This window comes from Aulostomus chinensis, chromosome 20 (assembly GCF_037954235.1).
Source record: "Aulostomus chinensis isolate RoL2024-O1b breed Wild chromosome 20, RoL_Achi_v1.0, whole genome shotgun sequence".
In the NCBI taxonomy this organism is placed as follows: Eukaryota; Metazoa; Chordata; class Actinopteri; order Syngnathiformes; family Aulostomidae; genus Aulostomus; species Aulostomus chinensis.
In genome coordinates, this window is record NC_141339.1 from 19,406,710 (window position 1) to 19,477,741 (window position 71,032).

A 71,032-nucleotide genomic window follows, 5' to 3' on the forward strand; every position below is an offset into this window, starting at 1 on the left:
TTTATCAACTCAAAAGCAAGCAAAAGCAAAAGCAGGGTCAGAGTGAAAAACATGTAAAAGTATTTAAAGTTGGTCACAAGAGGAAGCAGCTGGGCAGCTGCAGGGAACATCTTTTTTTTTTTTAGAAGATAAGATAAGCCAACAAAGCAATTATCAGAGTGGCTTTATATCACAAACAACATTATTCAGCATTACAAGCCAAGTTTAATGGAACATTTGTACCGCATTATTTCTGCTAAGGAAAAGTTGGACATTTCGGGAGAGTTTTTTTACTTCCTTGAATGAATGCGACACAGAGTACACCTTCATTTGCGAATGCTAAATACAAAGACACCAGCTGGTTAGCTTAGCATATAGCCTCACAAATCACACGTTCCATGCGTGACACTCCTTATCAGAAACACATGTAGAACTTTTTTTTCAAGAGTATCTTTCCTACCTTTTCTTGTGAACTTCAACAATTTCTTGTTCCAGGTCATTTCTTGCTAATAAAACCAAACACTTCCTTAACAACTATAATAAGTGTCTTATGAGATTTTACTTTTTTTTTTTTTTTACCATAAATTACACAGTTATACTTGCCAAGGCTTTATTTTCTTATAGTGCATGGATGTTTCTTCATTTTTAAAAGAAATCTAATTTGCTGGGTGAATCATGATGCTTAGTCATTTTTAAAATTGCAAAATTATTAAAAGTAAAATTTATGATTTCACTAGAAAATTAAATAAATGCATAAGGTACAACATCATTATTTATTTATATATATTTATATATATTCATATATATATATATATATATGAATTTTCCTGTGTCAGATTTGAACAAGGATTGCATTTAGATTGTTGCAAAAATGTTGAAGCAAAAATAACTTCATTATAGGTGCAGCTAGCTGAGGTTGGAGGCCCAGAACATTTAAAATAAGAAAAAAAAGTTTGAAAACCACACTCAAGATGTTGACAATTATTCAACATTCTCAATGAATCCTCAGACTTACAGAATACATATTAAAATGTACTACAGGATAAATGAGATCCAAAACGGAATCAGAACATTCCTCCAATACATCTGATTAACATTCTGACATTGCTGTTCACACGCACAAGCTAGAAAAACACATATAGCTATTTAAATCGGTCGCCTGTGGCAGAAGCACATCAGGTCATGTTTTAGAGGAAGTGAAAACTAATCTCTTTCTCCTTCCATATTGGCTTTTGTGTGTATTCGGGGTTGTCTGCCTAATAAACACTCTCACTCCGTGCAGGGTTCCTACTATCTATGCAATTTAAAAGCTTTCTTCCTCGGGACAAAGAGGAGCAGGGAAGAGATGAAAGGTAATAAAATGGATGACTCAAAAGGACCTGCTCACAGTAGTGCTGTGGGCATCGTGTGACAGATGCCCGGCCTGAGGAACTGCCTAAAGTCCCTGTTTCTCTTCTACCCTGTTGATAAATCGAACAGAATTCAGACTCTTCGTCTTGTCCACAAAAAAAAAAAAAAATGAATGTGCGGTACATCACCGTGGGCACCAGACACACCGGAGCGTCACAAATTGGATTCAAGTGCAGTTTCATCAACTGATACATTAAAAAGGAATCAACATGCTAGATGAGGGTTTTTTTTTTTCCACCAGCGATGGTATGTAGTAGCAGCTTCTATTCTGAAAAAAAGAGCTGTGTTTGCTTTGATGTAGATCTGATACACTCCGATAGAAACATGGGCCCCTGCTGCTTTTTATGACTATACGGTGCCAATTTGCACATTAATTGAGAGCGTTTGAATATCTGCGAGGCAAAACTGACTCTCAGGTGTCTGGTGAAGAAAAAAGTTAATTATTTTGTTCCTTTTCCCTTCCAAATATGCAGCATAGTCTTATAATGTCACTGTGAAGAGCGAACTCTTAGATAAGAGATTATACTTGAGATGCTCATCTCTAAATGATGAGATTTATGACGGGCAGAATTCTCAAACGATAAAGTCGTCCACGTCCTCTTGCTCCAGCCAGACAGCTGTCCCAGTAATTATTACTGCAAAATGCATTCACTGAACCTTGAACCTCCTCCTCTCCATGCTTGATTGCGTTAGCAAGAGTTTTATCAGTTTCTCTCCTGGTGAGGCACACGCAGTCTATAGGATAAATGAAATGGAAGGAGTAACACTTTGAGTAATGCACCGCCCACCCACACACTGTCATTATCTTTAACAATACACCTGGCTCAGTAGGAGCATCCCCTGCAGCCGCCACTTGCGGCATCTCCTGCGCTTCTACACTTGAGTCATAGTTTCTTCTCTAAGACCCAAGTCTCTATCGGCAACGATGGCGTTCGCTCCTGCACAGCGAGTGGCAGGATTAGCTTCAGGTGGGGGATTTCTCTGTTTTATTTATAGCGAGGTTGCTTTTTGCTGCCTAGGGAAAGAGGCGATTGTTTCCAGAGCCAGGACATATCAAAGGATGCTTTCACACCTACCTTTTTAGATCGGCAGAGTCGAACTCTGGTCCATGAAGCTTTTTCTTAAAAACAGGTGTGAAAACAGCAATCAAACATGAGTGAGGACCAAATCGACCCTGTTGAGGAGGTGGTCTCGGGGGGGCTCTGATGCAGTCCGTTTGTAGTAAGAACATGATCTAACCTCAGTTCCACCACAGTACAAATATTCGCAAGTTGTAGTCATTCATGCCTTTTTGGACACATCAAAAGATCCAAGCAAACAAACCACAGGTGTGAAAGAGCCCTAATACATTTTTTTAGGATGAATGATAATGACGCCATGTCACGTGTAAGTCCTGAGTCCAACTCTGTTTCAATTAAAAGCATCTCGCCAATGTCACGTGTTGATTCAAGTGCGTGTTCCGAACAGCCGGTGATCTAAAGACCACGTCAATGAGAAACTACCAGCAGCAAAACACAAAAGTGGTGTATTCAGTGACCACTGTAATCAGTCACTCCCACCGAGGTCCATTGCTGTTGCACCACACCAATCTTCAAGCACGTCTAGCGACAGAACATCCTAGAACCTACGCTTTGAGCTAAACTCTGTGGAAACTGTTCTGAAGAGGTTCTGACGCTTTCAAAAAAGTACTCAGCAGGTGACTGAATGAACCATCTGTCAACCAGTGGGATCAACTAACTCACGAAGCCGAGAGGGAGAACATCTTTTCCATGTAGAAAAGGTTCTCAGAGGTGTTCTTTGAAGAAAAAAGTTCTCTTCATTCCTGAAAGAACTGATGCTGTAGCAGCATCTCCGCTGACGTCTTCAGAAGTCACCACTGTTGGAGTTTAAAATTAAACAGTGTCTCCAGTTCATCCAAGAAGGGGGGGAATCTGATGGCTGACCAGTACAAGACAGCCATGTTTAACTATAAAGGTTAATGTTGGATCCAACTAATATCTTACATTGCATTCACCGTTTGTGAAAAGGGATCCAATCATGACAGTGACGGACTTCAAGAAGGCGTTTTGCATTACTTTCCAACCATTACTCTAACCACAAAGTAAACTTCTCCTGTTGTAAGATTGAGACCTGCCGTACGGTAGATCGGTGAGCGATTCGTTTCAGCTAAAGCATGTAAAGAGGGGTTTACCTAAATGGCTCTCAAACTTATCGACTGCTTGGCGGCAGCGGTTTTGTTCTCTCAATCCCAGACAAGGCAAAAGCCAGCAGTCATTAGCGCTCACCAATATCTGCTGCTTCAGTGCCACAAAGCACTCACGTCTCACAATGACAAGATCAGGAGGGGGTTAGCCACATACATGAGTAAAATGTGTGTAACCCGGACATTGTTAGGGAGAATGTTTGGCCTTTACACAAAGCAAGACCAGAGTGGCAACATTCAGCTTGTGGCAGGGGGAGACCTTTAAATGGGGGCCAGTCACTCAGCTGTCTTAACCTGCTGAATGGAGCCTCAGAAAGGAGGTACAGAACAGTTCGGTATGCTCTGAATACCAACAGGGAGAGAGTGGCAATATGAGGAAAAAGTGAAAGAGAAGGAGCTGGGAGCCAAAAGACACCTATAGGCAGGAAGCGAAGTGAATGAAGACGAGACAGTGGAAGACAAGGTCACCTGAAAGCCAGATGGTGATTTACTGCCTTCTAACTGACTCACGACGTTGTCTCTAATTGAGAGTCAATTATCTTTCGATGGCAGATCCAACCGATGGCCGGCTAGTCTTGAAGAAGGCTTTGTTGACGTCCCCAGGGCACGGGCAAGTCTGTGAGGCTCCACTCCGGTGACAAATCAATCCTGCTTTCTTTTCCCTGGAGAAGCGGAGGGGAAGGGCTGATTGTAAGAGGACACGTGACTGATGTCCAGGGACATTACGTACCTTTACACTTCAGCTGTAGAGGAAAGAAATGATGCTTTTAAAGGCTGATCACAAGGTGGGTGGTTGCAATTGATCATGATGTTTTACAGGAATAATGACGACGACGAGAAAGAAGAGGATTGACGAGCTCTTTAACAAGCTGTCAAGTTTTGTTTGAACATAACTGAACTCAGTTGTAGTGTTTCTTGATGCACTCTCTCACACACTGAAATGGACAAAAGTAGAATAGCTGGAAAATTGCTCATTATTTGTAAGCAAGATGTATGAGGTGACTACTCATCTGCTAATCAATCCTTCATTATCCTGTGGGCAGATGCTTGAAGCGGTTAGGGCTGTTGTAGAAAAACTCTTACACTGGGTCAAAGGTTGCCTGTGAGGAACGGCAGCGGCAGAATCGATGTATTGACAGTGTTGCAGCTGCAGGATCATAGCAGTATAAAGCCCTTTAGCACAACTATATCACAGGGAGTGCATAAGTGTGTGGTGTCATTAAAGAAACACAAGGTCTTTTTGGTGGAATACACTTGTTTATCATCTTCCTTCCCCAGATCCAAACAACTCTTTTGAGTATTGGCTAGCTGAGACTCTCACACACCAGCTGACCCCAAGTTAGCGTAACGGAACAAACGGTAGCAGATAGGCGGGTTGGCACACCTCAGGCAAAAATGCTTTTCTTCTCAGTATTCTTGAACCGCTTCAGCGTAAACTGTTACGTTCACTGCTTTTATTCATTTTTTTAATTCACCTTCATTTAACAAGGTAAGAAACCCACTGGGATCAGGATCTCTTTGAACAGGGCTGACCTGGCCAAGAGGTCAGCGGCACATGTCAAAAGAACAGTTTAGGAAGTGACAGTACAAATTAACAACATAGCATTTTCAGTAAAAAAAAAAAAAAAAAAAAAAAAAAAGCACAGGAGCTGTAACACAACAATAAAACAGCAATTTAAGATTTTAAAAACACAGGCCCTGTTCAATGGTCTCCCACTGTCTGTCCCTCAGGATAAAACAGAAGGCTCCAAGTGGGATAACTTCAGGAGTTTCACCTCAGTCTGTAGCGTATTCCATTCCGAGGGCAGAGTTCTTACCCAAGGAACAGAGAAAACAAGTGTAGTACAAGAATGCAAGGCATAGCGACTGCTTGATCCCTGCAATAAAGCACAAAAATAAGCCAAATTAGCGTATTTGCATGCACTCAAAGAAGGCAAGTTCAATCTCATATACATTTCACAGTGGTGGATGAGACGACTAAAGCCAGTGACAAATCTCAGTGCAGAATGATCAATAGTGTCCAAGGACTTGACACATTACATCTCCATCGTCAAGAATGGGCAAGATGGTCGCTGTCACTCATTTCTTTCTGACCCTGAAAGAGAAGCAGGTTCTAATCCTGAAAAAGAGCCCAAGCTTCACACAAAGTTCAGAGAACAGAATGTTAATATGGGCTTTAAATAAAAGCTCCTGTTCTCAGATAAAACCCAAGTATTTGTAATTCAAAACCTGCTGTATAGGTTTTCGTTTAGAGTTTACAATATTTGTAATGTTCTGTGGTAGCACCTCTGTATGGGGGAAAACCACGAGCTTGGTTTTACTTGTGTTAAAACCCAAATTAAGATCGTATAAACGAGACTGGATGACATTAAAAGCAGCTTGTAAAAGCTCAAAAGCCTGAGTGAGTTAGTTTGAACAGCAATAAATAACGGTGTCACCTGCATAAAAATGATACAATGCATTTGGCAAATTATTAGAGATTGTTTATATAGTTTGAAAACAAAATGGGTCCCAGCACTGAACCTTGGGGTACCCCTTTGGTAATGCCCAGAAAAGAAGAGGTAGTTCCACCTTCCTGAACATGTTGTGTTCTGTTGGATGATGGTTGGCAAACCAGGCAGCCGCATGCTTAGAGAAGCCAATGTGATGTAAGGCTTGTAGCAGGCTGGGGCAGGCAGACTAAGATATGTGAGAGAGGCTCAGCTACAAAATTAGCGGCCAACTTTTACATGTTTTTCTTTTTTTTTTATATCGGGTCTCACTGCTTTACTTGTGTCCGGCTTCTTCAGAGCATCGTTTACCTCAGTGACAGATAACAGACGATACAACTCAAACGGGAAAGTGATGGGTCCACTCATGGCCTGCGGAGCCAAGGCTGTGTTCACACTCGCCAGACCAGCATTTGTCAGTTCAGGGTTTTGCAACTCAAACAGGGATCCAGCAGAAACAAAATGATTATTAAAATGATTTAGTATGTCTGTCTTATCAGACGGTGTACCAGAATGAGTAATTAAAGAACTTGGCAAGTCATTAGCTGTCACAAGATTTGAAGATGATTTTATGACTTGCCAAAGTTTTTAAGGTCATTTATATTTTTTATGGATCCATTCAAGTAGAAGTCAGACTTGGCACTCTTAATAAGGGAAGTACATTGATTTCAAAAAACTGAGCCAGTCTACCTCTCTTTGTTTTCCGAGCCCTGGCCCAGCAATGTCTCTCTCTTTGAGACTGTTTCCAGTTTCAGAGGAAAACCAGGGATTATTGTGGCTCTTTACCCAAAAATTTGAAAGATACAAAACATTTAAACAAATATATAAAGATACAAAGATATAAAAAAAAAGAAATAAATTTATGAGACATTTTGTCCTGGTTGCCACACTAGCGCCTCCTCTGGTCAATTTGGGCAACTGCTCAGTGAGCTACATTTCTAACAAGGTGCAGTGATTTGACTCAGCACCTCAAAAGCCCCAACAGAACAAAATGGTTGACGACTGGACCTGAACAATGACTGCTACGACTAATAATGGCCGAATTTTTGTGGGAGGCTGATCACCTCAGGACAGATCAAGATCCTGAACTGTCTCTGAGTAGCTTTGACTGAAGTATGCTAACACTTCCCACCCACAACCATTCACTGTGCTAAGCTAATTAGCAGTCAGTCTGAGTGGGTCAAGCACAGAGGAGAGGACCTATATATTTTCTGGCTTCAGGTAGGATGGTAAATAAATGTTATTTACCAAAAAGTCTGCAATTTTCTGTAAGTAAAGTTAAGGTCCCATGGTTTCCCTTCACAGCTGTTGTAAATTTGTTGTTGTTGTTGTTGTTTTATGCGAGGTCTCATCTCCCATCATGGATGAAAACAGCTTGATGAGGGTGTGTACTTGGCGTTTTAATGAAAAGCCGAGCTGTGTGCTGCCAAGCATAGAGAGTGGTTGCAAACACCCCACAACACCTGTCCAATCAGCCCACAAGACCCAACCTTAAATGTTTTCCATCAGTGCTGCTGGTGTGCAGGAGCTCCGAGTTCACAGGGAAACGTTAGTAATTGGCTTCTGTTTGTTCCTGGCCTTATCAGTGTATTACTTTCATAGATAACTTGGAACTAATTAATCTGGGTATGGAGGGAGGGATGAGATTTTCTTTTCTCTCTCTTGCTCTCTTTCATTTCCTTTACATTCCTCTTTTCACAGCGCTCAACAAGCTCTTTTGGAGCCGTCGGAATAAAGATACCAACTCGAAGCGGAGATAAAAGCTCTGAGTATTTTTATATTGTTATTGAAGAGGCTTTGTTTTTACATGCATAATCCCATGTTGTCTCACCGCTGTTTAGTTTTAATGATTACAAGTTGTGTCTCCTAGCTGCCCCGCAGGATCTCAGACTCATTTGAATGCAAAATACCTATAATTCTTTAAGAGAAAGAAGGAAAAAAACAACATACTGTGTCCAAATAATTGCATAGATACAATCTTGGATTTCCATCTCTTAATGCCCCAGGATCTCCTTTAATGGAAATTGAAAAGTTGTTATCGAACAACGATAGAGGAATATACTTCCTCTTTCTCACAAATCATTATGGCGATCTAATAAAGGGCAACATGGAAAATGCACAATACATGTATTCATGGGGGGCCGGCGTGGCTCGGAGGTAGAGTGGCAGTCTAGCAACCCAAGGGTTGCTGGTTTCGATCCTCACATCCCTCCGACCATGTCTAAGTATCCTTGAGCAAGACACTGAGCCCGTAATTGCTCCTGATGGCCCATCGACGGACTGGCGCCCTGTCCAGGGTGAACTCCACCTCTTGCCCAATGTAAGTGAGATAAGTTCCAGCCGCCCCCCCCCCACACCCTTAACAGATAAATGGATTCTTGAGATGAGAGCAGCTCTGGTGCTTAATTAAATATTCTATCAAGACATGACTCTTTGCATCTCAAGGTTTCTTCTTGATTAATTGTTGTTGACAATTATCATGTTCTTTTTGTTCTGTATAATCCATCCATTTTCGACCTCTTATCCTGTTAAGGGTCGCGGGGGGGGTGGAGCCTATCCCATCAGCCTTCAGGCGAGAGGCGGGTGTTCACCCTGGACAGGTCGCCAGTCCATCACAGGACCAACACATACAGACAGACAACCATTCACACTCACAGTCACGCCTATGGTCAATTAGAGTATCTAATTGTCTCTTGATGTCTTTGGACTGTGGGAGGAAGCCAGAGTACCAAAGAGAACCCACACAGGAACAGGGAGAACATGGAGACTCCACACAGAAAAAGATCCCGTGCTCGAGCCGGGGCTGGAACCCGGACCCTTCTTGCTGTGAGGCAACAGTGCTGACCACTGCACCACCGTGCCGCCTTCTTTATTATCAGTTCTGTTTAAAAGGTGATAGTTTTGTCACCCTTATTCTCAGAAACTCTTTTCAAAGGCATCACATCAAAAGCCAAATATTGTGAAATAGAGGCCATGGAGGTTTGCTACTGCAGCCACTGAAGTATTCATATATATATTAAAAAAAAAACGCATTTACAAAAACGGAGTTTGCTTTGAATTTATGGCCAATCAACACAGCCACAAGCTACATGTACTGTATGTGAGTGTGTGTATAAGTAAATATTCCCAAACACACCAAATCTTCGTTCCACGATCACGGACTGGAAGCTTGATGAAGAACCAGAGCCTGATGTAACTGACATTAATTTTCTCAAAATGCCCTCATGGGATGTAAACCAACAAAATATATAACAAATGTAATCTCTACTGCCACCTAGTGGATGTAGTTATATCTCCAGCAAAGTGCATACATTATCCTGGTTGTTAGTGTAAATTCCAAACATTATTAGGTTTTAATAACCAGGGGTTGTGATGGCTCGCTTGGCCCCGCTGGCAGCTTTAATTAGAGCCCAAGCATGAAAGTGCCACAGTCCAGAGGTTAACCTTGGCAGAGGACTGCACTCCCCAAGTGTTGTCCAGTTTGAAATGTCATGTCAAGGATCCTACAAGCTGTGTTAAAATAGATACATTCAAGGTATCTAGTTGGTGTGAATCAAATGTCAGCTAGTCAAATAATTGCATTTGAGTATTCAGTCGTCACCCGTTACGAAGGAGGGATTCAGGCCTTACGGAGGTCTTGTGTTATTGAAGAAACAGCAGGGATCATATTTGCAGGATAAAGCACTTGGGCATATTTCTCTTGTGAATAAGTGTATCCTTCCGCCTTGGCTTAAGTGCCATGGGAGATCCGCCTTGTCACCCCCCCCCCCCCCCCCACACACACACACACACACACACACACACACTCCCCACTCAGCCTTACAGTGTGGGAGGAGTTCAGAAGGGCCTTGCATTAATGCCTCACACTTTCAAATGCAGGCTCAACTGGGATGTGTGTTCATTTCATTTGCTTGATATGTTAGTCGGAGGGGAGAGTATTAGCACCCAGACAGACACACGGACACACAGCATGGAGGTCTGTCTGCCTCCGTGACTACCAACAGACTGGGAGCACATTTAAGGGGACCAGTGCACAAGCAGAGGTGGTTGAGCTTTCCTAACATACACATAAATATGTTGTTGACACGTTTGGCATATATACACATGTGTTTTCCCACCCCTTTGACATGCATAAATATTAGTATCTATTTGCATATATGAATGCCTGAATGAGAAACACTGTACTTAATTTGGCTGGACTGCTGTTATAATAGGCGTAATTTTAGAAGTAACAGAATGTAACATTTTTCATGCCCTCTGCGATGTTAAATGGACTGCAATAGAAGCTTCAGAAAAAGAGATTGACTCCCACCTACGAAAAACTCCCACCTAGAGGTGCTGAGTCCAAAGCTTGGAATTATACGCACATCATCACTGCATTTTCATTTGTATCAAACACACACACACACACACACACACACACACACACACACAAAAAAAGACCAGAGAGAATACAGTTCAGTTGATGCCTACTGGCTCCCATCATCAGGTCTTCAACTGGACACAAGATCTCTGTACACTCAAACAGATGTGGGTTGGGCAGGTCTCCTGACAAAGGTACTGGCAATACAATACTTGCTTTAAAAAAAAAAAAAAAATTAAAAAAAAATCATCATGTCAGGAACGCCTTTTGTTATAGACTAATCCATTCATTACAACAGATGGTTTACAGTTAAGCTTGGCACTGATGGCTCAACTCGAGGATGCTCCATGGGCTAGCCAAGCAGCATGCTAAGCTAATTATATTAAAGAGGGGCCAAAGCAGAACACTAGTTGTTAAAAAAAAAAAAAAAATTTTAAAAATTGAACCAGTTCATATTTGAATTGAATCCAAAATTGTGGAGTTAGAACTGAAACTACTTCATCTTAATCTGTGTGAGCCGAACTCTGAACGAAATCCTGTGATGCTCCAGTTAACTTGAACAACACGGCAAACGTTCACTGGGACTGTCATCTCAGGATCACTCAAAAACTGACTGTCATCTCAGGATCACCCACAAACTGACTGTCATCTCAGGATCACCCACAAACTGACTGTCATCTCAGGATCACCCACAAACTGACTGTCATCTCAGGATCACTCACAAACTGACTGTCATCTCAGGATCACCCACAAACTGACTGTCATCTCAGGATCACCCACAAACTGACTGTCATCTCAGGATCACCATCTCAGGATCACTCACAAACTGACTGTCATCTCAGGATCACCCACAAACTGACTGTCATCTCAGGATCACCCACAAACTGACTGTCATCTCAGGATCACCCACAAACTGACTGTCATCTCAGGATCACCCACAAACTGACTGTCATCTCAGGATCACTCACAAACTGACTGTCATCTCAGGATCACCATCTCAGGATCACCCACAAACTGACTGTCATCTCAGGATCACCCACAAACTGACTGTCATCTCAGGATCACCCACAAACTGACTGTCATCACAGGATCACCCACAAACTGACTGTCATCTCAGGATCACTCACAAACTGACTGTCATCTCAGGATCACCCACAAACTGACTGTCATCTCAGGATCACTCACAAACTGACTGTCATCTCAGGATCACTCACAAACTGACTGTCATCTCAGGATCACTCACAAACTGACTGTCATCTCAGGATCACCCACAAACTGACTGTCATCTCAGGATCACCCACAAACTGACTGTCATCACAGGATCACCCACAAACTGACTGTCATCTCAGGATCACTCACAAACTGACTGTCATCTCAGGATCACTCACAAACTGACTGTCATCTCAGGATCACTCACAAACTGACTGTCATCTCAGGATCACTCACAAACTGACTGTCATCTCTTGGTTTGTGGTTCAGCCCTACTTTAAGTAAAAGCTTGCAGAATGACGAAGTGAGGCCGTGGAGACGAGTAATAATCAAACCGATTTGATTGAAAAACAACGTGGTGAGGCTTCATTCAACTGGCAATCGGAGAGCAGGTGAATGATGGAGCTCTGAGACGACAAAATTACATGTGATGTCATTCTTTACGTTAGCATTGGGGTGGGCGGTATGGCGTAAATATCATATCACGATTTTTCAATAATCAAAAAAAAAAAATCACGATTTCGATTTTATCCCGATTCTTTTCACATTGATTTTTGAGACTAATTTGCAAGTTTCTGGTCAGTGCAACCAGACCATTTCTGTATGTAAAACAGTCCTAAAAGAAAGAAAAAAACAAACAATTTAGGCCAAAGAACCTTTCTGAAAAGATTTTCATTCAAACTGTTGCAGTTTTGCCAACATGTGCAAAGGACGTACACCTACTAAAAGTGATTAAACAAATTCGTGGTGTTGCTATGCGAACCGTCTCTGTGCAAACTTTGCAAATTACCTTCGTCTGCGCTTTGTCATTTGGGGAAAAGCCAAACCAATTCCATGTAATGGAAGTGGAGTTTTCCTTTGAGACCAACTCCTCGCTCAGGCTTTCAGCCATGGCTGTCCGTGTGGCTACCGCTACACACGCAAATAAGGAGGAAGGTAAGAAATTGCGTCACTACCTGTAGTTCGCTATGATTGGTCGGTCAGGTTGACGACGCATCTGGTGCGTCGGCGCATCAGCATAGAACTGCAATTTATAGAATGTGACATTGGGCGCCGCTCAGTTTTGAAACTCGCCGGTGGCGCCGCGCACCGTCCGCCGCCCCTCGCAAAACCTGCGCACGGTGGCAGATCCCGTTTCGACACCCCGCTCAAACAGCGGAGTCGCGAGGCGCGCGAACGATTCATACGATCTCCTCACTTTGGCACATCGTCTACACGTTCCAATATCGTCACATCGCACACCCCAACCTTAGCATAGGGTTGGAAAGTGTCAATTTATGTTGTCTGACTTAAACTAGACTTGGTAAACACACGCAAACACATTCGTCAAATTGAAATACTTTCACTGCTTAACAGCCGAAAGGGGCATGGCACCTCCCTTGGACTCAGTGACGCGCGGTGAGGTTCGTGGCTGCTGAGGCACTGACTTCATCACAATCAGATCTGTAAACACATGAAAAAAAAACCTGCCCTTAATAATAAAAACCAGACAAAAAAAAATGTTCTCCATGTTTTGGCCTCTGTCTGCCATAGCTTCTTCAGCGCTTTGGATACTTTAGCGTGAACCTCCTGCTTCGATTGAAAATCCAATTTAGAAAATTGTTTTAGCTTAGAAATGTAATCCTCCATTGTGACATTACGGCCACTCAGGAGGAAAAAAAAAATAACTGAATGACTGCACTTGACTTTCCTTACAGTAAATTGTAGCTCGCTGTCACTCAGTCTGCAGCGGAGCGGAGGAGGCGCAAGCAGAATCCCTGGGCTCACTAGCGCCTCCTCCGTGAAGCGGGAGAACTGCGTGCCTCACCCGGCACCTTTTATGATCGCTCAGCACAAGAAACATACATTAACATACATTACATAAACAAACATTACACATACAGTTTTCGACAAAAACACTATACATGATATTCACCAGCTAAACTATAGCAATGTAGTTAATATAGCAAAAGTATTTGAACATTTTAACAGCGACATAGAAAGAGACAGCAATACGGGCTCCCTGCGTAGCATGCAGCACAGTTAGCCGAGTCATTGCGCAACCCCTGGTGAGGCTCAGCTGCCTGGTGCCTCACCACCACGTCTCTTCTCAGTATTTGAAAAATCTGTGATTTTGAATAAAAAAATAACTTAAAACTGGTTTAGTTGAAAGCAAAACAACCTCATAGTACAAATCAAAGGATAAATACAACAATTACATTTATTTTTTTCAATTTACATTTTTTTCTTTCCATGATGACAGGTGAGGCAGGGCCTCACTTGCCTCCCCTGACCGCACGTCACTGCTTGGACTGAGATGAAAGTTTTGTGGTGTCTTCTGCGAGGGTGGGGCAAGGCTGATGAAGGGTGTCCCAAAACGGACGGAGCCAAATACACTGAGGGGCAGAGGGTGCTTGAGGCGCTGACAATCAAAGTGCAGGCTTAAAAGTGCGGAGGTGGAGCTTTCCTCTTCTGTTACGCTCACTTGAATTGCAGCAGTCACTAAATCCAGTGACTGGTTTATAATCCACGTCCCTGGAATGAATTTCAAATTGATATCTCTGGAATAGTTTCACAAAAGTAAAAACTAATACCATTATGTACACTATACGGTGTGCTCTATAATCAAATCATTGTTTAACAGGGGCATAAGGGGTCGTTACGCCTAGGATTTTATTTGTGTAGATTAACGAAACCTTAATTTTAGTTAAACTTACTCTTGGAAAACAAATAACCGACAAAAAAAAACAGAAAAATATGAATGACCTTCTGCACTCAGGTCTTTTATCACCAGCGCAGTGGGATGACAGCGTGCCGGTGGGCTAGCGGTTGGTGGGTTTTGCAGCCGAGGCAGAGAGACATGTCTGAACCTAAAATCCAGCGTTAAACGTAGCTTCGCTTTCCACTCTGAGTCCGACACCACCTTCATCCTGTCAGTCAAGTCTACGGGCTACCCTCTGATTAGACTTTTGGTTTCAGTTTTTTAATTAACAAATGTGGGCGTTGAAAAACTCTAAATTGACCGTAGGTGTGGCTGTGAGTGTGAATGGTTGTCTGTCTCTATGTGTTGGCCCTGTGATGGACTGGTGACCCGTCCAGGGTGAACCCCTCCTCACGCCCACATGAATTAAATGGGTTTTATTTCGACTGCAAAATGGGTTATTAACCCTAACCCTGATGTAATAAGTGTTTGCCAAAACGCCACCAGTAACACAGCTCTAAGGTTAGCTACCGACATTAAAAACATTAGGGAATGAGTACCATGTAAAATACATACGGACAAAACTTGTCAATCTCAAGCACAACGAAGCTCGTTTTCAATTCGTTCTATCCGTTACCGGCACCTTCCTTCATTTCTTCGTCTTACCAGTTGATGGACACTTGCAGAGCTGTTGGTTCACGTTCAAGCTAAATCGGTGCTTGGTTTTCCCAACGTGGCTGCACAACGGCGCAGGGCTGTGGTCTCCAACAAATCGCAAGTTTGCTACAGTTTTCATGTAATCGTAATATTGATTTGGCCGGACAGGAACATTCATTTCCTGTTAGCATATTAAAGGAAAGAAGAACAACAATTAAGTGAAACTAAATGCGATAACAGATTTCTGGTGCAACAACCCCCCCCCCCCCCCCCATTGGTCATTTTACATCTATTTCCAGGTGTTTTCATGACTGGACTGGAAATCCAGTCTAAATTTCCAGATTGTTCTGGACCTGTAGGAACCCTTAATAATGCTTTTTTTTCTCTTTTTGTCGTCAATTCAGATTAAAACATTTCAAACATGGGAAACTTGACATCAACATACAGCCCTCCAATGAATTATAAACAGCTGAGACATGTGGAATCAGGCAACTATGGCGACATCTTTGAATGTTTTCATGGAAGATTAAAAAGGACTGTAGCCATTAAGAGGACCTATGAACGGAAGATTTCTGAAAATGAAGTGAGTTCATGTTTTATTTCAATTTTTTTTTTTTTGAAATTGGAAATGACCAAATAAACTTTGATGCTTTTTAGTTGATAACATATATTACAACTCGTGAATTTCTTTTCTGCAACTTAATATATATAAAAACATGTCACGTGTCTCTAGATAAATATTGCCAAGAAGTTAATGGGGGCCAACCTGCACGAGAGGAACATTGTCGAGATCTATTCATGCCGGAAAAAGTTCCTGGGTTGTGGGAAGAACCTTATGGTGTTCGAGAAGGTAGACATCAGCCTGGGACAGTACCTTGTCCAACGGCAGGCCCCTATGCGTCTCCAGGATGTGAGGACTGTCATGCAACAGGTAAAATAATTGACAAATAAGCATTTAAGTTTCCAAATGTAATCCTCTGAATTGTATTTCTCACCTTATAATTGTTGTAGACCAGCATTATGTAGTCAGGCTGCCCATTTGCCTGTTCCATTGTTCACAATTTCTTAAAAATAAGTTTTATGGTTCTTTCCAGATGGCCACAGCATTGTCAGCCCTCAAAGGCGTGAGGGTGATCCACACTGATGTGAATCCATTCAACATCATGTTGGTGGATCGAGTGCTGCAGCCCTTCAAGATCAAACTGATGGAGTTCGGCTCGGCTGTGGACAGATCTAGAACTGGACAGGTCAAGATTCAGGAGTTGGCTTCCTTCAAGTAAGACCTACAGAAACATTCATCTCTCTTTTACCAGACTGTTCTGTTTTGGCATTTTCTGCTGTTAGTGTCAAGTTTATCGCTTTGGTTGATTATTATCTTAATAAATGATGAAATGCCTTTCCTCCACACTCAGGGCTCCAGAGGTCATTCTTGGATTGCCCTACTCCCAGGCCCTGGACATCTGGTCGCTGGGCATTGTGATGGCATCCATGATTTCAGGCATGGAGCCTTTCAAGGGAAGAACAGACGACGAGCAAGTAAGTTGTGTATTATAAGTGGACTGGCTTTCCATCTTCTATTAATTCTGTAGGGAAGCTCTCTTCATATACCTGAGAGACTGTGTGTGTATCAGTTTAGACTATCAATCAGCCTCGTCCCCTCTTGATGTCTCTGGACTGTGGGAGGAAGCTGGAGTACCAGAGAGAACCCACACAGGGAGAACATGGAGACTCCACACAGAAAGACCCTGTGCTGGAGCCGGGACACAAAACCCGAAACCTTCATGCTGTGAGGCGACAGTGCTGACCGCTGCACCACCGCGCCGCCACGATACTGTGTTAAATTTAAAGACAATCAGATGAATAATTGCCCTTTACCCATTAAAAGTGTCCAGTTTTGTTTTAATTAATTTCAGGATCTCCTTGAGGATGCATATACATCGAAGTATGCATGTTACCACGTGATTGTGTGTTGTCCTGCCGTGACTAATGGGAGTAAATTGTCAACCATGAAATAATGCCAATGTTTCTTTTTCTCCAGCTGCAAGATTACGTCACACTCCTGGGACAACCACCAGCCCGTCTCCTTAAGTGGGGAAGGGAAACGAGTAAATACTTTAAAAAGACAGCTTCCGGTCGCTGGAAATTCAAGGTGAATACTCGATCTTTCAAATTTTAACATTTGTTTCAATCGTACCATTATTTTCTAAACAGCTGTTAAAGTTTCGTAATCATGAGCTAAAACATGTTAATTTTCTTTTTAAAGAAATTGGCAGCATATGAAAGTTCAACAAGGCGAATTAAAAGGGTAAGTGCTCATGGAGAGAGAGGATGCTAAAAGGTGAATTGGATGTTTGTCTTGTTGTGATCTTTAAAAATGAATTTGGTCGCTGCTTAATTTTTAAAAAATTTTTTATTGCTATGCCAGAGTCCAGAAAATGAGACGGACATTGATGAGTGGGTGGAGTGCATGGACCTGTTGAGGAAGATGCTCAAATGGTGCGACAGGGAAAGGATTACACCCGACGATGTCCTCAAACATCCATTCATCACCGGGATTTACACCAGCAGTGACTCCAGTCCCAGCATAGAATCAGGCAGTGACCAGGACCATCAGGCAAACAATTGCATCCCGGATGCTGCTAGTGGCAGAGTCCGAGACTTGGACAGTGACCAGGACCCAGAAACAGTCAGGGAAGAAGCCCAAGACTCAGACGATGATGGAGTATCAGAAGTAAACAGTGATGGGGTCATAGAATCAGAAAGTGAGCAGGACTTAGAAGCAGCTGACAGTGATACTGACTGATGGAGTCTAGAATCCATAAACAGTCAATGACAGACTCCACAGTGGCCAAGCCCCAGAAGCTGACAGCGGCCAGATATGAAGTGAGGAGTCCATCAAGAATGCTGAAACGTTAGCTTCCACTTCTGAGGACTCGGACTCCAGCTGAGGACACCAATTCCATCTCTGCTCTTGTGTATCGCTTACAGCATGGATCTGAAAGAGCAGAGATAGGTTTTTTGGTTGCGTGGGTTCTTGTTTCCACTGAAGCCAGGACCTGGTAGAAAACACTTCAGGTGGTTTGAACATTTTCTTATTCCTTTTTGTTTTACGACCATAGAACTGCAAAGAAGATTGATCGGACTGAATGGATTGATCGATTGCCTTCAGCTTGCGTACTCTGTTAGCCCAAGCTGTCGTGAAACAAAAAAAAGAATATAAATATTACTTGATTGTGCGTCACATATTTGAGGTTTCACTAGTGTTTTTATATAAAGAGACCAGTCACAACAAATCTAAAAAGGGGCCTGGGGGGAGAATCCAGCATTATATTAAGTATTTGCTCTTAATTTTATGCTCATGTTATCTTTTTCTTTTTCTTTTTTTTTTGGTATTCTTAGTAAACATTATCTTTTGGTGTTTTCTCATAGTTCCAAGTAAATTCACTCTCAGTTCTATAAGTTGGTGTTCATTCTTAGCACTATGCTAGCAGTGTACTTGAGACTTCACTTTTCTAAGATTACCTTAGCTTTTGGTGGTTGGTCTTAGCTCTGAGCTAACATTATCTTTCGGTGTTTGCTGTCTCAGTTGCACATCCACATGGAAACATTTTTCCCTCAAAAGCCTGTATATTTCATAACTGAAGCAGACTTTTTTTGGAATACACAAAGTGTCTCCTTGGGACAAAACTGTACCATCAGTGGTCCTTCTAGTTTGAGTTTTGGCCGAGAGTAAGACGGCAGACTTGATGGCTGGATTTTATGCAGCTGGTGAGGCCGTGCTTGTCCCCAACACACCTGTCTCCATTAAGGCAGTCAAACACACACACACACACACACACACACACACACACACACACACAGAAAATAAAAGGGTAAACAGGGGTGATACAATTAACTCAATGTGGAGGGGGTATCAGGAGAATAAATAATGCTTCCCGGGGATGAAGAGATAGTTCCACAGGAATAACGGAATAGCAGGCCACAGAATCACTGAATCAAGCCCAACAAACAGTCACCAGATATCGAATCAGGACTCCCATCTGTAAAAATGAACATCAGCTTCCAGGTAGCTCAGTGAGTCTGTCACTGGTTGTCTCTACGGACTTCAAATGGTCTCAAAGTCCTCTCACCATGGATGATTAAATCTTATGTTTGTGGGAAGTTTTATCAGTTTACTCTAAGTATAATTCTTCTAGTGGCTTGGTTAATCCTCACAATAACATGAAGCGGGAAAAGGATTCATTATAATCTACTTGGTGTGCCAAAAGGTACTTCATAAAAGTTTATTTTGCAATAGGAGTTTGTCACAGTGAGTACTTGAGGTCACTAGAGGAAGAATGCTGCAGGCATTTTCAAAGCCCTCGTCGCTATGTGAGCCAACTGCAACCTTCAAGGTAGCAAGTTCGGAACTTGCAAGGTTTGGATCGAGCTGTAAAATAAATTGCATTTTGTTTTTTGTTTTTTAGGTTACTTCAATGTGTACAATAAATAGAAACAAGTTTTCTAAGAAGATCCTGACTTCTTTAATTTGCAAAGGCATCATTGCTACATTCCAGTCCTACAGCTGCCCATGACTACGATGGTTTGCACGCAGAAATACAAACGAGCCGGATCTTTTTGTCTTTTTTTTTTCCCTATCACGGTAACGGATTGAGCCAGACTTTTCCTCTTTGCTGGCACATCGTAATGGAGAGGTGTCTGACTATGCGAGACTGCATAATTAATGATGGAAGTCTCTCGTGAATTTCAAGTGCAAACAAAACAACAGATGGTTTACGGTGGAAGATTATTTCTCACGCTTATTTACAAAAGACACCAGAACAGCTGCATGTCGAACAATGCTAACTTTAACCAGTAAAGTTGTTTTAATCAGGGATTCAAAGTGTAATTTCATGAACTGATAAAAGTACAAATTTAACAGGAAATCATTTATCACTAACATTATTTATGGTGAATGACTTCCTATATTCAGATTTTCACACGTCTGAATTCAGATACATAATCTGCAGCTCCCCACTCTCCGAACACTCTTGTGACCAAATACTATGAAAACCACCGGGACAATTACTGAGACACATTGACATGAAAATGTAATTATAATGTCATTAAATGATAATTAAAAATGCGACCATCACAATCCCAGCGGGGCCACTAACTCCGCACTTGCAATTTGCTAGCTCAGTGGTCTACGTGTCCTGTGAGGTACATGTAGTTGTTGGGAACTTGTCAGCACCGACATTCCCCGAAACACCAACTCAGTAAATGTAGTTTACAGCTTCACTGTTTTATTGTGAAATTATTTGCATGAGGGGCAGCATGGCCCAGGCGTAGAGTGGCTGTCTAGCAACCAAAGGGTCGCTGGTTTGATACGGAACCCCTAATTGCTCCTAATGGCCCTGCAACAAACTGGTGACAGGTGAACTCTTCCTCTTGCCCAGTTTCAGCTGGGATAGCCACCCCCCCCCCCCCCCGGGCCCCTTAACGGATAAGCAGTATAGAAAATGGATAGATTGATTATTTGAATGCACACAAAAAATAAAAATAAAAACATCAGTACACCCTAAATTCTATCTATAAAACTGGGTGATGTAAGGAAATTAAATCCCAGTTTGTTGTTTATTTGGATGACTGATTTTTTTTTTTTTTTTGTATACTCCAATCTTTTAACCAGCAAATGCACTGCAGCGATCCTGCTCTAGGAACTAGATTTTGTGCAAGCAGGCTTTCTCAGTGCAGTGGGCTCCATTTGAATTACTGTAGAGGTTGAACCTGTGTTACTTCTTTGATGAGGATGAGAGAAACCAAGTTCAGCCAAGGAGGAGGCAATTCTCTCTCAAAGTTTCTCCCATGCTCATTCGCCAGCAGCTGTTTGAAAGCTTGCCTATCAACAGCGGGCATCTTTCTTCTTTCCTCTCCAAAGTATACGCAACGCTGAACAATTCTGTGAACAAGTTTGGTTGGTTCTGTTTGGGTAATTCAGACGGATCAGGCCGGATACCGGCTTACCATGATGAGTACATTAAAGTAGTATGCATTTAGCGTGGTACTTGAAAATGTCCCATACACGTCACCTGGGTGCAGTAATGGGAAACAAGAACTTTTACATGCTTGCGTTAAGAAAAAACATCGCATCGTCTCAAATTATCTGTGCCTTGGCCAGAAATGCTTGCGCTAACGGTCAACTAGCTGTATGTTCTGTGACAGCATGAGTGGAAAACTACTCTGTAGTCGTCATTCCAACAGAAATACCACATTGCGTTGTACTGAGTAGTTCCTTAATGGGTGCTTTTCACTGTGGCCTTACTTGACCTTTGACCTGCAACATCTTTTCAGTTCATCCTTCAGTCACAGAGGACATTATTGTCAAAGAAATACCCGCAGGGTGATCCTGAGATATTGTGTACATGTGGGTTGATCTTAACCTTTGACCACCAAAGTATTTTCATATTCTGTATTTTTCTTTTCAACATTTTGTGCTCCAAAACGCCCTCAAAGTTTACTTTCGGAAGACATGAAGTTTAAAAATGAGGGAAAAAACATTTTGCATATGTGCCCTCTTGCCAAAAATTGTTTGCGTCCCTGCTCACTTCTGTGGGTGAAAGTCTAGAAGTCAGGAGTGAGCGAGCTCAGCAAAGCAGAGTGAATTTCAGACCTCCAATATTCATGTGCACCATGGATAAAGTTAGATTACATTACATTACATTCGGTAATAAAGAAGCAAACCACTCCGATTAGCAGCAGAGATAAAAGTAGCCTGTAAGTAAAAAAGTAGTAGTGCACATATATACAAACCTGTATAGATAAACAATAGAGCCCGAAATGTTACAATTTGAAGGATCATAACATTTTCCTGGAGGAGTTACCATGGCAAAGGAGAACTGAAATAAATATTCATTAATACGTCACAATAACCTTGGATGTTATTTTTTTGTAACCCCGCCCAATCTCACGTCAAATATCATAATCACATCATGCTTTCTCTTTCCCTCTGCCTTTCCAAGCAAGTATAGAAAAAAAAAACAGTCTACATTGTTGTAGTTGGTATTTCTAGACCTTACAATTGGCTGAAGAGAACGTCGTCTCCAGAACATGAAGAATATGTGGAAGAATCACTCAGGCAAATGGAAAAGTAAACAGCCGTGGGTGGTGAGAGTATTAGAAGAGATTAAAGAGGTGGCAGGCTGCGGGGCTGCCCCAGCACCATTAGCATCAATACCATCCTGGCTTTAGAGCAAAGGCGACACGCTGCTCCTAAGCCCTGCTTCTGGGGCCCCTCGCCTCACTCCAGATGTGTGACTCCACTAAGCTCACCAATATCCAGCAAGCGGGGTGATAGAGGTAAAACATCCACCATTTCATGCTTGAAATGGGGGTTCGGTGTGTTGGTTATACCGTCATTAGCGGGGTGTTTATCTCGCTGGAAACACGTCATCGCTCACGAGGATTTTTAAATTCCAGATTAAAATTAGCAGTGAAAATTCAAATCAGCCGCATCCTCTTAACCTGGACTGGACTTCTTGAATAATACGGCCCATAAGACTCCACATGAGTTGTCAAAGGAGGCACGCTTTTGGGGGCGGGGGGGTTGATGAGGATCAGTCATTGCTGCAGTATTACTTGCAAGGCAAACACTGCAAACACTCAACTTTGATTTTCTCCCCCCATCTCTTCAAATGGATGTTGGTACTGTATTTGCAGACCTTAATGTTTGTACTTCTTTAGTCACTGATTCAGCCACAGAATTGACAAAAATTTGACTTTCAGTATTTGGGATATGACTTTTTGTCAGCCAAACCCGTGTTTTGTACCGGCTTAAAAATAAAAAACAATTACGCACGATGTTCAGGAGAGATCACCATACCCCTGGAACCCCTCTGCCCCGGGGCTGAAATCTCATTGCAGTATTTATGCTAATTATCATGAAATAATATCTGTAGATGCTAGCTGGTACACCAGGGCCTTCCCCAAGGTTGTATGATGCTGTTGTATCACAATGTGATACTAATTATTTTGCACGTCTGTTTTACTTTGCCATACTATTACGATAAAATGAGGGAGGGAGGGGAGAAGAAAATGAAAGTTTTTGATATTCAAAATATGTGTGTGTAGATTGATTGCCAATTAGAGAGGCAGGCAACACTTCCTTGGTTCAGGTTAAGGGACAAGTATTGACGCCCCAGGCCCTCGCGCTGTGCCTTTGTCTGTCTGGGACTTTTTGATAGGCTGCACACAGGCATAGACCGCTCTCTTATTTGCACTCCTCTGTTATTTCAGACGGAGCTGCTTTTTGAATGCAAAACAATATCTTCAAAAGGTGACAGTGGATTGAACCCCTTCAGCAGGGGAGGATTTTCTATCAAATCTGGGATCAGTTCACCTTCGCGCCCTGCTCAGAACCAACCATCTCAAAGTTTCACTTTCAGACCAAACTTCAGATTAGGATCCAGACTCGTTGGGGTGACGTCTGAGCGCATCGGATGAATTCCAGTGAGAGTCATTATCTTTACCCTGTGACGTCACGGGTCTGGTTGTCTTGGCGGAGTTAAACAGATACAGTGAGAGAGAGTGAGAGACAATGATCGTCAGAGCAGGATGGATCATCGACTGCGATGTGGTGATGTATCGCTGAGCGAGACGATGGTGTCACCTGGTTATATTTAGATCTCGCATGAAGAAGCACATTCGACATGGTCCAAATATCACTTCCTGCCTCCACTAGGTGGGGCTAGAGAAATTATTACTGCATTTATAATGTTGCTGTACATCATGTGACGACAACACTGTGCACTTTGTATGTAAATCAAATGACGTTTGTTACATCAGGCTACCTTCCTGTAACCCCAAGGTGGCGCTATTCAGACTGGGATTCATCAAACTCGTAGTTTGGGTTTGTTTTTGTTTTTTTTGCATAATCCTGCTGACAGAAAAACACCAGTGAAAACATGACCTCCCTGCTGGAGGTAAAAACAAAACAAAACAATTTAATTATCTAGTTTCATTAAGTTTGAAATGTTGGTATTGAGATACAATACATGACATTCTATCTATTAGAGTTTATCATCCAGCAGCAAAACAAGCTGAGCAATTTAATATGCAGACTTAATTTATCACATGGATTGTGTGTAGGCCCATCCATCCATCCGTCCGTCCATCCATCCATCCATCCATCCATCCATCCATCCATTTTCTATCTCTTATCCTGTCAGTGGGAGGGTGGAGCCTATCCCAGCAGCCTTCAGGTGAGAGGTAGGGTTCACCCTGGACAGGTCACCAGTCCATCACAGAGCCTATCAATCAGCCTCGTCCCCTCTTGATGTCTTTGGACTGTGGGAGGAAGCTGGAGTACCAGAGAGAACCCACGCAGGAACAGGGAGAACATGGAGACTCACACAGTAAGATCCCGTGCTCCAGCACGAACCTGACCGTGCTAACCACCCGACAGTGCTAACCACTGCACCAACACGCTACCCGTGTGTAGGCCCACGTTCACATAAAAGCAGTCTGCTCTTTTGGCTTTTATTTATAATATATTAAGGTGCCATATTAGCCTGTGTTTTTCTTGTTTTGAGGATTTTTTTGCCCTCGTGCAGAAATTCTCCAGGACTGTGAGAGATGGAACATATTGGCGCCACCCAACAATTTTCAAATAAATCCTATAAAAGCCCATTTTACATTTAATTTTATCATCGGCACAAGGAAATCGTGGATTTTCAGCAGGCTCTCTGCTAACCTGCTAGGATCTTTCCTAAAGTGACCGGGAAACACGACTGACAAGGCAAATGGCTTTTACACAAATACAGTCTCGAACCATTATCATGGATTTGTTCTTTATTCTGTCCTAATTCAATCACGAGCGCAGATACGTCAGAAATCAAATGACTCACCAAACATCTGCTCCTTGTTTATATAAACCCAGAGGGATCTCAAGCGTGTGACATTTATACAGACATTTATAGACACTGATATGAAACATTTGCATTAAAAAAATATGCAGTAACACTATGATGATGCAGTTTTTGTAGACCCAGTATATACCACATTAATGACTGGCCTTCATCAGGAATTTATACCAATTACAATCCACTGTTAATTACAGTTAGCTGGAAATGTGTGTGTGTGAGCGCGCGCGCACGCGTGCGTCACATAAAGCCAGAAGCTACATTACTGTTACTTCCTGCTGTCAAAGTGTTTCCAGCTGTTTGCAATCTGCACGAAACAAATGACTTCGTCGAATCTCCAAGCGCTCTGCATGTGGAGTTCAAACGTGGGGAAACGATGCTTTAGCCACCTGATGATGGACAAACTGAGGAGGATGAAATCTCCGAGCGTCTTTCTTTACCAAGAGGATGATGAAGTATTTTGTATAAACCTCCTCGGGGGCTTTGTAGATGATATAATGTCATTACTTAGTTTCTGCAATTTAAATGTGCTGTGAGTCGTAGCCTGCAGTGCAGAGTGCTTTGTCTGCCCAAAGGGGGAAAAAAATAAAGAATGTAATGATATTAATGATGCATTTTAATGTAAAAGACTGATTTTATTTTATTATTTATACGGTCACATGACATGAGCTGAGGAAAAACTGCTGTTACAGAAGATCATCACTGTTCTCGAGGATCATCCCCATTGTTTGCTGCCAGAGGATTGATGGGAGGCTCAGTGAAATGGATGGGTGTGTGTGTGTGTGGGGGGGGCCACTTATCTTTAATACATTTTTCATTACTTTTGTTGTTGTTGTTTTTTAGTTTACTCATCAGGAAGCATTGTAACAGCCCACTCACCAGCTACTCGAGTGTGTCCACCGCTCCATACGTTCCTCGCCTCTCTCCCTCCTCTGCGACATTTGGTGTCTCCTGTTCAGCCGTGACTGAGCATCTTCTACTTCACACATTGGAATCCAGCAGTTGAAATTCAGACTTGTGTTCAGTAAAAAAACAACAACAACATCATCATCAACTCATTTGATTGCTTAAGTAAGCACTCTTTTCTTTTCTTTTTTAATTTGCATGTATCCCCAACCATTTCTTTGTTCTCCCTCTCTGTTGTTTGGAAGACGAAGATGCCACGGGGGATACGCAGCACAAATAAATCAAACTTTCTTTGTGTAAACAAAGGCATTAGACTGGCATAGTCAGGAGACAGTAAACAAATGGAATAAAAAGAAAACTCGACGCAGTTTTTTTCTCTATGTTTGAAATTCCTGAGAGCACTTGATGGCATTCTTCCCAATGTTTGACGATCAGATCCAACTGGTGGAAGACATGACAATGTGAGACGAATGTGCATTGATTTCTGTGGGGGAATCAGGTTGGAAATACAAACAGCAGAAGACGTAAATAATATTGAGGATCAAGACTCCAATTTTGTCATGCAATCCCGATGAGGAGAGAGAGAATATTTTGTTTATTATCAACATCTCTTCTTTTTGCCATGTTGGAGGAACATACCAACTGTCTGGGAAAAACGCCATCCGCCTCAGAGCCAGACGAGAAAATGGATACCCTTCTCACCTCTGTGTTTGCTTTCAGGAGCTGGGACCCACAGAGGCTATCCGCCTGCTAGTTAGCTTAGCACAATGAACGGTAGTGGATGGGAAGTGTTAGCATACATTCACCTTGCTCTCTCAGCCTGCTAAACTTGCAGTTCCATCTCAGTGTGGTTGAGTTCAAATAGTTGGAAGTCCGGGATCTTGTTTGGTTTAGACGTAATCCTCCTCATCCTCTCTCACAACGTCATCAACAAATATTTTGTTTCAAATAAAATTACCACACCTGGCCAGGAAAGTAGTTCTGTTTATGTCTCACATTTTCAAATAGTTATCTCAATGTTACGCACAACCCCGCAGGCAGAGGCCATTCTGGAGAAAAGTGTATTTTGTGACTTTTGTCAGAGGCATGCTAACACTTTACACCTACCACCACTCATTGTGCTAAGCTAACTAGCTGTACTCTGTAGGAGGTGAGAGGGTTATCAATCTTCTTGTCTGGATCTGAGAAGGATGACAAATAAATGTATCATCCAAAAAGTTGGCCTGGTTCTTTAATCCAAGTGGCTGCCGGCTGTAAATTTATATTTAACAGAATAACATCAATCATATTGTCCAAAAATTGTCATGAAAGAAAATGGCCTCTTCCCAAAGTGTCTATTTCTCTACTTTGCTGCTCCAATTTAGCTCCCTCTACGCTTGTTTGCTGTCAATACTAAATAATTTTCATGCCTATAAAGTAGATTACGTCTTTGAGCTTGCTTCATGTGTTTATTTTTTTCCCCCTTAAAGTCATCTTTATTGGAATGGAGTGATAACTCTGTTTCTTAGGGCTCTTGAGTTGATGTCCTCATCCTGTTTTCTCTTGCTCTCCATCTCTAAGAGAGTGGCGTGCAGTGAGAGGACTTGATTAAAAAGCAATAAAGCTATAAAGCAGTGATGGAGGCAGTTGTTAAAGAGGCAGACGGAGAGGTGTGTGATTGCTCTGGGATCATCTCCCCGTGGTCAGACGTACTCTTTGAGTATTACTTCTGATCGCTGATTTCATTGCGTATACTTTTTTTTTTTTTCCCCGAGCAGAGATGCTCTTGGCTAATATGCAGTCAATATTCTCCTGACGGACAAGACCCCTTCAAATTGGACACATAGCAGAATATTGCTGTTACGGCCGCTTGCTCCAAATGAAGAACCTGGCCCTGAGGACCTGTTGGTCATTTGTTGCATGGCCACCACAGTATGTGTCCAGTAATGAATCAGGACCGATGGAAGTTCCAGCATCCAGGGAAAATTCCATTTAACTTCTAGTTAATGAAAACATAGTGACTCTCTCCTCTTCGGTGTTTTTGTCTCTTCAGTTGAAACTATGATTTATAGATTTGTATCGAACACATGCGATCGCTTTGGATACTGGTTGTGAATGTGAGTACACGGTGGATCACAAAGATACTTTTGTGGTACAATCTCAAATTTTAGATGCAGATGATGACCATAGTATTGTTAAAATCTGCTCCTAACTGTTCTTCCAAACCACCAAAAACATGCGATCATGATGATTTCCTGCAGCCAAAAGGATCATCTGTAAAGCTGGAAGTAGGGAATTTGATCAAGAGGTATCAATAACGTGCCCGGAAAAATACCACGAAGAGCTACTTCCGAGGTCCAGAACCACAGGTTGATCCTCTGTATCCTGCTAAGAAAATTCACACTTGGAGTTGCAGGGGAAGAGGTTTGAGTCTCAGCACCTTCGTCATCAAACGTGACTACGATTAAAATTCTCTTTTACTGCAGGTGCAGCTGGGTGCTGGAGGTTTCTTCTTACACTAAATTAACCCTTTCTCCTCCATTACACCGGTCTTAGGTTGCTGGTGTGCAAAAGCACCATCTTTGAGAGATCCCGCTATCAAACGATCATATTTCAGTCATCAGGACATAACAAAAAAAGAAAAATCACCTGTACTTCTTTCATATACTCTGTATACTGGTACTGATTTAGTTTCAGGATCAGTTCAGCAGGTCTATGGTGTCTCTGCTATCGTTGTGTATTTGGCCTTAAATCCACCTCCATGAGCCACTTGAGTCCTGCAATATGTGCAGGAGAAGTTACTGAAAGTAAAATGTTTTACTGGCCATAACAAAGCCACACTTCATTTTCAGAGCCACAGCACAGCGAATGTGTTCTGAATAAATACTGACTGAGGAAATACATTTTAATCTGTCCAAACTTTACATTTTAATAATGACAGAATAACTGAGCAGCTACACACTGTCAAATTTGAGCCCCTCCTTAATGATCTCCTATTCATTTCGAATTTCCCTGCTTCCAATCATTAATGCATCAATTATACCCCACAAAGGTGAGAACATAACTGAGGCGGCGAGAAGCAATTATAATTCTCATGACTTTTAGATGAGGCTAACCGCCGAATGCTCGGCTATAGTTTGAAACATGAGCCGTGTAGTCGGTGCATGGAAATGGAGAATAACGGCAGTTTTTGTTGGAGTTACCTCACGTTTTGTCCTGTTTTGATTTCAACACCTGTTTCACCTGACAGATTCTCACATTCTTACATGCTCCATATGTAGGAAACGGCCTTGTAGAACCTCTCTTCTGGACCTTTCATTCATGATTTTTTACTGATCCATCCATCCATTGCATACCGTTTGTCCTGTGAAGGGCCATGGGGGGGGTGGGGTGGGGGGGTGGGGGGGGTAGAGCCTATACCAGCAACAGGAACCACATATCCAGTCAAAACAGGTGGAAAACCACCACCTTAGAACGTGAGTCTCGTGTGCCTGAATCCCTCCACCTCTTCATACGGATTTTTACTTTTACTGATGTCATGTGATTTCCTACTTGCCTGCCATCATAATTTCTATGACCACTAGATGGCATGTATCATTTATACATGTAAATAAATTAGTTTTACAGCCATAAGTCACAAACTGCTTGTTAATAAGAGCCATACAATTTAGGATCTGCTCGTTCTTCCAGGGAGGACAGGCTGGTCCTGCCTGTTGAGATCGCTCCCGTACGCCAGACGACGATGGGCCGTTACCTCACGCCACCTGCCAGGTTGATGCCAACCCAAGTGTCTTCATTAACTTTACAAATCTAGCTGTCTCTTTCCTTTAACTGCCCCCTCCTTTTTTTCCCCACACACATTTAAAGTGCCACGATAAATTCCCGTTGTCTTGATCTTTATAGAGACGCGTCTTTTAATGTGCTTGAAATGTGTCCTTAGCAACAAGAGTCCTGGCTTTTATCGTCTAATGTTTTTAGTTGTCTGCCCCCCACCAGCACCCAGATTTGTTCGCTGTGAATTCTCCATCCCAACACACGTTTTTAATACATCAGAGGTCTCTCCCCAGGGTGATATTATATCTATATTTACTCATAACACATGAAAAAGACTCTTTTCCCTCCTCTTTAGTGATTCTAAGACACAATGTGGTCCAATTCTCCAGATACAATCAAAGAGTTGTGCTTTTAAAGTAGGCAGATGGACAAATGCATTTAGACAGAGGAATTTGGGAGTCCTCTGCATTTGTGTGAAATATTACAGACTTGATTGGAATTGACACGGCTATAATTCAGCCCGGTGAGAGGGGCCGGCCTTTGCTCTCTCTCTCTCTCTCTCTCTGTCTCTCTCTCTCTCTCTCTCTCTCACACACACACACACACACACACACACACACACACACACACACACACACACACACACACACACAAAGCACACAAAGCACAGACTGTACAGAATACTTGTAAGGTACATCTAACTTTCATCAGTGTATCTTCGAGCTTATTAGAGCAACAACATCGCATCATCTATTGTTTTGCAGCTGACAGTGATAATGAAAGAGTAAGAAAATAAACGCTGACGCGCAATTAATATGCTCAACAAACAGAAGCGCAACCTGTGAGAAGTTCAGAAAAGCCTCGTTTGTGTTCTCATAAAATGTTCTTCTTCTACCGATTGATTTGAATGATTTGAGAATAAATGAAAATGTAATCACAGTGTGCTGAAGTACATGAAATGGAAAAAATGAGGTATAGATTCACTAGACACTCACTTTAGAAGTAGCACGCAATGAGGTGACCTTTATGATGGTATTAATGCACCAAAAAAAAAAAAAATCAAGTTTCAAGTCAGGCATAATTCCATTATAGTTTTGGATGTGTTTCACGTTATGCTCCACTTTTGAAATATAATTAGCCAAAAACTTTTTTTATGAGTGAAAACCATGGAAGTTGTCACATTATTTATATCGATTTATATCCACTTATCCAAAGAATTTCTTGCCTCATTTCCACACATGGATACTTGATGCCCCTGAATCTACGCAAACCGAGTGGAAGTCCATTTGTGTTTTGCGAAGCTCCGCCTCCCTTTTGTTTTTGATTCAATATTTTCCGCAACCATGTTGAAAAAAACGGAGCTTGAGCTGCTCAGCTGCAGTGACCAGGGAAACAAAAATCAACACATCATTTATTGGGGGGCCACTTTTTTTTTTGTTTTTGTACCCAACTGAACCCCTGATTTACAGGTCTTTGCTCACACGCATAAATTTAAGAACACGGCCTTTAAAAGGGAGCACTGTGAGAGGTCTAGCTCGGTATGTAATGACTTCTAAGGTGCTAAATGATTCAACTCAGACAAAGTTCAACTTAAGTTTGAGTTCTGAATAGTCGCAATAATTCAACATGATCACCAAAGACATAAATCACACCGCACTCTATTTAAATGGGCTGTTCTTAAAACTGACTTCCTGAAACATCTGTCCTTTTCGTTCAGGTCCTTGACCTTTGTTCCACACACTCTGGCAAAGCAATTATATCCTCTTGGAGGGTGAAACTTTAAAAGAGCAGGAGTGATTACACTGGGTTACTTGAAGACATATCAGCATGCGCCAACATTGAACGATGAGTCTACTTAACCCATGATGTCACATCTGCTCTTCATTGCGGCCGTGTACAGTGGGAGGTGCAGCTCTCGTCAGACGTTACAGACGTTCTCTACATCCCCACCATACAAGAGGGGGAATATTAGCGGTGAACTGTTTTTGACACTGGCAAATCCGAATGTATTGGTTACAAAAGCTCCGAATGTTTTCAGGAAATCATTATTGCACACAGCCAGTTATTATGCAAATTCTTGTGTCCCATTCTTACATTTTAGCGATTCCCCTGTACATCACTCTCCTTTTCCTGTGCTGAAACAAAATCTCGCAATTAGCTCTTATCTTCCCCCTCTGCAGACAATGGCTCGGATTAAAATGAGTTCATGGTTCATGGTCGCGATGCTTTTAATCACAACCCTGGATATTAGCCATTAGGGAAACCAACCACCGCGCTCACAGCCACAAGTTAACAAAAGTGTCTACATGGTCATTATGGGAGCGTCATTTGGTGAGGTTGACATTACTAATGTGGCTCTCCTATTAACACAGGGAATCAAAAGAGGGAATTAACAGCGGATATGGAAGATAGTTTCCCCATTATTTTGAGAAGCAGGGTCTGACCTTCATCCCTCACGCAGGAGGACAAAAACTCCTTTAACACAGCTTGTTAAAGTCTGGAATGTGGCACTGCTGTTACGCCTCGTGATGCGCACCAAAGAACACGAGACAGAATGGGGCAGAACACAACGTTCTGTGCTCCAATGTGTACCGGTCACAGTGACCTTTGACCACCAAAAAGCTGTACGTCATCCTTGACACCAAGCGGATGTTTGCACAATATCTGAAGACGTTTTCTAAAGAGGTCCACGTCATATTGACCTTTGACTTCCACAACCTTTTAAGTTTGTCCTTGAGTCTCAGGGGACATGTCTGCCAACCTTCCCTCTGGGTGTTCCTAAGATATGACGATGGCGGGATAGATGGCTTGCGCGGAGGAGGTGACAGTGGGTTTGACCTTTGACCTAAAACTCTTTTCAGTCCATCTTCAAATCCTGGTGGATGCTTCTGCCGAGTTTGAAGAAGCTTCCTCAGTGTGATTGTAAGACATCACTTAAGCTCGGATGTGATGGATGTTGTGGTGACCTTTGACCGCCAAATTCTTTTCCCTTCATCCCTTTGTCCTAGCTCTGATTGCAATGACAGTGTTCCTGCTAAAAAGAAATAAGAATGGGACGGACATAGTGCACGTATGAGGGCACAATGACCTTGCTCATTGACCTTTGACCACCAAAATCTTCGCAGTTCATCCTCGAGTCCCAGTGGATGTTTGTGCCAAATGGCAGGAAATTCTTTTATAGCGTCTTGAAGATATTGATTCTGGCCTGACACACTAAAACGTAAAGCTTCCTCTCTGAAGCATAAAACAAATAATCTATGAAGACCCTGATTTATCTGACCTTTAACCTCCACCATCACCTGCAGGCTTGTAGTGCTGGTCACCACTGCAATCAGAGCTGCAATACCTGCTCTTGCTAATATGTTGACAATCCATCCTATCACTCCCTCTAATAGACTCTCGCTTTCTCTCTCCTCCTCTCCATTCATCATCAACAACAACACCCCAAAAAAAAGCCTCATGGAATTATTGATTCAGTACAATCAGAGAATGAAACAATTGAGGCAAGAAAAACAAGTCAGGGGTTTTAAGTTATTGATTTACTTGTCAGAGCAGGCCTCTGATCAGAAGCTGTGGTGTTTGAGTGTTTGCTTAGGCTACTTGCTGAGAGATGGGGGGGGGGGGGTTGGTTCTGCATCAACTACCAACCAAAAGTAAATCACTTTCAAGTAAATGTGAGAAACACTTGCTTGTTGTAATTGAAATCAGGTTGGCATTAACAAAATTCCTAGAAGCTTTCAGCACGATCATTAGCAAGGACATTATGCATACTTAAGAACAAAACTTGCTCGTGACTCATGGAAAATTCACACACACACACACACACACACACACACACACACACACACACACACACTATCACTGCTCATCTCCTCGACTGGCATGATCAATTCAAAGCCTCATTTCACGAGCAGACCTTGAGAGACATGAGTTCGCATCAACCTCATTTTTAAATCATCACATTGTCCATTTCTGAGTGTGCTTGTTCAAAATGAGCCAAATCTCCACATCATAAAATCCTGCTTCTGCTCATTAATGTGACAAGATGCTGAATTACTTTATCTGTGAAAGCGACGACGATTTAGATCGCGTGATGGATGAAACTCAAGCGGCTGACTTGTGTTTTTCAAGACAATTCAGATATGAACGTGTCAGGGTGGGTCTGAGATCTCCCTCTCCTTTTTTTTGCAGGGATTTAAAGCAGCTTGGATTTGAAACAACACATTAGCAGTGATGGGGGGGGGGGTGTTAAACATATTAGTCGTCCTCATGCCGTCTTGGTGAACAGACGTCACACCCACATAACCTTTATCTTCATAAATCTTTATCAATATCTTTATTATCTCTTTTTGAAACACAAGTATTAGAGAAAACACAATTTAGTCACCCTAAACTGCATTGTTGTCTGAGATAAAGTGTGTGAGCTTGAAGTGGGGCTGCTCACAGACGCGCCCCGGCGAAGAAATGTTTTAGGAAGTAAACTACTGCCACCTAGTGGACGAACAGCATAGTAAAATGGATGAAATAGACCGTGCTGCTATGGAAGAACTGGGAGAATGAAACATGTTACAGCCCAGTTTCACATTATTAATTGTGATGAGGAGTTTTAATCATCTAATATTGGAACTTGCCACCTGATTTCATTTTCTGTTATCCTGAAAATTGCTTCCTCACTTCTCCTCACCCTCCTCCAAGTTCCTCTCACCCTTCACTCCCCTCAGAGGGTAATTGGCAGCAAACTTCAAGCCTAAAAGAGTCCAACCCGTCCATTTTTGTTTACTGAGAAAATTGGGCATCCTTGAGATGCGTCTCTGCTTGAATGATCCGTCCTTATGCTAATCCTTGAAGACTTCAGCTCCCACCTTCCAACCCTCATTATTTTCACGCTATTTTTGAGATAAACAATGAAGAGTAGCTCAGCGCCAGTGAGATTTCCTTCTATCATACAGTAATGAAGATGGAGACAGCAAACAAACCCACAGGCAACAGGAAGAGCCAAAGACTTCATGATTGACTCGCTCACACCGGGGTCTGCTTCCTACCAAGATTCAAAGACAAGAATCCCGCTGAAAAAGACAACGCGTCAGTAATGATTTGTCACAGCTTCATGTTTGTTAAACAATTAACAGACATGGTGTCCAATCTTACATTTTCAGTTAGAGAGCATAACTTTTATTAAGTCTTTCACATCGTTATCAAATGATGAAAAAATTCCCCTCTGGATGCTTAAAATGCCTCAAAATATCATTGAGGTTTTGTTTTTTTTAAGTTGTGCCACTGTTTTTTTTTCTGTTTTTCCCCCCGACAAAGTGAAAAAAAATAAATAAAATGTATCGAATGACGTGATTATTTTCCGTGTTTCAGATTCTCTTATTCATCATGTCAGTAATTACTGAAAAGATCGATTTCATGCCCTATTTTTTTGTGCAGTGGCAGATTTTGAAACAAATGTTTCAAGTCTGTAACTCAGGATTAGCATGTGGTAAAGTCAGGATTTGAGGGGTTACAAGCCAAACTTGTCAAAATCAATATGAAAATCAACAGAAGGATGGAATCATCAAATATTCATTGCAGAAGAGGCGATCTAATTTTGTCTCCCTCCAAATGATCACGGTAATTAAACGCCAGGATTTAAAACACTATTCGTCTGATCGCTTGGACTCGTCCTAACTGATCTGAGGTCTGAGGAGGGTTTATTCTCTCAGCTTCTGTTTGGAGCCCAGCAGGTAAATAGAAGCAGGACTACAGATGAATATTCCTCAAAATCTCTACCAGAGCGGTCGCAGGTATCGCCTGATCAGAGCGCCGGTTTCAATGTTGAACAATTCAAGTTGAAATCAAAGGTCCCACCCCTCTCTCTCTCCCTCTCTCTGTCTCTGTCTGCCCTCCCCCAAAACTCTTGAATGTTCTTATCTCAAACACCTCCGTCCTCATGCATACAATTAACCCCTTCCCCCCTGTCTCTACCCTATGCCTCCTACTCTTGACCATTAACTTCATTAGCAAAAACACAATGGCTGGACAGAGAACAGACAAAGACTACAGAACCAGTCTCAAAGATCTGCTCTTGGCTTTGTTTGATTGGCTTTTTTGAGGTTTTTTGTTGTTGTTTTTTTTTGCAGTGCACATTTATCCATCTATCTGTTTACCTTACGAGTTTTGCCCAAAACGCGACCTTGGTCTGAAAAGTCTCCTGGGTCACACGTACTGGAAGACCTCTGCTACCATTCATGTGTCCAATTCATCCCGTAGGAGAATGACATCAAGTTGTAGCTGATGGGACGGAAGATAAGAGGCTCACCACTCAAATCCCACACAGAAAAACCAGAAGAAAAAACAGGCCACTCACTTGAGAAAGAAACCAGCTGATTCAGACTACATTTCACAGTTGCCTGACTTGATGTGGCGACTGAGTTTGAAGACTGCGGAGCTAAAAACAACAACAACAAAAAAAACAGCAAGTCAGAGATGGTCTGGGTGAAAAAACTGACATATATGAGCACCCATAACGAGGAAGCACCGCTTCTTCAGGTTAGAGACGCTAAAAAAAACAAAAAACAGCATTCCACTATTTTTAAACCGAAAAATGAAAGCAGATGTCGATGCTGGTGAATGGTTTATTGTTTTACATCTCTTCAGTACAGACTGCCTCGCCCCGAAGACGGCGCCAGTATCAATGCTTGCATCTAAAGACGTGTAATCGATCAGAAAATAAATACACTGAAAACACAAGAATCTGATATTACAGTTCTGCAAAATTCTGTGTGGAGTTTTTCACCTACTGGAAAAATGACCCAAAAAAAAGTAGCTTATAGAGGCTAAACATGATCCAAAATTGTAAAGGAAATAGGTAGTTTTGAAATGATCGTACAAAAAAATAAAATATCTTCATTCATAGCCAAAAATGCATGTAAACATTAAAAAAAAAAGATTATAATAAAAAAAAACCTGAGAAAATACATTCAGCAGTGTGACAGAAGCTACTTTAGTGCAAATAAAGAGGTTTTTTAAAAAAAAAAAAAAAAAAAGGTTATTAAAATACCAAAAAACAGAGGTGCACCAAGTGAACCTGTGAGGTTTGTACATTCAGTTACTCAAAGGCGGAAATACGGAAACTCGCTGGAGCCGCGTTTACAGAGTGAGCTCTCACGGGAGCTCCAAAGAAAAAACCGGCTGCGTTTTACATTCAGAGATCCAAAAAACAACCAAAAAAAAACAAAACAAAACCTCATGAAACCACCAAACGTCTTGCAGGGCGATAGCACATGCATCAACATAAAAAAAAAAAATGAGCATACATTTAAGCATTAACAATTATACTGAAATTAAAAAACAAAAACAAAGGTACAATGCTTAGCAGGGATGAAAAGACAGTGGAAAAGCAGCAGCTTCAAACCAAATGCCACTAAACAACGCTTTGAACTGCCTTTTGCCTGCAGGGCAACATGCAGGGTTTGATCAGACCCACAACTCAGTTTCTTTTCACACATGTGCAAATGTCCAGGAGGGAGGACTGAGCTGGGGTGGAGGGGTGGAGGGGTGGAGGGAAGGAAGGGGGGGGGTGGATTTGCAAGCTAAGCTCATGTACATCATAGTTTTGAGAACATGAATAATTCAGGTGTCGGTAGTACAGTAAGACCAGGGTGCAGCAGCACGCGACCAATGAGGAATTGTAGCCGTGCGGTTCTTCAATCTTCGGGTTTATCCATGAACCAGCGAGACGCCGTGATGCAAAGCTCGCTTCCACATGTAGTATGTGGAACGTGGAGTGAAGGGGAAATAACACCTGAATTCTTTAAATGTTGGGAAGGATTTCTCCTCAAATCGTTGCTGCAGGAACAGCTTGGCCTTGGCCTTGAAGTTGGCCAGAGCCACAACATCCATGGTGAACATCTGCTCGTCTACCGGTGTCGTGCCCTGGGTGGTGTGCTTTGAATGTGGGGCGTCGAAGGGGGACACACTTCTTAGATAGTTGGAACTCTCAACAAATGGGAGTATGTTGGGACCCTCCATCCTTCCCTCCGTGCGCTTGTTGTCTGTAGCCCTGCTGATCAGAACCGTGGGAACATTGTTCTCTGCACTCTGGGTGATCATCCTCTTCTTTTTGTTCTGACTGCTGCGCCACAGCCAGTAGAAACAAGGAGACATGGAGGGAAATTTGAGCTTGAACTTGGTCAGGGACAGTTTGGACTTCTGGATGTGAAGCTTCGCAGCATCCCTGAGTTGTTTTTTACTCATGTATGCCAGTTGAAAACTCCTGTGCTTTCGCCTGCAGATCCTCATCCTCGGCACGACTGGTTGGTTGCCATTAAGCTGGACAGGCGAGAGACTTTTTGGACTTTGGCTTTTGTCAGCATCCGAGCTGTCCTCACTGCTACCAGCACTGGCTTTATAGCCTCGGTTGAGCAACATTGCTTCTCTCCTCCAGTTGTAGTAAGTGGATCTGGAGATTCCGGGGAAGTTTCTTTTGAAGATCCTGAAGGGGAGGGAGGTGTTCATGGCGATACAATTCTGCAAACACCGCTTAGCTTCCTGCATATTAGCTACATTCTGGGCTCGTTCAAGATCCAGATTCCTAAGACTGAGGCCAAACATACTGGCCACGCTATCGTGCTGGTCCGGTTCATCCTCATTCTTGGCTTCGGGTGAAGACCAAGCCTCCTGCTCTGTGCTCTCTCCAGGACTTATCTCTCCTGTTGAAGACGGAGTGGAGAAGTTTCCTCCAGATTTCAGGAGCTCGTGTTTCCAGTTGTAGTACGATGACCTTGAGATTTCAGGGAAAAACTCTTTAAACTGCTGCAGGGGGATGAGCTTTCCCTCCAAGTAGCAAGCCTGCAGGAAGTACTTTGCCTCGTATCTGGCTGCCGACTTTTTGCAGTGCTCCTGCGTCTGCCTCTTCCAGCGGTAGAAGGTTCTCTTGGTGATGTTGTACTTGTCCTTCAGGCTGGGGTACGAGAACTGTGAGTCCTGGTTCAAAGGTTCCTCGTTCTTGACGGGCGAGGCCCTCTGCTCGCTTTCAGGACTTAAAGATGTGAGGTCACTCATCTGGACTACTGCAACAAAATTATTCGGTCTGAACAAAGACTCGGCCTGCAACTCACCGGACCACATGATGTGCATGGTCACCGGCTCAGAGTCTTTAGGCCAGGTCCTTGGACGTATGACTCGATTGAAATAGGGTCTGATCTTGAGGTTGAACATGGGGTAGATGGAGTAGATGTTAAACTGTAGGACGGACGACAAGGCGTAGACATGCCACATGTTGGCGTACGAGCCAGGGAAGCAGGAAGCGTTTACATCTGCGTCAAAAATAGCTTCCAAGACTGTAGCGGGCAAGTTGAGCATGTCCTCCGACTCCTCGGCGCACAGACTGAAGCGAACAGCCTGGAGCATCATTTTGGAATCAATCATCCCAGACAGGTAGTACCTCTTCCACAGCACCATTTCTACTACAGTCCTCACCTGTGGGGGGGGGGGGGGGGGGGGCAAAAACACATATCAATATTCCTAATCCACGGGATTCCAAAAAGAATATTTTCCACTCACTTCTAGATTATTTGTACTCACCTGCAGCTCCAGGCTTAGTCCAGTGCTCCCCGCTAAAAGCAAGCTGGCAGCGTCAAAGAGCAGGTTGCCGTTGCCTTTACAGTTCAGAGGCACAAGGTCTCCAGGGGCATCAGCTGGGTACAGGCCATGAGCTACGTCATCCACGCCTGCCCACTCAGGGAAATCCCGACAGGGGGTCCTGGGGAGCTGGAAAGGAGCGAGGACCTGCTCCACTTCCAGGGCTTTCCTGGTTAGGGCATCCAGGCCTGAGCTCTCTGTGGCCGCTTGGAGCTCAGCCAGAGCAGACAGCACGACCTCCTTCCTCTGAATCATACCTGTGGATCTGATGAAGGGGGCGGGGGGGGGGACACAGAGCAACATTCAGCCAGCGCAACACAAGACCAATGTTTAGAGCGGCTGGCTGGATTATAGAGACGATGGGGTCTGAATTAAAAATGTAACGCTTTTGCACTCTCACGCTTCCTTACTCCCAGCCCTTTTCTCTCTTCATCATTCATGAAAAACCTGGAAAAGAGTGGAATTGTTAAAAAAAGAAAAGAAAAGAAAAAAGCAATTTGTACGCCTGCAAAAACAGCGTTCAAAATGTTACAAAAACTACAGAAAAGTCCAGGGAATTACCTTCAAAAAAATAACAGAATAATAGCGTGGTTTAGTTAAGGCCTTCAGAGAAAACTCCATTTCGTTCGATGTGGTTGTATTGTATTAAACCACACAGCTTTTCATTCACTTCTGTTGAAAAGTGGACTGGTTAACTTAAACATGGATTAGAGTTTATTTTAATCATTTCATCTCCTCAAAGAAAGCCTGGGCTGAACCTGAAAACTACATCAGCACCTCGGTTGCCTGTAAATTTGGTTCTTAATCAAATTGAAGCAGAACTCAGTAGATTAAGTTGCAAATCCACTTTCTGTTGTTTTGTTTTGTGCAGCTGAAGGAGCTACACAGAAAAAACCTGACTCATCTTTCTGGACTAATTCAAAGTCTCTGGAGACCAACTGTTTGTTTTTGTAACTTCACTTGTTCGATACAAGCTTCCATCTTTAAATCCCGAACATCTACTTCCAAGACTACAAATCGCATATTAAACCGGTTCAAAACAAAACAAACCCGCCGTACCTGAACGTCCAGGGACTGAACCTGGTCTCAAGGGAAGTTTGCAGCAGAGGATCCCACAGCTGATGATCTTTCCCCGGGAGGTTTTCAATCCATTACGGGCACAGCAAGTCGAGTGTCCTGTCCTCAGATCGGCAGTCGAGGTTTAGAGGGACTGATCTGGAGTCACCTCTCTCTCTCTCTCTCTCTCTCTCTCTCTCTCTCTCTCTCTCTCTCTCTCTCTCTCTCTCCAGGAAATTGTCCATCGTCAATTCGCTTTTTTTTGTGTGTGTGTGTGTGTCTCTGCTTAGAGAAACACCCCCTCCCTCCTCCCCTGGCGGACTACAGCCAGGGTCAATTTCAATGTGAAGTGTTAACAAAAGCCAATGTGTCAGGAGCCTAAGAAGGCAGGGAAGGCCGCTAGGTTGGCAGGTATGGCTGCTCTGGAGTTCTGATTTCCTTTGTGGAGGACAGATGCCACAGGTCAACTAGTGAAATCATCCAGATTACAAAACTGCACACAAATGTGGAATCTCTGCTTGTTAAATTTATTGACGTTTCCACAGCAGAAAACTTTGGTAGAATCGTGTCTTTCTTCCGCTTTTGTGTCTTTCTTTTAAAGTTGGAGCCGTCCGTGTTTTATTTTGTGGATTAGAGCAGTTCTGTTCAGACTGGGTGTGGACACGAAGGCTCCTGAGCTCCAGGTTTGCTTCTTCCTCAGCTGTATCACTTTTAACACCTCCTCACTGCCTTTTGCAGGATTTCAGTAATCAAGGCCTTTTGTTCCACACACGCACACACAACAATCCCAGCGACTGTCTCCCAACCCCCCACACGGCCCCTACTGTAGCAGACCCCAACCCCACGGCCCTTTACACATACATACACTATCACACCAGGGGACGAGAGCATTTGGCCCCCACTGGTCTGTCCACTCCAGGCACGGGGCAGACAAGCCGGTGCCTGTTGAACTGAGGTTCAAGGCTTTGACCTGAAGCTTATCAGTGTTTGGACAATGTGAGCGTGGCCGTGGGGAGGGAGCTCAACACGCTCTGATGTCACAAGCTGAGATACTGCACGAACACCCACGTGTTAATGGGAAGGTAGAGGAACTTTAATAGTCATTGGAAAAGTCTTTAGGCAACATTTTGGATCAAACAGAGAAAGTTTATTACAGTCAATCATCAGCTGAACTTTGTTGGAAAGGTGAGAAGTAACCAAGTGCTGACTCTGCAGTAGAAGTACACTACTGTGTAAAAGTAAGAGTTCTTATCTTTACCCACGCAGAAGTAAAACAGTGGGAACTTTGAAAAGTACTCAGAGTAAAACTTTGCCCCTCTTGAAGCACATTCGTCGCCCGTTTGCGTGTGAGTGACGCGCCCGTGAGGGTCCGACATGATCTGGAAGTTGATGTACGTGTTGTCAGGTGAGGGTTGAGGGCAGCTGATCTGCACATCGCCAGACGAAGGGATGCAAAATAAAACCATGGATGATTCCGCTCCGTTGCGTTAAAACCAAAAAATTCGTTATGAAAATCTGTACGGATTGAAAATGCAAACATTTAAAGTCACGTAGAAAACCACTTCTGAGTGTACTTGAAGACCTTACTGCTTAAATACGCTGAGCAGCACCAGATGTACTCAGTTTCAGGGAAATGCGATGTACTTTCATACAGTGTGTAGTATTTGAATCCCACTCTCTGGCCGTCATGTAGATTTTAATGCTGACTGCAGGGAGATGACGTCTACTTCAGAGTCCCCGAGAAAAAAAAAACTCAGATCCAGACTCTACTTGTAATCGCCTGTGTCGGTTTGGATTCTTATCTGCAGCCGTGTCCCTTTTCTCTTGTCAAGTTTTTTTTTTTTTTTTTTTTGTGTCTTCAACCCCCTCAGACTCTTTGCTGTAGCCTGTCACACACCTATCACACACCTTAGGTGTGTAGATGAGTTGTGCCGCACTGCACTGTGAACACAGTAGTGGGCTGGCTGAAAGCATTTAAAATGCAAATAGGGCAACACTGGGAGCGGCTCCGGCAGTCTCTCACCTGCTGAGCGTGGAGGAACATTCCACCTCCCTGAGAGGAGCTCCAGGTGTGTCTGCTATATTCCTACATGTATGTACGCTCCTATGTGTCCAAGAGCAGAAAGTCCAGCCAGAGTCAGGCAGCCATAGTTCAGCCTCCCCAAACAGCTGCGCGTACCCCCTCAGAGCCCCAGTGTTCTCTGCAGTGAAAGAAAGATCCTTCTGGGCTGCAGGATGCAGGATTATAAGATACTGTTTAGGTTGGGGTTTTTTTTGGGGGGGGGGGGTGTCAAAAGTCTCCAGTAAGTGTGTGTCAGAACTGTTTTCACATGTTTGTTGTGTCAGTTGTACTGTGAGCCCTGTTCCCTGGGCCAAGCTTCATTAAATGTCTCCTCGCTTTCACTTCACCACCGTCTCAAGGGTTCAGCAAATTTCCACAGCACTTGTGAGTGTGTGTGTGTGTGTGTGTGTGTATTACAGCGTATGTGTGACTGTGCGTGTACTAGCAGGGAAAAGAAATACGAGCTGAGGACCAAAGCCAAGTGAAATTTGGTCCGTCAGCACAAGCGAAACCTCAGGTTCCTCCCTGAAATGAAAGTCCAGCGTTTCAGCTGCGGTGCCTGGCCAAGCGACCCTCCACACCGAATACAAATACACCGGCAAAAATATACCACTTCACGAAACAATGGCATTAAAAGTACTCACGACCGATGGAGTATTTTCTGCAGCCGTTTCAACAGCGGAATCTCATTTCATCATGTTCTCGACCTTGATGTCAATCCTTAAAGAGCGTGAACACACTCATCCATATTCCACCGGCGAAAGGCCACGCGGGTCACGTTTAAATGCAACACTTCTCCTGCAGGCTGACCATGTTCCTTTTATTACACACTTCTCCACAGATACATTGTTCACATCTTAAACGAAGACAATTTGAAGTGAGACTCGGTAAATTCTGCAGAAGAGATCGGTGACGTGAATGCGATTTATATACCCAGTTCAGAGAAATTAGATGTCGTCAAACGTGGGAAGCCGAGTGACACGTGTAGAGGTAGCTATTCAAAACAGGAAACATCTGACACGTTAAATAAAAGAGGAGATAACCTGTCAGGTTATTTACCTTCGTAGCAGTATGACACAAATTTCAAACTGAAGCTCATATACGCAATTTCAGCAGCAGACTATTTGTACTGCACGCAGGCGTATTCAGTTGGCTCCCACCCATGGACACACACTCCATCAGAGCCTTCGGGGAGGACAATGTCTGCGTAGATGACATCGTCTGCATTCATAACCTAGAGACACACAAGCACTTTAATTAACTATCACAGCAGAACATTCAGTTTTCTATGCGCCTGAAAGAAGATGAACTTACATTGTCGTCACCGAACGTGTAACAGGATTCGTCAGGCATCTGCTCGTCTAAAATAAGAATATGAATTCACACTGTTGCACAAAATACAAAAACTCATCCTAAAAGAGGTGTTTCTGTTGAGAAAAGTGTTGATTTCTGTGTTTTCAAGCTTTAAAAAAATAGTCCGAACGGGATGGATTTGTCATATTCAAGCAACGCTCCACCCTAAGAGTCTCTTTGTGAATGAGCTCAAGACACCATGCGGGTGAAGGAGTGCTTCAGAGAATGGATGTGATGCTCATGTCATGACTCTTGTAGTTTTTACAAAGTAACTTCCATCATGCTGGAAACCGAAAAACAAGAACTTGTAGGACATTAGCACATCTCCCCTCAGTGATTGCTTCAAAGAACACGAAGAACCGTTGTGCAAGGCAGCATGCGCTGAGGGTGAACACGCAACACTTTCCAAGGAAGTAGACATCCAGAGAACTCACTTGTTTTTCTTCTTTTAACAACAAACAGCGCGACCATCGCCGTCAACGCCGCGCATGCCAGCACCCCCACCGTCACACCAACTGTGTGATTGCTGCCTCCTGAAAATGCAAATGAGAGTTATGCTTGTATAGTTGAAACAAATCAAAGAAGGCTCTCAACACGAAGCTAAGTTGTAAGTTTGCCAACCAGCTAGCATCCAGCTAGTCTCTTATCCAACACCACTTTGAACCTCACAAGGAAGTCGTGATTCGCTGCAGTGCAAAGGAGCAACGGCCACGAGCGGAAGTTTGCCAGAAACATAGTGCCACACCTTGAGATTTAGGATTCTCCTCCACGATGATGCCTCTTCCCTTCCCTTTACGAGCTACGAGGTAAAGAACAGTTAGCTGCCGCCCTTAGCATTCAGTACCAGGAACTCTTCCAGCTGGCATCAGTAATATTCAGACCTGGAACTCTGACTTGCAGGTCCGCTGAGGTCTGGACGTTTCCATCTATTGTGGCCTGGCACCTATATGTCTCGGTTCCAGGACTTTGAAGGATGAGAGTCAGCATTATGTCGCAAGGAGAATTCTTTTTTATCTGATGCTGTGAGTCTTCTTGTATCCGCACACCGGCTGCATCCACCCACGTCAAGGTGACGTATTTCTGTTGCCACGCTAAACATTGTTTCGACTTGGCTAAGTATACACACTGCAGCGACGTTGCTTTACCGGGTATAAGGGTTAACACTGGGGCATCTGAAAGAAAACAAAACACTTTGATTGCACAAGTCTCCCATTTTCTGTTAAATATTCATCATGTTGAAATGCAAGTCTTGTCTTGCAAGTCCAGCTCCAGTCTCAGGTTTTCAGTGGGTAAGTTGAAGTCAAGTGTGCAGTCTGGCTGTTTTTCCCTCCTTTCTGCAAATTGAATTGCAATATCATTTCCCACAATTCTGTGGGTCTCTCAGTCTGATGTGAGCCAGCATGTGATGGCGCAGGAACGTGGCTGAATTACAGTCATGATTACAAAGCCAACACTGGAAAATACTCATCATTTAAAAAGAGCTGCTAACGTATCAAAAGAATGTCCCACAAAAAGCCAGCTAAGCTAACGCTTAACACGTTTGCTAACCTCAACGTTAGCTTGAATATTGTCGAGAGATTTACCAATCAGTTGTACTTTCAGCATGGCGGGGATTTTGTTTGGTTTTTTGATTTAAATTTCATTGCCAAAAATGATGACAATTGGCCCGAGTGTGTTGTTGCAGCTCGCTGTGGTTTCGTCACCCCAGTACCTGCCGTGGCGCGTGTCAGGTGAGAGCATTCAGCTCATCAGATCGTTCCTTAATGTTACAGCACGGAACAGAGATCGTTCATGAGTCAGATCTCAAGTTTTTTTGAGGACGCGTTCAAGTCCTGTGAGTTAGATTCTATGTAAAAACCCACAGCAGAAATCTCCCAGTACTCACTTTCAGGCGTGAAGGCGTCCGGCTCTTGTCGACAGCGATAGCGTCCAACGTCCTCCACTGAGAGATCGCTGATTGTCATACTACATTGTTCACCCTCATTTTGTGATTTTACTGTCTGGATCTCTCCGTTGCTGACCAGGGTAACATACCTTATCATCCCTCTCATGTTGAGTTCCCATAGATGAAAGCAGACCAAGTCTTTACATTTAAATGTAATATCAAAGCTCAGTTGTCCATTTACAACTGCAAACAGAAGATAAGTGTCAAGACTTTACAGTATGTTCAACAAAAGTGAGCTGAGGTCGCGTTAATGCTCCTCTTACCTGCTGTAACGAGAGGAAGCACCAGCAGCCTCATCACAATGTGAGTGGCCTCGACCATCCTGTGTGCAAATCCGTGAACTGTGAAAACGCACACTTGAGGTTGACTCTCATTGCTATCAACATATTAGCCAACAAGAATGTGGCTTCCTGCCTTTGCCAACATCCTCGACCTGCTTTTGGTCGAAGTCTGCCTGTCTGTAGGTTTCCTTGAAATGTGTTAAAATTGCAAGGAAAGCAGAGATTTATCGCTCCTATTAGCATTCTTGTTATTCAGCAATCGGCCTTTTGACAAATGCGCTGGGATCCGTTGATGGCGGCGGGCCATGTTTTTCTGCCGATTTGGAACAAAAACGGGTGTTTCATGAATTTGTAATATTACAGTACCAGCTGAGTAGCTTTTGTGTTCAGCAGTTTTTTTTAAAAGCAGCTTTCTATACTTGGATAACCCCCTTTTTATTGTCATGTGAACACTAAAACAAAAAACATAGAATTTCAACCAAATTCCAAATAAAAACCTGCGGGTTTGAGGTATCCTCATTGGCCTTGATACACTGGAGATAAATGTGGTTTATGTTTGAGTACATGTGATTGAAAAATTACATTTAAAATCAGTGGAGGTTTGATTCACCGGTTCATCAGTGGGGTGTAGTTACCGCTATGTGCCAGGAGATGGCGCCTAAACCGAATCTCTCAATGAACCAAAGGCTACAACATGATTTTTTCTCCTGACATGTGATGTGGCTTGGGATTTCATCACATTTTTTCTAATCATCCCAAAACATTAAGTGTTGCCTCCCATCAATGGTCGATTGTAACTGAGAATAGGAACGTTTTTCATCATCAGTCACACAAATAAATTGTTTATGGGTCCATAATTGGATTTGTCACTTGCTCGCTTGGTAACTTGAACCTGAACAGTATCGTCAGTGTGTGCTGGTTCCACCTTCATGGCGAAAGGCCTAGCTGGTGTAGCAGATATTAGATACATATTTGTGGGACGGAAATTTTCACGCCCATTTAAAACTATCACAAGTAAAAGTAATAAGAATAGAGCTGAAGAAGGGCAAAGCGGTCAGTGTGTTGACCTTTCGCCTGAGTGCTTGTTCCCACCTCATTTAATGGTCACAACTGAGCAGTATGTTTTTCAACTGCTCTTCCATTAACACAACAAAAACAAGGAATGGTCAACATATTTTGTTGGACGCATTTTTTTTTTTTAAAGATGTGAAACAACGTCTCAGGCCAGTGGTAACACAAGTAACCGGTGAGTAGCCACCTAAATGTATTCTGAAGTTAAAATCTGACGAAAAACAAAAGCAATATGTTTCAGGTTGTCTTTGACTATCACAGGTACTGTTCATCTGTTTGGTGCAGAGTCAGAGAAGTCTGGAGTCTGAGGGTCTGGGGCCCGAGGGTCTGGGGTCTGAGGGTCTGGGGCCTGAGGGTAATAGCTTTCCAGTCGTGGTCAGTTTTGACTGGAACTCCACAGGTGTACACAAAACACAATAAAACTGTTGATTAGCTATTTAATGTTCAGGTATGTGTGGAGTTCATGTGGCCTTGAGGTCATTAGATCTAAAACACAGTATTTCTGGTCTGAAAAGTTGTAAATTTGTCAGTTTTGACCAGAAAAGTAGAATTACTGTACTGAATGACACTGAATGTATAACTGTGTACTCCAAGAATGCTGTAGTACAAGAAACAGTGTTGTAGTTGCGCGCTCGTGGGTGCGTACACCTCATTCGTTCACTACAAAAATAATAGAGATATTTGAGGAAAAGCTGCATTAAAAAGACACCAACAGCTGCGGAGTTCTTTTTATTGACCCACTTGTACAGATCTTTGCTTGCAAATCTACACAAACAGGTTATGTTGCTCAACTTTATAACTATGTTACAAAAATATCAAGTTTTTTTAGTCGGTCTGTTCAGTCTTCACAGTGACACAACTACTTCAGACTGAAAAATATGTTTTATGTATACATATATTTGTATATATACTGTATGTTTACAATACCAATCACTTCAACTGTCATTAGTGACATCCTTCATCCTGCGCTGCTTAAATGCTTGCTGTCAAATGGGAGGTTTCCGATGTTAATTGAGCTTAGGGCCAGAACTACCAGTCACTCCTCAAGAGGTGCAAGAATCTATAACACACATCTCAAAAATCCCTTTTGCACAGTTGTTGTTGTTTTTTTTACTTTCAATTTGTCATCCACCATCAAACCATCACACAGCCTTGGAGATTTTCAAGTGGCTCAGTAACAAGTAAACATTTCAAACAGTATCACATCGCCTTGTAGTGGAAGTTTCAGTCGGAACACCTGCGGGTGGCTCAAAGCGTCGATCTCATCCATGTCCGAATTCGACATGTATGAGATTTTAGTGCATCTGCGACTTTGCACGCTCAAACACAAACGGCGTTTGGTGTTGTCAGCGGACAGCTGAGGTACGACGGCTGTCAGAGCCTTCAGCAGGACCGTCTGCTGACAGGGTGGTGTCGTTGTCGGGGAGAAAATCTGATTGCCTACTAGCAAACATTCTATGTGTAAAATACGGAAACAAATAATCTCACAGCCACCAAACACACCGACGGGAGACATTTCTACATTAGCAAGGTTATATAGTAACTTTAAAAACATAAATGGGTTGAATTAAATTCCCAATCCAGATAAAGTATCGTGTTAGCAACCAATATAGCCCTATTTCTCTTAAATTGAGAAGAATCTTTTTTTTTCTTACAGTGGTTTGTTTCATATTTTATTTTTTTTATAAACTACAGTGACCTTTGCTCGTGTACACTAAGCCTCGGATATGTTGTTCAAGCAGGATTAATATGTCACCCCTGCAATGACTGACTCCTTTACAGGTTAAATGTAAAGTGAAAAATAGAAACTGCTTTTTTTGTTGTTGCAGAAACAAATAAAATTAAATTAAAAAACAAAACATATGGGGACAGGATCTGGATTAGGTTTTAATTCCCCAGAAAACACTGATAAAACGTCACATTATTTGGTAAAACATGCCAAGCAAACAACCAACACACACATAAAACCAGATAATGTCTCGATATACACAAAGACGCTTTGCATACAGTCCCTGAAGAGCCCTCCAGAAATATTAGCTTTGAGGACTGATATGGACTCATAAGTGCTATGGTGATGGTCAGATTATATCTGCCATGTGTTTTAGCTTTTGGTTTGAAAGCTGACATGACACATTCCCTCCATCTTTCTTTACTTTGCTCTTTAGTTTGCATTTCACCCTCCGAACGCAAGTGTTCGTATTATAAGGCAGGAAAAGGTTTCCGGTTCACATCAAAAAAACAAAAAACAAAACGCACACACACGCACGGTTGGTCAAATTATATACAAACAAGAGCAGTAAATCACTACACAAGATATACGCGACACAGATATCACTGTCTACACTGTACATGTTCCCTGCATGCACCTTCAGTTCAGAGGCTTAGAAACAAGCCCAAACTAGCAGATAAACGTTCTTCGCTCAGGTCACCATCGCATCAGAGGGGAAAACGCTTTTACAAGTCAGCGTTAAAAAAGAAAACCCGAAACATAAATCATTGCTAAAAAATACATATGTTTTTCCTTTGCTTCCTTTTTGATGTAGTAGTAAAACTAGCCTTTATATCATTTATATAAACCAGGTGTTTTTCTGACTCAAAACTGGGAATGAATGGTCAAAGATGAGTCGGACAGTAATAAAGAGGTTGTTATCTTTCCATGGTCTCGTAAAGTGCCGAAGTTGAGGCTGCGACCTCTGTGTGCCGTCACAGACTGGAGGGTTGAGGCTGCTGCTGGATCTGTGCGTGGTGGCTTGGCTGGGTGGGCTCGCAGTCTGTAGGTCCTTCCTCATCCGTCCCCCGCGCGTACATGAGGACGAGGGTGACGGTGGCGAAGGTTGCAGCGTTGACGGGGAAGGCTCGTAGCAGCGTGGAGGTGAGGCCTCGTGTGAACACCATGAAGCCCTCTCTCCTGACGCTCTGACGCACGCAGTCAGCGATGCTGCTGTATTGGTTGACTCCGCCCACTCCGTCGGCCTGAAGTCGCGATTTAATCACATCCACTGGATACGTGGAGAGCCAGGAGGCGATGCCGGCCATGCCGCCAGCAAACAGCAGTTTGGGGATCATGTAGCGGTCATTGGGCTCACATCCAAGGCTGCGCGTCAACACGTCATAGGCCAGGAAATACACTCCAAAGCCAGGTGTCTCACGGATGAGCGTGGTGACCATGCCTCTATTCACGCCCCACAAACCCTCGCGTCTGTAGATGCGCGCCAAGCAGTCCAGAGAGTTCTTGTACAGCTTCTTGGAGGACTTCTTCTCTCCGGTGCCCTGCATTTGCATGCGTGTTTTGGCCAGTTCCATGGGGCAGCAGATGACGCACTGGATCGCACCTGCTGCTGCGCCAGCAAGAAACTGGTTTGTGGGAGTGTCATGTCCCAGCAGCCTCATGGTGTTCCCCTGGACACCAAACACTATAGCGTTGATGAATGTGAGGCCCATCATGGGCGATCCGATGCCTTTGTACAAACCAAATATCTGCCAGGGAGGTCAGAGACGGCACATTAGAGACGGTGCATTGCTCCGATTCCCCATCAGAACAAGGACACAAGACATCTTTGTTTGCTCCGGGGGAAACTTCTAACGGTGATATTCATCATCTACCGATTATTTTTATGATTTATCAAATTTTTTTTTCAAATTAGGGTTACACAAGATTCAAGTTGTGCCGATACACCCGTATTTTACAGCTTATTTGGCTGATAGTCCATTTGTACCATAGTCTCTACTGTCTGCATTTTTCATACGATATTTATATTTCATACACACTGAAAAACACATGGAAAGGTAGTGATTTGAAGAAGTGACACATGGCAAAGCCCACACGTTCTACATTTATCGCATCGTTTCCTCATTGTCCCTGACGGCACTTGTTTGTTTCTCTGTCACCTAAAGTAACGAAGGGACTGCAGGTGCTGCAGATTCTGGACAGTAACAACATGCAGAATGGCGGCAAGTGCAGGCGCAGCAACGGGTCTGCTTGTGGATTTGTGGAGGAAAAAATTAAAAAAAAACAGAAAAAAAGATTATGGACGTTTTTTTGTTGTTTTTTTTCCCACAAGTGTACTGCAGTGTTAGCGTGAGACACAGTGAGTTGCCCTGCAGCTCAGTGGAAATCTTTTTGTTGCAGGCAAAGCTCTACAAAACGTGAGAAAGAAAGATGACATGTAGTAAAAAATGAATCCATCCAATCTAGTCCGTCTGAACTAGATATCTGTGGGATTACTGGAGTCGGACCATTCAGGCATTTCACGATTCCGTGACAATCCATGGTTGGAAGAAATACGCTTAATGACTTTTTTTTTTCCCTTTTTCTTTCTTTCTTTCTTAACTCACGAAATTTGTATTGCACTTACAGCAAGTAGCATCGAGTAGTCGTCCACTTGAGTTAAGTTTATCTTTCACGTCCGCTGCAGCCTCTCTGAGTGTGTGTGTATGTGTCGGAGCTGCATGAGCCCCGCCCACACTGAAACAGCAGAAGCACCATAAAAAAAAAAAAACACACACACACACCGCGGTAACAAGACTGCATGGATTTTCACGTTTGATTATTACGTTTTCTGCATCGATGCATTCACAAGTCGATTAAGAATTGGAACCCATCTCCGAAACGGTTATTCTTCCCACCTCAAACGGTTATGGTGGATGCAAATATCAGAAGAAATATCAGACAGAGGGAAATCCACGAACCGTCTCCTGCCGTATGATGGACTGGAAACAGTGGTAGGTCCCACGGTACAGCGGCTTATCAACATTCTGGACCTGCAGTCTCACCTGCAAGAACGCACAAGTGATATCGGTCAGTTACACCCTGAAAAATGAATCGGTTTCATACCGACACAGACAAGCAGCTGTGTAACAGAGGGAGGGTCAGCTGTGCGCAGAGCGTCCAGCCCTGAGCAGAGGAAGAGCCGTTTCTAGGGTGGGAAACGGGGTTTTCCTTCTTTTTCAAGTTTAAGTTAACACAGAAAAATGCCTTAAAGTAATTTTATTATGCATAATGAAAATAATTTTCCAACCTTAACTGTGTCAAATGGGTGGCCAACCAAGACTCCAGCAGCACCTGGAGACAAAGGAAGCAGCCGTGAGAACAATGCAGCCGCCTATGATCCTCCACACCCGTGCAACCATCTCTACTTTAGGTTTGCCGCTTGAGACGGGGGACGCAGATGTTGAGCAACGCCAACTTTTCCCGGGTTTTTCGAGTTCATTCCTGCACCTCCACATACCGACGGCACTGAAACGCCACAGCAACTCATTGATACCTTGAGGCTTGAGCCAAGGTCAAGAAGACTCGATACTAACAATGACATTCTTCGCAATCAGAGCTTTCTCACATATTTGGATATCCCAAACCCCACTGACACCTCTGACTTTGGTCTCTATGTCCACTGTTAAGGCCCCAAAATGCTTCTGCTGGCACTGTTGTGTAAGAGGAGAATATGCCGCCATCTCCTCCAGGGTCTCACTGGCATATCAAGCTAGAGGCGGCTGACTGGAGGCCATCAGCACTTCTCTTAACATTACGTAACCTCAACTTGTGCAGCGCATGCAGATGCTCTGATGTCAGTTTGGGCCGAATTTAACAATTAACCCTGTGAGGAGGCTCTTGTACAGCGATATTACCAACAGGCTGGTTCATAGGATGATGTTCTATAAGACCAGACTTGAATCTGCAGGCGCTGTAAGTTTAAAACAATATCACAACATTTGGTGGTGAGCACCAGTGAATTCTCCCTGCTCCTTCACAGCCGGTGAGCTGCCTCCTTTCTACTGTCTTTGTCGTTTCAAATTGTTCTTTCTTGCTCTTTACAAATTAAATCTACAATTCCATTAAAACCCACAAATCACTCGATTCAGAAATTTATTTAAAAAAAAAAAAAAAAGGCAAAACATCAATACTTGCTGATTCATGGTCTTCCATGATAACCATGATATAAAGTTAAGTAATCAGGTGTCATGACAGTTGTTTTTAATCACATAATGTCACAATTTAGTCTCTGTTTATGCACTTTAGCCAAACAATAAAAAAAAAAATCAATGCAAATGTTTTTCTGGGTTGATAATTAAAGGCCCAACCAATAATAATAATACAGAAATAGGTTCCAGGCTCCCGGGCTCACCACAGTAAACAAACCACTGAAGGCTAATCCCACTTAAGCACCTGCTTTGTCACAAGACCCATTTGTAAAAAGAACGTATCAGCTGTGAGCCAGGAAAAGAACACAAGCATGTGTGTGGGGGTGTGTGTGTGTGTGTGTGTGTGTGTGTGTGTTTGACACAATGACAGCGGTCATTGAACCCAGTGAACCAGTAGGATTGGAGTACAGGACAAACAAGCAGGGGAGGCTGTTGCATCATCATTGTTAGTAGGAATCTCTTTAGGTTGGCAAGGCGCACACAGCTGAAAGTTACGTTTCGCTGTTGCTAACGTGTGTGTCACTGTAGCCGACCTCAGTCTGAGCCTGACATAGGCCGCGATGAACTTCTCATTCAGCTGCAGATAGTGTTCACTGTCCTGCTGGGAAGGTGGGAAACCACACTCTCTCTCATGTTAGTCACAACGCAGGGGCACAAGCTTCGGATTGGTCTGTGAAGGGGTGTGTGCGTGTGTGTGTGTGTGTGTGTGTGTGTGTGTGTGTGTGTGTGTGTGTGTGTGTGGATTCACCCTTTCTGTGTATGGTGTGTGTGAAACTTTATACAGGCCAGCTTGTTTGCTCGGTTTGTTCTGTAGTGACTCGCGTGCTTTCAGTTCTCAGCGAGGTGCGTAGAGGACATCATCCTTCTGTCACCTACAACTCTCCCAAACGCAGATGTTTCCTGAGTTAACCTCAAGATAACACGAGATAAGATAAGCACCAAAACATAACAAAAACGACAAATCTGTTCAATATAAATACTGGGAAATATAAGAGTAGAAACAGAAGCAGAAATTTTAAACATATCAATCATATACAAAAGTGAAGAAACTCTTGTGACTGCTACTGGTGCACCTGGTAACTCTTCCTGTTGAGTAACATATTAAGTCCTTTTTGTACATTAGATGCTTTTTTGTGCATCGGTGGCCTGTATTTCTATCACTTCTTGAATTCTACGCACTTTTCTTTTACAGGACATTGTAATTTTGTTGTTTTCAATGATGACAAGATAGTTTTGTGTTTGAGTCGCACTGTTTGGAAGTGTGTTCATTGTGGTGAAAGGGAGATGTTGTCATTTTGAATTATGGTTATCCGTGAATGAGCAATCAATGTAATCGGATGTTTTTTTTTTTAACAAAATACAAAGAGAAAGAACTTTATTACACTGTTTCACGTTGACTTGTCCAACAAGGAACTACAATGAAAGCAAAGGAAGTCCGTGCACTTACAATGTGATGATTTGGATTATTATTACACTCTCACACACTGCTGCTAACGGCACAGTAGCGGGAACAACTTTGCACCGTCATGATCCCGAGCTACATCAAGCGCAAAGAGAATTTAGAGAATGTGCAGGATTGGCTTCAGCGTGCCGACCCCTGCGGTGACATTCGGAAAATGCAGTCGTAATCTCGTGGAAGAGTTGCATCACATTGTTATGAGGCTGGGAACTGTTACAGGCTTGTGATCGGACGCCGTAGAATTAAAAGAGCAACAGGGAGGGCATCTGCTCTCAACCGTAGTAAAAGAGAAGTTGCCAAAACTCACCTCCGATGCAGCCAGCAACGAAGTCCATCACCGCTCGATAATGTCACCTAGCAGACACCTGATTATTAGCTAACTTTTCAAACATAAAATGCTGTATAACTCGTTGTTTCCCCCCCTCTATACACTGTTAACTCCGCTGTACCCCTTACAGCAACACTCCCTATAATCTGAGGTTACCTTCAAAAATTGACACTTGCAGTTAGCGTTTGTGTTAGCTAGCACCTGCTTACTTTTTACGAATGCTCCTCTAAACTACTAATTTTTTGTGTGTGTTCATTTTATGAGGGCAGATACTAAGCTTATCCTGTGTGTATGTATTCCAATAAAACTATTCCGTTGACCTATACGTCCTCCATGAACAGCGTTTACAGTCGCTGCGGAAACGCTGAACAGTGTATCGAACAGGTTCCCCCTGGAGCGGACAAGCTGGCGTCGCAGGAAGTAACCTGAAAGGGGGCGGGGATTAGCGGCATCGCGTAAGAGCCTCTGTCCAATCGGAGTGAAGAGTTGACGCCGACACCCTACTTTATACGTAATACTCAACAGCCATTGGCTACATACGGAAAGGACTCCCAATGTTAAATTGCGTCACAAGTGTGCCGTGTGATGTTTTGCTTTTGAACGTTCAAGGAGACGCTTCACACACACACACACACACACACACACACACACACACACACACACACACACACACATAAATAAAAAAATATATATATTTGTGTGCGTGTGTGTATATATGTACACCCATATATACATACATAACATGTAATACATTTAATGAGAGCAACTGTCATCGTTATGAAATATTAGTTTTATTTTAATATTATTTAAAATATTAATTTTAACAACTATGGCACGAGTTGTCATCCTTTCGTTTTTTCTTTTAGTATCCATTTGTCTACATTCACACATTTATTCAGGCATTTGGGGTCCGTCACATCTTTCGGCAACTTTCGGATAAAGTCGGAAGTGGCGTTTCGCTAGCAAGCGAGACCCGACTCGGTCACGTGTCACAGAATGCCAACACACTCAAGGTTATGTTCCGCTCGCTCGGAGAAAGTGGCAGGTATGCAGTCCCTTTAAGACGTGTGTAAGGATGCACATCGCTGACTTTGTGTCTGGATCGTTTGCAGGTAAACAACTCACGCCGTTTCGTTTCATTTGTCTTGTTAGCCAGTTTGTAAGAAGGAGAGATTTGCCCGCTGTGTTGGCTAAAGGACTGTAATGTTAGCAATGTGCTATTACAGCACACGAGTCAAACCTCGTGCCAGCTTGTATGCGTGTTATTATTGCCTGAATTGAGGAAATGCTAGTGTGCAGGCTCCTCACGTCACAATAACACAACAGCTTTAGCCACACTGCTGATCTAGCAGGCAATCCGCTGTCTAATAATCTCTCTGTAACATGTACGGGACGGATTCTAATAGGTGTTAGGATATTGCAGTTTAAATTACTGATAAGTACACGATAACATCACTTTATGATGGAGCGAGTACCTTTTAAACATGATGAGACGTTTTATATGTGGTGTAATATCCTTTCCTGAAGTGTTACTTAATTGTTCTTGTTATTATGAGAAGCAGGGGGACATTTTACACCAAGCAAAACCGATCATAGCTTCTTTTTTGTTCTTTTGTCGGTTTATAACTATATTTTCTTATCTAATTTTATATTTTTGTATTATTCCAGGGGCATGTGGAGTCGCAGTGGGATACCCCTTGGACACAGTGAAGGTACACTAAGTGGTTAATATCAGAAATACAGCTGCAGTTGGAATTGAGGGAATCTTTGTATTTACATTAGTTTAATTTTCATTGAAAAACCCTTCAAATCAAGCCTGCTGTCACTAGCCAGGATATCACGTCATTTTTCCACTGTTGTCTACTTTGTCTATTATGATGTTTTTCCTCTGATTTGTCTTGTTGTCTTGTATTTATTGTAACTTATTTAGGGAACATCTACCATCCGGGGAATAAGGATGGAAATTAGCCTGTGTCTATAATCCCGTATACTTACATTTTTATTCTCTTAAAAATGTTAATCAATGTATTTTGTCCCCTTGTGAAATAAATAAACTTCAAATCAATACGATGAAATTTTCGTGCGACATGCAACAAGAGGTTTTCTGAGGTCTGAAATGTTCAAGTGCTGGAGGCCTTATTGTGGTTTCATTGCTCAGCCCCGGTTCAAGTCCTCCTGTGTGACTGCGAATCAAATAAACTTTTTTTTTTTTCCCACTCAAATTTCAATCTCTCCAGGTCCGGATTCAAACACAAAAGCAGTTCACGGGAATATGGCAGTGTGCAGCAGCAACCTTTGCAAAAGAAGGGGTGAGAAGTGTATCTTTAACTCAATACCGACTTAGAGTCCAGTGTGGGCTGCTGAGCTACTTACCTCCTTAGACGACACGTACAGGTGTGCGCTCAGTTTGCGTTTGCATGTTGAGTTCACGTTTGATTATTGGCCGTGTTTTCATTGATTTCTGTCTTGTTTGTTGCATCAGGTGCACGGCTTCTTCAAAGGTATGTCTCTGCCGGTCACCACCATCTCTATGACTTCCTCGGTGGTATTTGGCACCTACAGGAACTGCCTGCTGTGTCTGAGTCAGGCGCGAGGAGCCGGTTCGGGTCCCAACACCAAACTAGAGATCTTCCTGTCTGGCATGGTGGGGGGTGTAGCTCAGGTACAGGTGTGCTTCAGGCAGCTGTGGGAGTGAGGTTGCCTTGTTTTAGACTCTGCTATGCAGCCGTGACCGGCACTGACTCTCCTTACGTGGCTCCAACAGATATCGGTCATGTCTCCTGGTGACATAGTGAAAGTTCGTCTGCAGTGTCAGACGGAGTCCATGCGGCGAGGAACCAAACCACGGTACCACGGCCCGGTCCACTGTCTGCTGAGCATCATCAAAGAGGAGGGCTTCCTGGGCCTCTACAGAGGAGCCATCCCTCTCATGCTGAGAGACGGTCCGTCCTATGCCACCTACTTTTTAACGTACGCCACTATTAGTGAATGGCTGACAGACAGCGGCAAAAAAAGACCAGGTGAGTACTGTTTTAGGCTGATTTATACATCCGTGCTGTACGCCTGCATCTCCTCCTCTGGTCTGAGCTGTTGTTAGGCTTTTCCTTTTTCTTTTTTCACTCAGACTCCCAAAACTATTTGTTCTATTTTGGCTGCCATTCTTAAAAGTACAGAAAGATACTCTAGAGCCTAGAAATCCCACCACCATCTCGTGTTTCTGTGGTGAAATGGTAGCGCCACACAGCCAAACCGCAGCACGTGTGGGTTATAGATGTAGATGTAGTAACATGCAGTATACTGACACAAAATGACTTGAAAAAAATGGTAGTATTGTTGTTGTTTTTGAACATTTCAGCTCTGTCCAGCTAAGTGCATTACTTTTCAGATTCTCATTTTATCAATCATTTGACCAAAGGTCATTTTAATGGCTCAGTTTTGTGCTCAGTGAGTCTAAATGTTGAATAATAGCTCTAATAATTAGGCACGGCAGGCAAGCACTTATTAGCTAAACCCTCAGATAAATCTATTTTAAACCCGTGTGTCATGTCCTCCAGATTGGAGCGGCGTGATGCTGGCGGGGGGTGTTGCAGGAATGGCCGGTTGGACTCTGGGAACTCCCATGGACGTGATCAAAGCCCGTCTACAGATGGACGGCACGCGGGAGACAAAGCGATACAAGGGTTTTTTCCACTGCATCACTGAGACGGTGCGGGTTGAAGGAGCGGCGGTGTTCTTCAGGAGCCTAGGCATTAACTGGCTACGTGCGTTTCCTGTCAATATGGTTGTATTTGTTACATACGAAGTTCTGACTGGTTTCCTCCAAACTGGACCTGACGGCGTCGACCCGCCGCGTATCGGGTTTGAATAGTGCACTATAGTGAGGGTGCGTTAGCAGGTTATCATTTAGATGTTACATTTCTACTCAGCCAGGCTGTCATGAATGTTGATTTGCTCAGGGATACAGTGTCATGCTGGTGGTGTATGAGTGGGGAACTAGCAAGCGTCTGACCACTAGAGGGCTCTCCTGGCTAACCTGTTATGTATATGTTTTGCTCTATGCTATGAGAAGTGTGTCATTTAGGGCCACTAAAAGTCCTCAGCACTTGAGAAACTTGAGCAAACAAGACTATGCAAATACTTGATTTTAGAGTTTATGAGCTGCTACGCACACAAAAACTAAGCATGAAACACGTCCAAGTTATCATCCGTGTTATCATGTTTATGGCAGAATGTTCCAGCTGAAATAAACACAGTATCATATTTCAGCTGATTCTTTTTAGTAGAAACATCATCTCTTCATTACTTTTTCTTTAAAATATGCAGGTTGCTGTTACGACCAACAAGGGAATTATAAAGGAGCAGATCATTTTCTACCTCCTATGTAACATTTGTCCAAGTCTGTAGAACATTAACATGGCGTGCGTCAACAGCAGTGTTTCCACCCGTGTGAAAGCGATTTTAAGGTTGTTAAAGCAGTGAAGAAAATATGAGAACGATTATTATTGTATTTATTTAAAATGCTTATTGTGCCTTCATTAATAAAAGTGATTAATGTGCTCTGTATTGTTGTCATTGTGGAGAGAAAACTACATTACGATTTAGCGACAAGTAGCTGTTTGTTTCATCGTGGCACTTTTTCTTCGTGGCTTTTGCGAGTATATAAACTTTATTAGCGGAGCACTTTTCACAGGGGTCACACAGTCCATCACAGAAGCAAGAAGACATAAGAGCCAACAATGAAAGGGTTAAATAATTAGAAATTAAAGATGGGGGAAAAAATGGTGAAATTCCCTAAAAAGAGTCAAACGCACTGAAGCATTCTAACATTTGTTTTTATGTGAATACACGAGTCAGGACAGAAGCACCTGACTGGTTTCTCTCTACAGAATTCTCATCTCCAGGCACACAGGTAGACGATATTAGACGGCGAGAGGGGAGCTGGATTGAAAACATTTAAGTGCAGAAGTTCAAGATCTGACTGAATCAGGAGGTCTGAGACCCTGGACTTGAAGAAGACCCCCACCACCCCACCCTACACCCCCAACTTAGTTTACACAGTTGGTTTTGCAAAGCTCCAGTTTGTCTCTGTGTGTGTTAGTATGTGTTTTGATCTCAGAGACACACAACACACCCCTCTTAAAAATACAACCCAAAAAAAAAATGCCTGTGCAAACACATTGAGTGGGTTCTGACTGAAAACAGTAAAATCCCCCAAAAGTGCACGTCACACTTTGCAAACCTCTGATCTGAATGAATGAAAGCATAAATAAATGAATGCATGGATGAAACTGAACACTCTGTACTTTATGCAGCCTGCACGTTGCATCTGCAATTTCAGGGGTTGTACCGCCACCTAGTGTATGATTAGGGCATTTTTAAAAATTCATTCTTACCAAGACATTGCAAATTATTTATATAGATAGATAGATAGATAGATAGATAGATAGATAGATAGATAGATAGATAGATAGATAGATGATAGATAGATGATAGATAGATAGATAGATAGATAGATAGATAGATAGATAGATAGATAGATAGATAGATAGATAGATGATAGATAGATAGATAGATAGATAGATAGATAGATAGATGGATAGATAGATGATAGATAGATAGATAGATAGATAGATAGATAGATAGAGAGAGAGAGAGAGAGAGAGATAGATAGATGATAGATAGATAGAGGAAGTTTAAGCCCTGAATGATTCTCCAAGTAGATGTTTAGTGATGTATAAGTTGATTGGCATCTATAAAATATCAATACATTGAAAATGTGACTTTAAAATGAGACGTGAACATTAAAAGAGGATAATTAGTCGGTGAGAAACTAATAAACTGAACTAAATGAAATGATATCTGTTTTTTACAAAGGAATAAATGCTGTAGGATCAAAGTTTATTACATCTCTTGTGTACTCACAATTGAATCCTTGGACTAGTTTTTATATTTTATTTTCACTTACTTCAAGTTGAAAAATATACAGATTAGAAAGAAGTATAAAAGCAAAGAAAAACAACAAATAAGCAGCAGATAATATCAGATCTCCGAAGTGTCAATTTACTTTATATATTTTAGAAGCCTGAAGTAACAATAGGAGATGAGCGTGAAATATAAAAGCAAGTAAAATACAAATAAGAAACGAACTGTAACGGCTCGCGTGAAGCAAATCTTAATGGCAGTTTAAACGATGACAAACGTGCTGACTTGGTTTGGATCTCGCCGGTATAATTCTGCCTTCCCCTCGAGGTTATTAGCAACAAGGAACTGCTGGTCAGCCTTCTGATGATGATAAAAGATTTCATGTTTTGCAGATTCGGTCCCCGTGAGTTATGCAGGAGCTCCACAGTACAAAATAGGAGTTTTATTTGGATGAGCAAGTGACAGGCAGTCAACATTCCCGACCAATCCCCCGGTTGCATTCCTCCCCAAAGCTTTTTGAACTGAGATTAAGTCGCTCACTTCAAGTAAAAAGCACAAACAAGCTTGTTGTTTAATTAAGTGAATTCGATTACAGCGCAAGCAACAGCGAGAAGAGTCCAGGAAACGTTTAAGGAGCTGACAGAGTGAAACATGGTCGTGATTGTCTCTCTTTCCCTCTGTCCTTGGGCTTTTGTTGTGTTAAATCCACGTGAGGTATGTGTGAAGTTTATATTTTCATCTGTTTTACATGTGTAATCGGCTCATGTTTATCCCAACGAGGGTGCAATACAGACCCATAATAAAGAATTCAACTGTAATGTTTTAATTGCTTAACGAAAAGCAGATTTACACAGTGGATGAAGGGGGGAGGTCATGCTGGGTGAGACCCCAGGAGATCTGTTTCCAGTCAGTTCTGTGGCAGGCCAGTGGATTAGAGGCCGTAAACAAGAACAAAAAGAGGGTCTGTTAGTGAATGTGTTTTGTCGTGCATCAGATCTACTTTTACAGATCTGCAACCGACAGAAAAACTGAAGCGGGAGTTGCTCTCTCAGCACACATCATCGTCCACACAAGATATTTTCATTACTTTATCGTGGCCGAAACAGAGCAATTAGCGAGAAATAGTTCACAGCCTCAGGTTTTACTTTAATTAAGTCAGCGCCAGCGCTTCATAAATCAGGTTTGGGGTTTTTTTTTTGGTTTTTTTTTTTCCATATTGGGATTCTTGCTGCAAAATCTAAGAATTGAAGCTTGTTTACTGTGAAAAAAAACCAAAAAACTTTGAATGTTGCCTTTGTTGGCTAATCAAACCCTGCACCCCCCCCCCCCCCCTCCTCTCACACTTACGCAACAATACCCACAATTATACAAACATCTGAAAAATCTAATTAAGTTACAGGTTGGTTAGCAAGCATTTAAAAAATGACACTTTTTTTTTTTCCACCCTCATTTCTTGAACTTTGCAACACTTTGATCTGATATCTCTGCTCCCTCCTCAGATAACAGCCACAAGGGGAAAAACACTCCTGATACGACACGTTCATCTGTTTTGTGGATAAATAATGATATTCAGCTTGCACACCACTGCTTTGTGTTGGGGTTTTTTTTTTTTTTTTCCAAATAAGTCAATTCTTGGAAGCACCATTTTTATGCACTAGCGTGATCGGAAGGCATCTGACTCGGATTAATCACGTTTTTTTGGGGGGGGGGGGCAGAATTTTTTCCATAGACAATGTGTTTCTGTTATATTTAAGCAGGATATTATCTTGGTTCTTTTGGATTTGCGGTATTTAATGAAGCAAAACAGGTGGTACCATTTCCTTCGGCTGGTGGAGCTGGTGGTCAGAGTCATTTGAATCCATCTATCTTAATAATTTAAAAAAAGGGCAAAGTGGTGCAAACACATGATACATCAGCTGGCATGATTTGTGTGGGTGACTCATTAAATTATGGGTGTTCAGTGTATGTCTGCGAAGCTTCATTTTGTTGTCAGAATCGGTCCTTGGTAACTACCACTTGGGCCCCCTCTCACCAATTGCTGTTAAGGCTATTTTGGGAGCACTGCGCTCCCCTGTTTGTGACGTGTGCTGCTGGGTAAATTTGCAGCTCCGTCGGCCTGGGCCTGCAACCTCAGATGGCATCAATCAGGAAAAAATGGAGGGGTGAGATAGATAAGGAGGAAGACGCTAGAAGGGGAGAAAATGGAGGCGTGACGACGTGAGGGAAACGTAATGAAAATAAATCAAGACCTGAGATCGAATGACAAGAGCCGCTGTTGAAAATGATGAAAGTAAACACCTGTGTTCCTCTAAAGGGGGAGAGAGAAGAGGATGGAAGAGACAAAGGATGTATTCATGGGGGGAATGAAGTTCTTTTTCGATGACTTAACTAGTGCAGGGAGGAGTGTGAGTGATGACGGAGGCGGAGGAGTGGGGGCGCTATTGGACTTCCTGCTAAATATTGCTATGAGAGGAGGGAAAAGTACATGCTGTAAATGTTTCTGATGCTCATTGAGAAATGTGCCTTGAATACTGGGCTTTTTTCCTAATGTGCCCCATGAAGGGGAAGCTACACTTTCCTAGTCATGAAAGAACGCATCATTCCAAATATCAGTTTTGTATGTGTGTGTGTGTGTGAGATCATCTTTTTACTCATCATCTGACAGAGACAAACAAAAAACCTCCGCACAATCATATATGCGATCGCAGAACTATGACTATGTCTAAACACAAACACACACACACACACACACGCCTCTGTAGAAATCTCACTAAAAAAAAAGATAAATACATTTATATGCAAACGAGTTGTTGTTCCAATTTCCGTCGTCATCCATAATGTGATTCACACAACAAGTGCAGCAGGAACATTTGCATACGTCGGACCTAAACGTAGCGCACACGTCGTTCCATACAGCTGGGAAAGAGAGTGAGTCCAGATCCCATGTGGACTCCAAGTAGCTGAGGAACAAGCCAGGAAAAACAATTCAAATACCTTCTGGGAAGTGGTAAACGATGAAAACATATATAAATGAATACATTAACATGACTCACGTTTCATTACACATTTGTGATTTTATGTAATCCTGTTTTTAATGAATGATTTAACCACATGAGTCGCTTTTATCCGTTTTCGCCAAATACCAGCTCATAATTCCTCATCTGCTGTTTTCTCCCTTTGTCAGATTATACACTGATTATCTACTATTATAAAAAGTCCTGGACATGATCTAAGTGTGATCATGTGACGCAACACTGGACTCTTAGTCAGTTTCTGTGCTTGAAATAAATCTCTTTAATCTCTGGGTCAGGTAATTGCGGGATTATTTGTCAGTTTCGCTCAATTCACTCAATCCAATCGGCGTTATTTGATAATCTAAAAATCATTCTCTAAACTTTACAGTTTAACGTGAGCCAGGACATCCATCCGGTTGCCAGGTTACATATAATTCGGGCTTAATCCAAATGAAAAACAATCAGTTAATCTTAAATTAAATACAGAAAGAAAGAAAGTGTCAGGCGGAGGTTTAGGAAGCTGACGGCAGACTTGAAAAGAGGGAAAATTACCAATACAAGTGTTTGTTTGTTTGCAGGAAGTTTGGAGGGGTTTATACTAATTACACATTTTTTTCTCACTTTTTAATGCACAAAATTCCTCATTTAATGTGCTTTAATTTAATCCATTAATTCATTTATTGAGAAAATGTGCTCCATTGTCAAGCAGACCTCCTTCCAGTGCCTGTTATAATGCATTAAACAGTCCAAAAGTATACGATCTTAAGATATTTTAAGATTTAAGAGACTTGTAATGTCTCAGTGGAGTAACAGTCCTTTCCAGTCCTGTTTCCACACTTTTCAATTCAGATTATATGATTCTGGCTTATAAACCCTGGTGTTTATGGCATAATCTACTCTACAGAGGCACTCGAAACAAAAACATCATAAACAAGTAAAGTTGTTTGTGAGAAAAAGCTCAATTTCAGCGCGGTTGGTTGTAGGCAGAGACGGACTAATGTGAAACAGACGCCTTTCAGTTGCTGTTTAACCAATTTATAGATTAGGGTTACTCATAATAAGCAGCTCAGAATATAGCCTACACAAGTTGAGCATAAATCCCTAATCTTCTGCAGCACATACACTGTGTACTGAGTAACCTGCTCAAATGTTAAGAGGAGTTTAGCAGTGTGAAGTTTGCATAGCATTAGGGTACAAGTTACTCAATACACAACCCTGTTGACCTTTGCTGTCACCTGAACTCTGCAACACGTATGACCTCACACTCTGGCATGATATCACCTCTAAGTCAGTTTGTAGTTTTTGTGAAGAAGCTGCAAACCGTGACATTTACTGTCTGGTTTGATATCACAAAGCAGTGAGCAGTGAGAGTGACATACAGGCAAGGAGGAGTAATATGAGCGGGGCCGATTCCCCTCCTCGTCTTGGATGGATGAGGCGCTAAGGTGCACACTAGTTTGGCTCCAGTCTGATTTGGGTGAAGTCCATCTCTGCTAAAAACATAGGCGCATTCTCTGGATGCTGCTGCAAAGTTGTCCTTGGGGTTTTTTTTTGTTTTGTTTTGTTTTTTTGAAGCCACAGGTGATGGATTTAGCTGACTTGCGTGTCTCTGAAAACGTGCCAGGAAATAGCCACAGCCCTTACGTTGGGATTCCAAAAGCCCTCACCTTCTCTACTCTGCTGCTATGTTTTGCTCGTGACTGAAAAGGAAGTCGGCTCTTTTCCCCGGGTGAATTTTTGGCTTTCCAGTTTGGTGCTTACTGTAGTTGAATGCTGCAGGCGATAGAAGACACCAGGAGAGAGACGAGTAACAGAGATGCAGCCACACAAAATAGATGGGCACTGAAATTAGACTCAAACAGGAGCCAAGGCACTCTGGCTTTAGTGAGGATGACATAGAATTAGAAGAATGCGTGATAAATGTGTGAAATGGCTGGGTTTTTTTTAGTTTTTTTTTTTTAAAGGGCTAATAATATGTGTCACAAATCAACGCTAGAAAAAAAAATTATTATTCCAGACAAAATACAACAGGATAAATCATGCGCACGGAGCCGTGAAATTAGGTTTGATACAAAAAAAAAAAGTCTTAATGAAGTTTCAGATCATTGAACCATCGTTGTATTGGCTTCCAAAGCGGAAAGTAGACCACAAACAATCGTGGGAGTGGAGGAATGTAAGCGAGCGCAGGCTGGCGGTTGAAACAAAACACGCAGCATCAGAGTGAACTCAAGAACGCTTCAGAGGAAACAGATTCATAAACTGAGACCGACAGATGATGACAGTCGCCGTCAACAGATTCAAGGTTTCACATGGTTCCGTGACACAACTTTCAAGCTACAGTCGGAGTGGTTTGATTTCGCAGATGTGTGTCGCATTCACCCAATAAAAGAAAAAAATACACTTTGATGAAATAACTTTCATCATTTGGCAGGAAATTTCGCAGAAAAAAAATGCGGCCTCCGTGTTTTTCGGACTAATTGAGAAAAGTATTGATTAAAAAAATGTGTTCTCTTTTTCTTGAATTACCAAAATATCTTCTTGCTTTCCTGAATGAATGAGAATTGGTTTCTTTAAAAGCAAAACCTGCAAAGTTTTTCTTGAATTACAAGCAATAAAACTGGATGGAAGTAAAAAAAAAAAAAAAAAAGGCGGGATGTGGCGGCCTCCGTGAGCGAGGCATCAAAGCCTTCTCTTAGCATTTTGTGCTATCTGGAATCCAGACAGCAGAACTGAATGAAAAATAGATCTCGTTAATTCAAAAACTTTCCTCATTAATTCAGAAAAACAAGGATTTCTTTTTTCACGGTGAACGCAGGACGCTTCCGTAGGATGTTTCACTTCGGTTTAATGAAAATAAAACTCGTGTTTGCTGAGGTTGTCCACCTTCGTGCTTCCTCTTAGTTCAGAGAATGTGAGGACACGAGGATTTGCTCAGAGCGAGTTTGTTTATTGTCGTAATCCGACCGTGTCACACACGCAGCGCGACCACCGAGGACCCGCACAACGTGACGATCAAACGCTGTCCGAGCAACATCGACACTCAAGCACACGTTTGTATCCCCGCTTGTCGTTTGTTGCTTTTTTTTCTGCTCTGATTCATTTGCTGGAATGGACGAGCTGCCTCTGATGTGGACCGTCTTAATGGCAGCCTGAGAGCTGCTCCAGCATCATTAACCACCAGCCTGTGTCTAACAGAGCAATAAAAGGCCACAGCGAGTCCTTGAGGAGGTGAACTCAAATGAACCGAGCGAGGGCACATGAATGAGCGAGAGAAGGGAAGACGGAAAAAAAAAAGTAATGAGCAGAGAATAAAACAGCACAACGGTGAGAGAAGAGCGCAACAGTAAGCTGAGGACATGTCCGACCACAAGAGAGGGAAAAAGAAAGACAGGAGGGGGAAAAAGGAGGTGATTTAAGAGGAGCAGAGAGGTGACTGAGATCCTGGATGCTGTGCTCCGGCAGCCCAGTGCCGAGGGGGTCAGGCCGGGTCGGATGCACTCGGAGAAGCTGGAGATTCTTGACTCTTAAACAGCAGAGACCAACGGCGAGAGAACCCCGTATATTAGAACCACATGTTGAAAATTCCACATTAGATACGTGATCGAACATAACAGATGAAAAACGGGATTCAAAAGTCGATGAAACGATTACATCTAAAGAGAAACCGTGGTGACAGCAGTCTGGATTGATCACATAAAGCTTCACTGTCAAAAAGAATCAAGATAAGAAAACCTTTTCTCATTAATTCTCCATTACTTGCAAATTAATATAACAGCTGTAAACACACATCCAAGGAGGGGAGGAACAGACATGTTCCTCAATGACACTTTGAGAAGAAAAAGTGTAAAAAAAAATTGTAAAATCTTTAAAATGATGGTTCATCCAAAAATGGAAATTCAGTGATTTTCTACTCTCCTTCATTGGAAGGTGAAGTTTCTGGTGCACGAGCACTGCTGCTTCCCCCCAACCTCGGATCAGCATGAGGGCGAGCGTGACTGAGTTTTGGTTTTTAGGGGAACCATCCCTTTAAGAAGTACCTCTTGAGTCAGAGGGATGGTTCAGTTGTTTGTTTGTTTTTAAGACTTATTTGATATTTAGCGATGATGCCAGATCAGGAAAGTTGAGCAAAATCTTCAACAAGCCTCAAGATTCGCTTCCATTCGCTAAAAAAAATGTTTTCTGCTGTGTGGACGGATGTGATCAGCACTCATTTCGCGTTGTTTTCTGACCACGCGTGAGGCTCGACTTCAGGCGAGCCTTAAACCTGGGTGAAGCAGGAGGCGCGATTCCAGCACCTTCCGTCTCTGACATCGAGCAACCAGCAGTCGCGGCGCCGCTGTCAACAACAAACACAGATGGAATGAAAAGTTTATCACTTCTGCGATTCCTCGTCATCTCAGCCACTGATTCAATTCACCTGAGTTCAATGCTGTGACATCATTCATGTGCATGTATACACACACACACTCACACACGCATGTGTGTGTGAGGAATCAGTCAGCTTGTACACTCATGAGACTGACCTCAATGACCTTGGATTTAGCACAACTTTCCAGTTGAGTGGCAACGTTGCCGATCGGCTCCATCGCTGTTTCATCGAGGCTGGGCCTTAGAAACTCCCCCTTTAAAACGGGACCAATGAGGGAAGTCGCGTGACTTTATTAGCACAGGGGGAAAAAAAATATGGAGGAGGACGATGCGAGTGGCTGCGTCCTTTGATTGGCTTCGCCTTAACCACGACTTCAGCTCAAAACCAAGCAGGTCGTGACATGCGTAGTGAAGCTGGCTCCACTGTTGAGGGGACGGCTTTTCCTCGGTCGAATACAGACAGGACACAGATCCGATTTCCCATTTTGACTGTGAACATTCAAAGAATCTGATCGTGGATGACCTCACTTGGGGTTCGAGTGGCTGTTGAGTACATTTTTAGCGAGAGTATCTTCTCTAGGAGTTAGGTGGGTTCGCGCATCAGCCGCACGGAGAAATGTGGACTCATGTTGATCATTTGTGGTGAAGAAATGTTCCATAATTTCATAAAACAGTGACCTGCATGTGGAAGGATCCAACGGTTAATCCACTGATACTTGGCAGGCAGCCACACACACACACACACACACACACACACACACACACGGGTCACATTACAAAGGTCTTCTTTATATAGACTTTCTGATAGGTAACACACACCTGGAGCCAATTTCTTCCTCGCTGTGAGAACCAGACGACTCAGGATACGACAGTTTCGCTTCAGTCCATCAGTAGAGACAGCAGGGATTTGTGGGACCCCCAGCAGCTGAGAGGAAGGTTTCCGTGTCACTTCTTCGCCTCCTCCTCATCTTTGTTGTTAGAATATTTCACTTAAACCAGCAAAAGTTTGGATTATTTTTTTGGATTCGATTGTTTCTGAGCCTCTACGCGCAGGTCGTTTCAATTTTTTTTTTTTTCTAAATTCATGACGAGACACTGAGGGAAAGAACTGCAGCCTGAGTACTGTTTTTCTGATTCATTTACTTTTTTTTTTCTTTTTTTTTAGCTTTAATTAAGGCCATAGGGAAATCATGGCGAGCGCTCCTCTCAGTCAGTCTGAGGATACACATTTTCTATCAGCTCCTGATTTACGTCAGAAGAGAGGAGTGAATTTTTTGCTGCCTGTTTTGAATATGCAACAGCGGGACAAGCACTGAGTCAGATGACTCCCACTTAGCTCGTACGGATATTCACATTGTCATGCCACTGGAATAAATTGAGAACTGAGGTTGTTATTGTCAGTCAGCTCTTGGGAATCCTCTCTCCAGTGTCACTTAAAATGATTCCCTCTCAGCAGGTTGGAGTATATTAAGCAGGTTTTATTGTAATAAAGGATGATGACTTGGGTCATTAATTAACTTATTATCAGTTTCTTTTCATCTGTTTTTTTCTTGTGTTGCTGCTGTCTTTTTTTTTGTTAAAGAGACCATTTGTAAGCACTTGAACGAGCTAGCACGAGTTCCTCTTTTCCTGCAATACCACTATTTTCCTCAGGGAGCAACAGCGAGTCAAATTTTACTTCAGTCAAGAAGGTCATGTGATCGTCTGGAGTTGTTATTTTGGAGTTGCTAGATCTTGTGACAAGCCTTTAGCCCCCTTTGGTTGTTTTTATATATCATATTAACTGCTTTTTTAGTTGTTTTAATATATTAATTTTTTCACTACTGTTTTATTCTTTTTCTTTGTTTTCAACCTGTAGCACTTTGTGATCTCTGAAGAAAAGGGCATCACAAATAAAATGTATTATTATTATTATTTATGAGGTTTACATTGTGCCGATATGCACACGCATCTCTGTTCTGGGGGCAAAAAAAATAGTCTCTATGCCCACGGCTGAAGCGCAAAAAATCAACCAAACGGCCACACCAGAGTTTAGCAGTGCGAGTGACTTCTGAGGAAGAATTTCGTTCAAGTTTCCCTTTTTCACGTGGCTGTATTTTTATGCATCTAATATTGCTAATACATAAACACCGTAGAGTTGTAGAGAAGTTTTACATTGCCTGTCAAAAGTTTTTATGGTATAAAAAAATCTTCCAACCCTGTACATGGAGATAGATAGATGGATAGATAGATAGATAGATAGATAGATAGATAGATAGATAGATAGATAGATAGATAGATAGATAGATAGATAGATAGATAGATAGATAGATAGATAGATAGATGGACAGATGGATAGATAGATAGATAGATAGATAGATAGATAGATAGATAGATAGATAGATAGATAGATAGATAGATACTTTATTAATCCCCAAGGGGAAATTCCATTCCACACTCAAATGCCTGATACACAAACAGTCACAATTATTGCAGGTTAATCGTAGTAACGGTACACTTCAGAATACTGTTTAGTGTACTGGGACATTCTCCTCATCTGTTGCTGCCAGAGACAAATGCAACTGATGAGATATTCAGGTGGATGAGAGCCGGTTTGGCTGTTCCAGCCAGACACATTACAACTCTACTGCGATTTATGTCATCATTTTAATCGTGGGATTTGAACAGTCAGTATATTTATGTGATGTCCGATAAAGTCAATTTATTGTGCCAGTCTGACTAAAGAAAAAGAAGATGTGTGTATGTATGGATACAGCAGGTGTTTTTGTACATGGCGCTCGCTAACTTGTTTGCTTGCTACAGAAATACACGTGAACGTAGAAACCGTCGCTGCTGTTAATCATCAGTGTAACTAACAGAAGCAGCCGCAGTAACAACACATTTTCTCACTGCACGTCCGATATTCTTTTCTTATCGTGCGGCGACGCATCTCTCCAAGCATTTTAAACGAGAGAATCTCCAGGGATGCAGCTAGCAAGCGCTTAAACTGTTGATGTTTGCTCTGGTAATGAAAGTTCCATTTGTGCACCTGAATACTACATACTTCAACGTACAAACAAAACAGAAGTGAAAACCTGTAACA

The 71,032-nt window shown here is 42.6% G+C and overlaps 4 protein-coding genes across 11 annotated transcripts; 2 read left to right on the forward strand and 2 right to left on the reverse strand.

The window, feature by feature from the left end:
- Positions 1-11,748: 11,748 nt before the first annotated feature.
- Positions 11,749-19,055, forward strand: LOC147243166 (homeodomain-interacting protein kinase 1-like). Its single transcript, XM_086189305.1, has 8 exons — positions 11,749-12,045; positions 15,395-15,573; positions 15,724-15,921; positions 16,085-16,266; positions 16,403-16,526; positions 17,029-17,139; positions 17,254-17,295; positions 17,416-19,055. The coding sequence occupies exons 2-8, from the start codon at positions 15,412-15,414 to the stop codon at positions 17,791-17,793; spliced, it is 1,197 nt and encodes a 398-aa protein (XP_086045431.1). The 5' UTR covers positions 11,749-12,045; positions 15,395-15,411; the 3' UTR covers positions 17,794-19,055.
- Positions 19,056-36,169: 17,114 nt separating this feature from the next.
- On the reverse strand, positions 36,170-47,527 carry vrtn (vertebrae development associated). The gene is made up of 9 exons (XM_086189141.1): positions 45,852-47,527; positions 45,529-45,771; positions 44,525-44,815; positions 44,389-44,442; positions 44,078-44,176; positions 43,605-43,651; positions 43,421-43,524; positions 39,116-39,437; positions 36,170-39,010 (listed from the first exon to the last, which is right to left on the reverse strand). The coding sequence occupies exons 1-9, from the start codon at positions 45,907-45,909 to the stop codon at positions 37,250-37,252; spliced, it is 2,979 nt and encodes a 992-aa protein (XP_086045267.1). The 5' UTR covers positions 45,910-47,527; the 3' UTR covers positions 36,170-37,249.
- Positions 47,528-47,693: 166 nt separating this feature from the next.
- Positions 47,694-55,073, reverse strand: LOC147243168 (mitochondrial basic amino acids transporter-like). 6 transcript variants are annotated; one of them, XM_086189274.1, is made up of 6 exons: positions 54,803-55,073; positions 54,626-54,672; positions 53,608-53,769; positions 51,959-52,002; positions 51,296-51,713; positions 47,695-50,417 (listed from the first exon to the last, which is right to left on the reverse strand). In XM_086189274.1, the coding sequence occupies exons 5-6, from the start codon at positions 51,305-51,307 to the stop codon at positions 49,644-49,646; spliced, it is 786 nt and encodes a 261-aa protein (XP_086045400.1). In that variant the 5' UTR covers positions 51,308-51,713; positions 51,959-52,002; positions 53,608-53,769; positions 54,626-54,672; positions 54,803-55,073; the 3' UTR covers positions 47,695-49,643. The 6 variants fall into 6 exon arrangements, with proteins under 6 accessions (XP_086045397.1, XP_086045400.1, XP_086045399.1 ...); XM_086189273.1 differs by having other exon boundaries at positions 51,296-51,405; positions 51,630-51,713; positions 54,626-55,073; XM_086189271.1 differs by lacking the exon at positions 53,608-53,769 and having other exon boundaries at positions 47,694-50,417; positions 51,630-51,713.
- A 525-nt stretch (positions 55,074-55,598) lies between these two features.
- slc25a47a (solute carrier family 25 member 47a) lies at positions 55,599-59,187 on the forward strand. Of its 3 annotated transcripts, none has more exons than XM_086189425.1 (6): positions 55,599-55,758; positions 56,315-56,358; positions 56,884-56,955; positions 57,129-57,314; positions 57,411-57,666; positions 58,201-59,187. In XM_086189425.1, exons 1-6 carry the CDS (start codon positions 55,722-55,724, stop codon positions 58,512-58,514), a joined length of 909 nt encoding a protein of 302 aa, XP_086045551.1. In that variant the 5' UTR covers positions 55,599-55,721; the 3' UTR covers positions 58,515-59,187. The 3 variants fall into 3 exon arrangements, with proteins under 3 accessions (XP_086045551.1, XP_086045552.1, XP_086045553.1); XM_086189426.1 differs by having other exon boundaries at positions 55,605-55,758; positions 57,129-57,308; XM_086189427.1 differs by having other exon boundaries at positions 55,718-55,758; positions 56,884-57,040.
- Positions 59,188-71,032: the final 11,845 nt, after the last annotated feature.

Bases quoted from the DNA above. Each gene is read 5' to 3' on its own strand.
- slc25a47a (XM_086189425.1), top strand. From the start codon at position 55,722: ATGCACATCGCTGACTTTGTGTCTGGATCGTTTGCAG. The intron at 56,359-56,883 runs GTACACTAAGTG...CAATCTCTCCAG, and splicing joins ACCCCTTGGACACAGTGAAG to GTCCGGATTCAAACACAAAA. The intron at 57,315-57,410 runs GTGTGCTTCAGG...TGGCTCCAACAG, and splicing joins GGGGTGTAGCTCAGGTACAG to ATATCGGTCATGTCTCCTGG.
- LOC147243168 (XM_086189271.1), bottom strand. From the start codon at position 54,653: ATGGACTTCGTTGCTGGCTGCATCGGAG. The intron at 51,714-51,958 runs GTTGGAAAATTA...GCGTTCTTGCAG, and splicing joins ACCCATTTGACACAGTTAAG to GTGAGACTGCAGGTCCAGAA. The intron at 50,418-51,629 runs GTTCGTGGATTT...CCTCCCTGGCAG, and splicing joins CCATCATACGGCAGGAGACG to ATATTTGGTTTGTACAAAGG.
- LOC147243166 (XM_086189305.1), top strand. From the start codon at position 15,412: ATGGGAAACTTGACATCAACATACAGCCCTCCAATGAATTATAAACAG. The intron at 15,922-16,084 runs GTAAAATAATTG...GGTTCTTTCCAG, and splicing joins TGAGGACTGTCATGCAACAG to ATGGCCACAGCATTGTCAGC. The intron at 17,140-17,253 runs GTGAATACTCGA...TTCTTTTTAAAG, and splicing joins CCGGTCGCTGGAAATTCAAG to AAATTGGCAGCATATGAAAG.
- vrtn (XM_086189141.1), bottom strand. From the start codon at position 45,909: ATGGTCGAGGCCACTCACATTGTGATGAGGCTGCTGGTGCTTCCTCTC. The intron at 43,652-44,077 runs GTGAGTTCTCTG...TTCTTATTTTAG, and splicing joins TGTTAAAAGAAGAAAAACAA to ACGAGCAGATGCCTGACGAA. The intron at 43,525-43,604 runs GTAAGTTCATCT...GTGTGTCTCTAG, and splicing joins ACACGTTCGGTGACGACAAT to GTTATGAATGCAGACGATGT.